At 45.3% G+C, this 60,948-nt stretch overlaps 1 protein-coding gene and 1 long non-coding RNA gene across 4 annotated transcripts; one reads left to right on the forward strand and one right to left on the reverse strand.

The window, feature by feature from the left end:
- The first annotated feature begins 20,583 nt into the window (after positions 1-20,583).
- Positions 20,584-38,399, forward strand: LOC133233465 (uncharacterized). Of its 3 annotated transcripts, XR_009731720.1 has the most exons (5): positions 20,584-20,665; positions 20,900-21,004; positions 26,382-26,540; positions 36,592-36,673; positions 38,313-38,399. It is a non-coding gene; the product is annotated as an uncharacterized LOC133233465 (long non-coding RNA). The 3 variants fall into 3 exon arrangements; XR_009731722.1 differs by lacking the exon at positions 26,382-26,540; XR_009731721.1 differs by lacking the exons at positions 36,592-36,673; positions 38,313-38,399 and adding an exon at positions 28,793-28,987.
- Positions 37,924-40,292, reverse strand: TMEM174 (transmembrane protein 174). Its single transcript, XM_061393288.1, has 2 exons — positions 39,490-40,292; positions 37,924-39,299 (listed from the first exon to the last, which is right to left on the reverse strand). Exons 1-2 carry the CDS (start codon positions 40,113-40,115, stop codon positions 39,194-39,196), a joined length of 732 nt encoding a protein of 243 aa, XP_061249272.1. The 5' UTR covers positions 40,116-40,292; the 3' UTR covers positions 37,924-39,193.
- Between the last annotated feature and the right edge of the window lie 20,656 nt (positions 40,293-60,948).

Below are 60,948 nucleotides of genomic sequence, written 5' to 3' on the forward strand. Positions count from 1 at the left end.
TGCCGGTCTTGTCTCTCTTAACACAGCTGTACTGCACCCACTGCTTTCCTATTCAGCTCACCCTTCCTACAAAATACATCAAATTTAAAATGCGTTAAGTAAATTAAGTTACCTAGGAGAGATTTTAGCTCAGGGGAGCAGGGTGGTACTTAAAAATGTTAATTATCTGGAGCACAGAGCTTAACATTCTGGACTCCAAGATGGTTTTTAAGCCTATTTAGATTTTCTCCAAATTCTTTAAGGCTAATGCAACCTTTAAATGTATCTAGTAATCTCTAATTATTTGTGGAAATGGTAGATGTGAGAAGTCTAGATTAAATCCACAGATAATCCCCAAATCCCATTTTAGCCAACAGCATGGCTCTTTTCCCACCAAGCCCAGCGCTAGGAGGACCATTAAGAAGAGTAAGACTGCCTGGAGTTCTAAGCTCCCTGTTCTCCTGCCTACACTGTGATGGAGATGTTAATGAATCAGCCAAACTGCCAGGAAAAAAGTCAGCAGAAAGAAGAGTGGAAAATCAGGGGCCTGGGCCACTGCCAAGCTAGAAAAGCAGACGCCGAGGAAATAGAAGGTGCCAGAGTCCTAGCAGAAGAAAGGAGCAGCCCCGGAGCCTTGCCTTGGGAGACCTGGGCTGGTTTCCAGGAAGAGCCAGGCGGTTCTACTCTGTAAAGCTCCCACCCTCCAATCACTGCTCTCTGCCCAGTTTGAGCAGCTGTGTGTTCACCCAAGATGAACAAGACCAGGCTGGAATCAGAAGGCTCCTCTCTGGGTTCATAGCCCCAAGGCAGTGGACTGACTCAAGGACTCTCCTCAGGGGAAGACTACTCACAGGATGAGGAAGGAAGAAGACAAAGATTCTGTTGCTAGGACTCCTTTGTGAATCCCACTGGCCTTCACTTTAGCCTTCTAGCACCTCTCCGTGCTTATTATTTCTAACTCGACAGTTCGTTAATGTCAGAACTGCAGTGTTTCACCACCCAGGTCTACTTTCAATGAACATAAAAAGTTTACACTTTGTAAAGCTATCTGACATTCCAAAATAAATATCGGTGAAACAAACCAATGCAAGTCATTTTAGGATAAAGTTTTTAGGACAAGAATATTTTATTGAACAATTTAATGCCTACTCAGTACCCACAAAGATGCAATCTGATTTTTGATGGGCTTCCTGTTCCCCTGCCTTCCTTTCCAGGGCCATTTCGTTTGTGTTGGAGCTCTCTGGACTAGTACTTTTGGCTGGTGCTGGCTCCAACGTGTCAGGAATACATTTGGAAGCAGGAAGGAAAAGAGAAATGGAGATGATTTGATGAAGGGAAATGGAGTCGAATTGATGAAGGGAAGAGAACTGGGCTGACCTGAAGTTCTTGGTGTGAATGATGGAAACGTGCAGAAGTTTGTACTAAAAAAGAAGAGAGCTGACGGGGAGGGGCCACGGTCAGGGAAAACAGAAAAATGGAGTCCATGCAATTAGATATGAGAAGCTGCCTCCTGAATTTAAACTTTCTGGACCACAGAGCTCAGGATTAGCAGAACTGATTTATGGTCTAAACTATGTCCTTTAGACTCATGTCACCTCCAGGCCTCTGTTTCTGCAAAACGAGGCCTGGAGGCGGGGGGCATACGCGGTCATCAGATGCCAGGAAGGCGGTTCGGCTCTGAGCAGAGAGGGATGATGAGCGACGCTGGCCACCTTCCTCCCCGGGGCGGCCTTCCCGTCAGAGGCTGCGGTGACTGTCCCCCGGCTCTCGGGGCGGCGGGACCCCTCGGCCGTCCCAGCCCCCTCACTCCCTAGCAGACGCCAGGGCCGGGCCGGTCGCTCCCAGGGCTCAGGGCCCCAGCGCGCGCGCCATCTCCGCGCGACCCGCGCTCGGCGCGCGCCCGGGCTCCGCGGCGGCCCGTGCCCGCGGTCTCTCTGTCCTGCCCTCCTGCGGCCATCGCGGGCGGAGCAGCGCGGCCGCTCCTCGGCCCTGGCCAGCCGGAGTCACCGCCGCCCTGCCACCTCGACGGCGGGTACTGGGTGGAAAGGCTGTGCTGTGAAGGGGACAGAAGGGATTCCCGCGGGACCCAGGCCCCCTGAGATCTTCGAGAAGGTTCCGGCAACCGTCCCGCATGCTCCTTCCATCCAGAACAATAAGGACAAGCGGGGGAACTCTCTCCTAGCTCCGGGGCGGCCACCTAGTTGACAATACGTTGATTCTCTATCTCAGGAGCACAGTGGATCTGCAGCGTGGAGGTAGGAGATAGGGGGCGTGTGCAACCTGCGGTTTAGCGCGACAGGAGGAACCAGAACAGCCGGCGCCTCTGCAGATCAGGGCTTAGGTATTTATTTCATGTTAAGCCCTCTTCCCACTCCCTGCCTCTGCTAGCCTAGAGAGAGTTGCAAACGACTTCCACATCCCGAAGGACGTGGGTGCACACCCTTTCCCTTAGCCGATCCAGCCAGCGCCGTTTCGGTTGCCAAAAAATGTTTCCCATCTAAGACTTCTCTCACAAGGACAAAATATAATGTGTCTGAACACGGTGAGCTTCCTGTCTGGGCTTCGCTCACCCTGGTTTCCCACTTAGGAGTAAGACTTGAGTAACAAAGGTTAGTGGGAAGCCTGTTTTTCTTTGTACATCCTAGATTTCTGCTGGTTCAGTGTCCGGTGTCAGGTGAAATTATTCATGAGGCTCTGAACAGAGTTGATAAGTCTTACTCCTTCCCCCTTGAAATTCCAAGTGGATTTAAATCACTCCTGGGTTGCTTCAGAGGGCCTGTGTTTTATGGGAGTTCTCTAGTGGGCTTTGAAGTATTTGCTTACCAAATCTGTTTCTCAGCTTCCAGCTCCTGAATAAATTACCCACCCCTTCTCCCCACTGCTGTGCCCCCTGCTTGCCTCTAATGTGATCAGTGGGGGTATCCTCTGGACAAGAGGTTGGAATGTGTGTTCTGGGACTATCGTTCAGTGGCCGGTCCTAGGACACCCATTTGCTACACGCCTGACTGAGAGGTTTTGATGGTCTGATGGAGTAGGAAGGGAACGGGGGCCCTTGGACCATGCTCTGTGCGCAGATTTACCCCTTGCCCACGGGATCGCTTAACCAGCATCGCCATTGGCCATCTTGAGCCTGGTTGCCTTGCAGGGCGTGAGAACAGTCGTTCAAAGAACACATCCTAGTCTTCGCGTTGAAGACATCTTAGAGTTTCCTTGAGGAGGGTTAATTGGTGTCAGGCAGGTCTATTGGGAAGAATGTAGATTTCTATTCATTCTGTTGTTTGTGTAAGAACTAGAGAGGGTAAGGGCAAATGGGCAGCCTCGGCCCTTGGTGAGCCAGGAGGCATTTTGCGCTGCTGGTCAAGCTACTTAAAAAAAGCACTGCTGTCCGGCCTTCTGTGTCAGTGGGATGGGACATAGCTAGCTGTCCGCTTTGGTGTCTGCTCTTGCTGTCCCCATGCCCACCGTGTCACCATTTCCCTCACTCAAGCCACATGTGGAGGAGGGAATTAAAGACTCCCCGGGAGCTTTGAGAGCAGCCACTTCTGGGGTTGAGATTTGTCACGTTTCTGGGCTTCACCTTCCCAGGGGCCTCAGCTACACAAGGGTTTTCCTTGATTCTTCCCCTGGGCCTTCCCAGACAAAAGCAAGGACCCTATTACCCGTTTCTTATTTAGAGTTTTACTAAAACAACAACATCATCATCAACAACAAGTAAAACAAACAAGAAATCCAAATATACGAAAGCATAAACATCTGGCGTGTTTACCCAGCACAGACTTCTGACCCTAAAATAATTAAAGCCTGTCTGACTTGGCTGAGCCTGCCTCTGGCTGGGGCTCGCGCCTTCCGCTTCCTTGTGGCCCACATCACTGCTGCTTCGTTAGGAGCACGGGTTCCCACCACTCTGCTCCTTGGTCCTCCTCTTTATGCGGGGCGGGGGGTGAACCTCAGGTTTGGTTGGGTTCCCACTTTTGTGCATGCCCCACCCGATGGTCTCTGAGCCTGAAAAAAAGCATTTCCCAGGCTGGGGTCAAGGTTCCTCCCGGAACTTCTGACAGTCCTGGGATTTCCTGGAGACGCCCCAGCAGGGAGGTTCAGAGCCCTCACCTGTCACTCTACTGTCAGGCAGCCGGCCCAGGCTCCAGCCTGGGGCCCCACCCTTCCAGAAGCCTGCCTACTTGGTATTCACTCCTCCCTTTCTCTCCCCCAGCCAGCCAGCACCACTGAAAACCACCTGTTTTGTGTTTTGAAAGCCTGGAAGCACATCATCCTCCACCCGCACAGACCTCCCACTGAGTCCCAATTTCCTATCCAAACTCCAGATTTGAGTTCTCAGCTCACTTGAAGAACAGAAGAGCTCCGCTGCATATTCAATCTGGTCTTGCCTTCCTGGCTGAGCTTGCCAATGGTCCCCCGCTCCGGAGAGGAGTGATCTTGTTAAGTCATAAGCTTGGCAGGCCCTGGGGCCATCCTCAGACTTGTCAGAGGTTAGAGTGCCTGCCAAGTCAGAGTCGTCCCTGCAGGACACCGTGTCGCCGATCAGTCCCTTCAAGTGTTCTAGGAGTAATTTTACAAGCCAAAACTATGCTGTGTACTATACATTGAAATCACAACCACGAGTTACAGGTTCACACACACGCACACAAAAGAAACTATTGAAGTCTCTGATTAGCAGTTTCTGAATATTTTGGTGATGCTAATTTAATTTTTTCAGCAATTTAAATTTATTTACTTGCTTATTTGTTTTTGGCTGTGCGGGCTCTTGCATAGCGGGCTTTCTCTAGTTGCGTCAAGCCAGGGGCTACTCTCTAGTTTCGGTGCTAGGGCTTCTTGCTGTGGCGGCTTTTCTTGTTGTGCAGTGCGGGCTCTAAGGCTCAAGGATTTCACTAGTTGGCTCCAGGATGCGAGGGCCTCAGTGTTGGCAGCTCTAGTGCACAGGCTCAGTGGCGCGTGGGCTTAGCTGTTTCGCTACATGGGCAATCTTCCCGGGTCAGGGATCAAACCCGTGTCTCCTGCATTGGCAGGCAGATAGATTCTTTACCACTGAGCCACCAGGGAAGCCCTCAGCAATTTTTTTAACCTTCTGCCAGCATTTGCTACCAGGTAACTGAGAGCATGTATCAAAGGTTGGAGAAAAACCTGAAGAACATAAAAAATAAACAACTGACAAAGCTCTTCCTGTATATGAGCTTCCCTGGTGTCTCAGAAGGTAAAGAATGCCTGCAACGCAGGAGACTTGAGTTCCATTCCTAGGTCAGAAAGATCCTCTTGCGAAGGGAATGGTTCACTTACTCCAGTTCTCGCCTGGAGAATTCCATGGACAGAGGAGCCTGGTGGGCTACAGTCCATGGGGTCACAAAGAGTCAGACATGACTGAGCAACAAACACTTTTTCACTTTCTATATAGTAGGCAGAATAATTGTCTTCAAAAGGGCCCGCTTCCTACTCCCTAGAACCTGTGAATATACAGAGCAAATGGGACTTTACAGATGTGGTTAAACCAAGGATCTTGAGATGGGGGATTTTTCTGGATCGTCTGGGTGAGCCCAGTACGGCAGTGATGATCGCAAAACTGAAAGAGTCAGAGTCAGAGAGAGATTTGAAGATAGAAAAGTGCTGCCGTTGAAGATGGAGGAAGAGCCCCAGAACCAGAGAATGCTGGAAGCCTCTAGAAGATGGAGAAGTCACGGGGGTGGAACCTCCCCCAAAACCTCCAGAAGGAACACAGTCCTATCAACATCTTGATTTTAGCCCAGCAAGCCCCACTGCAGACTTCTGACTTCCAGAACTGTCAGATAAAACACTTGCATGACTTTAAGCCATTGGGCTTCCTAGGTGGTGCTAGTGTTAAAGAACCTGCCTGCCAGTGCAGGAGACGTAGGAGACATGGGTTCAATCTCTGGGTTGGGAAGATCCTCTGGAGAAGGAAATAGCAACCCACTTCAGTATTCTTGCCTGGAAAATCCCATGAACAGAGGAGCCTGGTGGGCTACAGTCCATAGGGTTGCAAAGAGTCAGACACAACAGAAGCGACTTAGCATACACAAACACAAGCCATTAAGTTTGTGGTAATTTGTTACAACAGTATCAGAAAACCAATACTGTCTATTAACTTAATTGTTTATGTAACTTGAGGAGAGAGTAACCTTTTGGATGTGATGGGAACACTTTGGTACAACACAAGGAATGAAATAGTATCCCCTTTTGATTTTTCTTCAATAGTTATCATTTGTCTTTTCTCTGCTGCCACCTACACCAAGGCAAGGCCTGGACTAGTCACTGATAAACCATCAAGAACCTTGGGTGGTGGGTATTGTTATGTAAGGTCTTACCAAGGATGAGGCTGAGGCTCAGCATAGCACCTGCCCCTGGGTCATACACCAGGGGCTGATAGGCAGAAAGAAGGGACACCAGTTCCACATCGACCACCTCCAAAGCCCTTGCTGTTTCCTGCAACTTAGCTTTAGGCCCCTTCTCAGAGAGTAGCCACTGTTCTTCAACGCCATGGTGTTCCATCCACAGGAATACTCAGTCTCCTCCAGCCAGAGGAATGCCTTTTGCTGACATGGTAGGTGGCAGATCACAGTCAAAGCTGCTGCTTGGAAAGCTTCTTTCAGTTGCAAAAATAAAAAAAGGTTGGAGTTGAGCTTTTGCCTAGAAGCATAATCAGGACATCTTAACTTGACTCTGGCTTTAGGTTCACTTACTGCTCAGGTCTGTGTGCTGGTTTATGGGTTCACAGAGTGAGTTCACATTCTGAGTTCATCTCAGCATGCAGGAGCAGGGGATTCAGAGCTCCTCTCACCTGACCATATCTCCACCCTCTGTCAGCTGTTCCTACGCCCCACGCCTTGGGGAGGGGTGAGGAAGGCACCAGGAAGTGATCTGCTGCTGTACCCTTTGCCCAGATTCAGTGGTTCTCCATCCTGACCACACATTCAAACCACCCAAGAAACTAGAAAAACCTGTCCTTGTCGGGGCCCCAGCCCAGCCATGTGAGCCACACCCCTTATGGCGGGGCCGGGGGTGTCAAGGTACAGGTCACACCCAGGTGATCCCTAATGTCAGTCAGGACCACCGCAGGACCCCAGCTAGGCAGGTTGTATCCTTGACCTGAGCTGTGTGGATGCGGGCGCCATGACATGTGCTTGTCTGGATACGTTAGCTCTGCTGAGACAAAGCCTCGGGGGTTTCAGAGAACCCCCCTTGGAAGGGCAGGTGGAGCCTCGGCCCACACTCTGTGAGAGCCGCCCACACTCTGAGAGAGCAGCAGGGGCCCATAGGCTGCCCTGCCGTCCCACTCTGCCCAGGACCCTGGGGGAGAGGGGTGTTCCCAGACAGGAGACATGCTTCATCAGGATTAAGTGCTTGACTAGTTATTAAGTGCTGTAATCAGGAAAGTCTCTGACATTTGGAGAGGGGACAGAAGTCTAGGGTCTGGGGAAGTAAATTCTCATGCTTGGGTGGAAGCGCTGTGGTATCAGAGAAGGTATGTTTGTGTGTGTGTGTGAGAGAGAGAGAGAATGTGAGTGTGCATGGGTGTGCATGTGTGAGAGTATGTAAGTGTTCCATGGGTATGCATGGGAGTTGTACATTCACATAGGAGAGTGTGTGTGCACAAGTGTGTGTGAGGGTGTGTGTGTGTGGAGAGTGTAAGCGTTCTGGGGACCGCAGACCTCACCAACCCCAAATCACCCTGCTGCACTGGCTTCTAACACATCTGAGCATATACGAACCGAGCAGCCCTGAATCCTGCCGAGAGCAGCCCTGAGTGGTTCAGAGAGCTCGGGGGCAGACACTGTACATTTATTCTGCTCTATGACAGTATAATTAGCTTTTCCTCTTGTGAGGAGTGAAGGGGCAGTGTGCTTTCTGACAGCTGTGGGAGCTGCCTTCCTGCCTGGATGAATCTGGGATCCCCTGATATTGTTACACCTGTTTAAACAAGGCACAAGATAGGTATTTATTTGAAGTTCAAGAGGTCATATGAGCCAGGGTCTAAATATAGGCCTGGATATAATTATAAAGATACCTCATTCCTTTTCTGAAAGACTCTTGCAGCCTGCTGTTCCCTTGGATGCTTGGGCAGTTTCCTTAAACACATGTACTTCCCCTAATGAGGAAAGGCAGGGTTGAGGCTGCCTCACGGAGGCTGGGGTGCAGGGCTGGGGAGCACGGAGGGCAGACCCCCAGACCTGGCTGATTCTCAGAAGCACCAGGAGGAGTTGATAAAGATGCAGAACTCCTTCTCTCCCCTGGAGGCTATCTCTGCTTTTGGTCTTGGAATGGAGGACAGGAATTTGTATGTTTCAAGCCCCCCAGGTGATTCTGATAACTGCCCAAGTTTGGGAACCCCTGAACTAAGGCACTGGGGGACTCCTCCCTGCGAGGCATTTCTGGGACTAGGTCAGGGATACTAACAATTGCTATTTCTTGAGGACCCCTCCCATACAGGCCCCCCTCATTCCTCCTAGTTTATGGATGAGACCGCTGAGTTCTTCCATTCATTTCTGTGCTGATACTGACCGGGCACCTCAGGCAGGAGTTCGTATTTTTAGGTCACAGGTCCTTTTGAGATTCTGACGAAAGTTAGAATGCTCTAGTTATAAAACTCCACATGCACAGAAGATTTTGCACAGTTTTTCAGGGTTCATGGAGCCCCCATCCCCAAAGCCCACCCAAGGACCTCTGGTTAAGAATGCCCATCCTAAAGGACATTCTCTAAGAGGAGTTCGCAATCAGGCACAGTGAGCTGGACCCTCTGGAGCCTGAGAAGGGCTTCTGGGGCATTTACTATGGGGCTGATGGGGTTCCAGGCACACGGAGGGGAGCTGTGAATACCAGAAGGGAGGGTGGGGTACAGCCCTGGCTTTCAGTTTAGTTGGAAAGACATGACTGCACAAGAAGAAAGACAATGTGAAGTTCAAGGTGATTATGCCAAGCCCAAAGAAGGGCTGGCATTCTTCACTGCAGTTCAGTGAGCTAAGCCGTCATGGGAGGGCCAAGAAAGTTGGGAGGTGACAGCTGAGCCTAGCAGGAACCTGGCCTGAGCTTGGCAGAAAGAACAGAACTCTGGACAGGGGAATCTTGGTGATTATTTGGGGAAGGAGGGGAGAAAGGAGAGACAAGAAAAGTCGTTAAAGGACATTAAAGGAAAAAAAAATTCTGGATGCTAAGAAATGAATCCCAGCCCCACCCTTCCCAGAAAAAGGAAAAACGCTTAACAGAGTGATAACCTTTGTGGTCATTTTATAATATGTCTTCACTGAGCAATTAATTATTTTAATATAATGCTAGATAATTGTGCTTTAAAGAAACAATTATGTTTACAATTACCAAAAAAATCAGAATTTATTTAATATATATTAATTTAGATAGTCTAGTAACAGGACCTAGGGCTTCTCCCATGGCTCAGCTGGTAGGGCTACAGTTCATGGGGTTACAAAGAGTTGGACATGACTGAACGTGTGAGCACGTGTGCGTGCCTCACACACACACATACAACAGAACCTAACGTAAAATTGCATGTGTACATCTGTCAGTTTATCTCTGAGACTCTGTGCAGAACCTCATGTGCAGATTATGTCATAAGTCTAACTTTGAGACTCTATGAAAATGGTGCATGCTAAGTCACTTCAGTCGTGTCCAACTCTTTGCAACCCCACCAGGCTCCTCTGTCCATAGGATTCTCCAGGTAAGAATACTGGAGTGGGTTGCCATGCCCTCCTCCAGGGAATCTTCCCAGCCCAGGGATCGAACCCTTATCTCTTACATCTCCTGCATTGGCAGACGGGTTCTTTACCATGAGTGCCACCTGGGAAGCCCTCCTGTGAACATGGATTTGAGCCAAATGACCCTCCCACCTACCCTCCACCCAGAAACACGCTGTCACAGCATGGCTGGAGGTCTGTGCAGGAAAAAGTGGGGGAAATAGAGGTGTGGGTTTGGATGCTTTTGGAGAAGGTTCTGGAGTCCCACCGAGTTTCCTCCTTTGCCCTGTAGGGGGAGCTGCTGCAGTTTTGAGGGAAGTACTCAGAGTCCCATGAAAGTGAAGGGCAGGGGACTCTGGATGTGGGAGAAACTGGAGGCTGAAAGAGTCGCCAAGAAATAGTCAAAGAGGGACAGATGCAAAGAGAGGCTGGTCAAGGGCTCCAAGAAGGGAGGATCATCCCGCCCTATGGCATGGGGGAAATGATGGAGAGAGGAACCCTGGTTTTACTGGAGGGCTGGCAATGGCTGCCTCACAGACAGAACCAGAATCCACAGGGTATGAAAGGCGAAAACAAGCTCAGCCTGAGTTTGTCCTCTGGTGGGAGGCAGGGAGGCTCTCCACATAAGGCATCTCAACTGCTTCTTCCCAGTCAGTGTCCTAATAGTTCCTTATAATACAATTGCCGCAGAGAGGCTCCTCTGCTCGCCTGGCGCTGTTTTGACTGAAGGGTGTTCAGATTCAGAGGAGTACTTTTTTCTCCAGCTGTTTGCTTTGCCCACAACATGGCACCATAACGTTGAGACTTGGGTTCTTTAATTAACTGAGGGATTTTGGCAACTCCAAGGCAAGATATTGTTGTTTAGCCACTAAGTCCTGCTAAGAAAGTGTTAATTGCTCAGTCGTGTATGACTCTTTGCAACCCCATGGACTATAGCCCGCCAGGCTGCTCTGTCCATGGGATTTCCCAGATAAGAATACTGGAATGGGTTGTCATTTCCTTCTCCAGGGGATCTTCCCCACTCAGGGATCAAACCCACATCTCTTGCATTGCAGGCAAATTCTTTACCACTGAGTCATCAGGGCAGTCCCAAGGCAAGATGCCTTGTAGATATATGCAGAATGTTTTAATAACAATTAAACATATGAATCATCGAAAAAGCAAGAGAGTTCCAGAAAAACATCTATTTCTGCTTTATTGACTATGCCAAAGCCTTTGACTGTGTGGATCACAATAAACTGTGGAAAATTCTGAAAGAGATGGGAATACCAGACCACCTGACCTGCCTCTTGAGAAACCTATATGCAAGTCAGGAAGCAACAGTTAGAACGGGACATGGAACAACAAACTGGTTCCAAATAGGAAAAGGAGTACGTCAAGGCTGTATATTCTCACCTTGCTTATTTAACTTCTATGCAGAGTACATCATGAGAAACGCTGGGCTGGAAGAAGCACAAGCTGGAATCAAGATTGCTGGGAGAAATATCAATCACCTCAGATATGCAGATGACACCACCCTTATGGCAGAAAGTGAAGAGGAACTAAAAAGCCTCTTGATGAAAGTGAAAGTGGAGAGTGAAAAAGTTGGCTTAAAGCTCAACATTCAGAAAACTAAGATCATGGCATCTGGTCCCATCACTTCATGGGAAATAGATGGGGAAACAGTGGAAACAGTGGCTGACTTTGTATTTTGGGGCTCCAAAATCACTGCAGATGGTGACTGCAGCCATGAAATTAAAAGATGCTTACTCCTTGGAAGGAAAGTTATGACCAACCTAGATAGCATATTCAAAAGCAGAGACATTACTTTGCCAAGAAAGGTCCGTCTAGTCAAGGCTATGGTTTTTCCAGTGGTCATGTATGGATGTGAGATTTGGACTGTGAAGAAAGCTGAGTGCCAAAGAATTGATGCTTTTGAACTGTGGTGCTGGAGAAGACTCTTGAGAGTCCCTTGGACTGCAAGGAGGTCCAACCAGTCCATCCTAAAGGAGATCAGCCCTGGGTGTTCATTGGAAGGACCAATGCTGAGGCTGAAACTCCAATACTTTGGCCGCCTCATGCAAAGAGTTGACTCATTGGAAAAGACCCTGATGCTGGGAGGGATTGGGGGCAGGAAGAGAAGGGGACGACAGAGGATGAGGTGGCTGGATGGCATCACCGACTCGATGGATGTGAGTTTGAGTGAACTCCGGGAGTTGGTGATGGACAGGGAGGCCTGGTGTGCTGCGATTCATGGGGGTCGCAAAGAGTTGGACACGACTGAGCAACTGAACTGAACTGAAACATATGAAAATGAATAATGGAAAACAAAGCTAAGAATGAATCTGTAAGATTAGGTGGAGAGAGAAATAGGGAAATGTACTGGCTGGGATGGACTTTGGTCTTTTAGATTAGCAGGAATAAACATAGAAATAAACTTATGTGGAAGTAGAAGGAAGTGTGAGGTCAGATACCTGTTTTCCACAGTGGTCCTGGGCCCTAGAAGTTTCAGAAATCTACTTTGTCACTGTCTGGGTTAGTGAAATGATTTCTTAAGCAAATAAAGCAGCTTCCTGCTTCTGAGTGTAATTTCTTTGCATAACAATGAGCTTACTAAACAGACTCAGAATTTATTGCAAGATCCTTTAACCCATTAAAAAAAAAAAGATTGAAAACATACCATGAATCTGATTTCCCATGTTTAGACAAAGCTACATATGATTGCTTTTAAAGAATAATAGCAGCATAAATTAGCCCTATTTTCATTTGAAAGAACTCCTTGCAGTGGGATGGGACCAGGGACTAGTTCTGCCCAATAAAATATGAGTCATGTGCTCTTAGCAGATACCAGATCCACAGTTGTCATGATCTTGAATTTCCCAGCCTTCAGACTGTGAGAAATAAATGTTTGTTGTTTAGAAGCCACCCTGTTTAAGGGATTTTTATCATAGCAGCCCAAACAGACTAAGACAATGGCCACTGGCATTATTTCAAGTTTTTCACTATTATTTACAATGCTGCAGTTGACATCTTTTGTGCTTAGACCTGAGTTTGCGGATGAGTTTGGAGAGTTTCTCTCAGTTCTCAGCAGTATAACAAAAAAATAGAATTGTTCGAAATACAGATTTTCAGTTCTGCTTGATATTGCTAAATGATTCTTGAAGAGGCTGGACCAGTTTATACTGGGGACAGCTATTTTTTGAGCTTACATCTGATGGTCATAACTTTGCCCTGTGTCCTAATACAACATTATGCATTTCACCTTTAGACATCTAAACCAACCACTCTTATTCTGGATCCTTGTGTTTTACATTTTAGGCTTTAAATTTTTTAAAAAAGAGATACATGCATTGTAAAAAAAAAAAAAAACAATCATAAAAGTATGAAGAACTAGGTAATAATCACCTGAAATCCTACCATTTGAAGAAAACCACCACTTTTATTTTGGTGAATGTCCTTCCAAACGTTTCTGATGGAAATGGATCTGTGTGTGATGTTGCATAAATGGAACCAGACTATGCTAGCTTATTGCCTGTCTTTTTACTCAATGATCTCTTCTGAATACCTTTAGAGAGCTTTCCAAATCTATAAATCTCCTCTGATTTCCCTTCCTTTCCTTCCCCGGGGTTGCTTTGAGGTCAAAAGATGAGAGGAAGGGAAGGGAGAAGAGAGAACTAACAGCAGCAAAGCGAAAGTTGCTCAGTCGTGTCCGACTCTTTGTGACCCCACGGACTATACAGTCCATGGAGTTCTCCAGGCCAGAATACTGGAGTGGGTAGCCTTTCCCTTCTCCAGGGGATCTTCCCAACCCAGGGATCAAACCTAGGTCTCTTGCATTGCGGGTGGATTCTTTACCAGCTGAGCCACCAGGGAAGCAACAGTAGCAAAGGGCTTAGTATATGCTCTATCTGATTTCCCCAGTCATCCTGAGAGGCAGGTGCCGCTGCCCATTGTACAGATGGGGAAATGAAGGTCATGACAACAGAGGGTGATGGAGTCAGCAATCAGCAAGGTCTCTGCTTATTCTGCTTGGTTTGGTTCATCTACTCACCTTCTCCCATTTCCCTCTGGGCTTCCCATAGTCCTCTGAGGATGCAACGAGTGATGGGGATTTGAAGACCCAGAAGATGTGATGCCCAAGTCTCACCACAGTCCTGGTAACTCTTGGGGAGAACATGAAAATCTGCCCCACTGAGGTAGGTGTCTACCTTCTGTCTTCCTGAAGGCACTCAGAGGCAGTTGATCTGGAACCAGCTTAGAAGGGAGGGTGAAGGGACCTGCCTTGGGGAGCAGGGGAGAGAAGCAGCCAGATCCTTAAAGAGGGTTCCAATTTCTCCAGATTTGGAGAGGGAAAGGGAGGGTCAGGGAACAAGGGAGGCAGGGATTTGATCGCTAGTACATGTCACGTCTGTGGCCAGTGGGAAGGAGAGTGGTGAGTGCCTCTCTGAGTCCCAGGAGTGCCCCAAGGACTGTGATGACTGGGGTCAGGACACTGGTAAAGGAGGAAACCACCAGGGTCCAAGGACATGGCCTCCTCCCCACCCCCTGCCATTTAGCACCGCATAAGCCAGGTTTCCTGTAGGCTCTCAGGATTAGGTGAGGAAGCGCCCTAATTTTTTTGAAGTGAAAATTTTTATTGAAGTATAGTTGATTTACAATACTGTATTAGTTTCAGGTCTGCAACAAAGTGATTCTGTTGTATATTTTTTTCAGATTATTTTCCATTATACGTTATTATAATATGTTGAGTATAGATCCTATGCTACATGGTAAATTGTAGCCTATCTGTTTTATGTATAGTCATTTGGATATGTTAATCCCATAGTCCTAATTTGTCCATTGCTCCTCCTCCTCTCTCCTTTGGTAAGCCTAAATTTGTTTCCTATGTCTAGGAAACTGTTTCTGTTTTGTATATGGATTCATTTGTATTATCTTTCAGATTCCACAGTCTTTCTCTGTCTGACTTACTGGACCATCCATGTTGTAGCAGATGACAGTATTTCTTTCTTATGGCTGAGTAATATTCCATTGTATGTAGATGACCCCATCGTCATATGTATGCCGTGCCTGTTGATAGGAATTTGGGTTGCTTTCATGTCTTGGCTGTGGTAAACAGTGCTGCATGACACTGGGGTGCATGTGTCATTTTTAATTAGAGTTTTAAAAAATCTTTTCCTGATATATACCCAAGTGTGGGATTGCTGGATCAGATGATAACTCTATTTTTAGTTTTTAAGGAACCTCCATACTGGTCTCCATAGTAGCTTCACTACTGTACATTCCAACCAACAGTGTAAGTGGAGGCTAAATTTTATTTGGGAGAAATAGAGGGATGGGACATTCCTTGAATTTCACGTTGTGGCCTAAACTTCAGGGCTGACGATATGGGCGTGTGAGCCATGCAGTCACCCAGGGCCTCACACCTACAAGAGCCCCCCACATAGTTTAAGGCTCTGCTCTCACCATCTGGAACCTCTTGATTTCTGAACAAGGAGCCCCACATTGTCATTTTGCACTCGTGTATGAATTAGTAGCCAGTCCTGCAAAAATTCATGCCCCTGCATCCCCACGTAGCAGAAGTTTCCAAATCTTACATCTTTAGCAGAAATCCTCACTGAGGGCTGGAACAATGAGAGGATGCTACCCACGGGTCAGACCCACCACATGCCACATGCACCATGCCCGCCTCGTGCTTTCTGCACTGTTTTATTTCTGTAAGCAATGCTTGTTCACCAAAGGGTTGGCTACATCTAAAACAGAGCTAGATATAAACATAGTAAGTATTATTATAAAACTAAATGTGAAAACCATGGTGGTGCATAGACATGGAAGCTGAGATGAAAGTGAATCTGCTGTGGGGTGGGGGCGTGGGGGGCATTTTGGGGTGGATTTCGATGCAGCAAGCTTGCAAGTGCCAGGGAGGCCTGGGTGGTAACATGTGCATCCACCCCAAGCGTCCCAGCTTGCTCCCAGTGTGAGCCTGGCCTGATGCTGACACTTTGGAGCGTTTCTCCCTGCAGAGTTCCCTCTCATTCTTTGTCCTTTAATTTGCACTGATCTTCAGAAGTTACACATCAATGTGGAGTCTTCGTGTGTGTTTGAAACTGAACACTCCACTTTTGAAGCTGTCAGATTTTGATGTTTATGAAGTCCCTGCAGTTGGTTCCCAGATTCTTGGGGCTTATATGACTTTTTTATGGAGCGAGGACACTTTCTCTCCCAACGTTCTGAAATTCACACTGCTCCTGCCTGAGGCTTCCAGAAGCCTCTGCAAACACCTGAGTGTATGTAGATACTGGGCAGAGAGGCTTGGGATGAGAGCTTTGGGTCAGCGGGTATGACCAGGAGCTGGGGGACCGGGGCCCAGGGTCCCTTTAACACAGACATCTCTATACCTCTTCTCATTCACCCCTCTTCCCTACAGTCTCCTTGCTCCTTAATTAACACAGACACTGCTGCCTCTGTGTTCTTACAGGCAGCGTTAATCACTTGCCAAGTCTGTACTCAGACACACACCAAAGTGCTCAGAGGAGGGAAATGTTGTCAGTACCTTCAGGCCACATTTTATTAAGTGCTTTCTGTGTTCCAGGCACTGCTATAAGCATGTCTCACGGTTGATTCTGTTAAACCCTCAAAACTACCTAATGCAGCAGGCAGAGGCGAAAAATGAGACACTAACGAGATTGACACAAGCTAGCAAGTAGCAGAGTCAGAATTCAAAACCCAGCTGAACCCACCAGTAAGACCCCACACATGCTACCCAGCAAGCAGTTTCAAAGAAGAGGCTAATTATAACAAAACCTCCAGAGTAAGGGCATCAGCTGACACCCATTGAGAAGTTGGGGGTCTTTGGGAATGAGTGAGGCCGTGACATTGTACAGGAGACAGGGATCAAGACCATCCACATGGAAAAGAAATGCAAAAAAGCAAAATGGCTGTCTGGGGAGGCCTTACAAATAGTTGTGAAAAGAAGAGAAGTGAAAAGCAAAGGAGAAAAGGAAAGATATAAGCATCTGAATGCAGAGTTCCAAAGAATAGCAAGAAGAGATATGAAAGCCTTCCTCAGCGATCAGTGCAAAGAAATAGAGGAAAGCAACAGAATGGGAAAGACTAGAGATCTCTTCAAGAAAATTAGAGATACCAAGGGAACATTTCATGCAAAGATGAGCTTGATAAAGGACAGAAATGGTATGGACCTAACAGAAGCAGAAAATATTAAGAAGAGATGGCAAGAATACACAGAAGAACTGTACAAAAAGGATCTTCACGACCCAGATAATCACGATGGTGTGATCACTGACCTAGAGCCAGACATCCTGGAATATGAAGTCAAGTGGGCCTTAGAAAGCATCACTACGAAAAAGCTAGTGGAGGTGATGGAATTCCAGTTAAGCTATTTCAAATCCTAAAAGATGATGCTGTGAAAGTGCTGCACTCAATATGCCAGCAAATTTGGAAAACTCAGGAGTGGCCACAGGACTGGAAAAGGTCAGTTTTCATTCCAGTCCCAAAGAAAGGCAATGCCAAAGAATGTTCAAACTACTGCACAATTGCACTCATCTCACATACTAGTAACTGCTAAGTCACTTCAGTCGTATACAACTCTGTGCGACCCCATAGATGGCAGCCCACCAGGCTCTGCCGTCCCTGGGATTCTCCAGGCAAGAACACTGGAGTGGGTTGCCATTTCCTTCTCCAGTGCATGAAAGTGAAAAGTAAAAGTGAAGTCGCTCAGTCATGTCAGACTCTTTGCGACCCCATGGACTGAAGCCTACCAGGCTCCTCCGTCCATGGGATTTTCCAGGCAAGAGTACTGAAGTGGGTTGCCATTGCCTTCTCCACACGCTAGTAAAGTAATGCTCAAAATTCTCCAAGCCAGGCTTCAGCAATATGTGAACTGTGAACTTCCAGATGTTCAGGCTGGTTTTAGAAAAGGCCGAGGAACCAGAGATCAAATTGCCAACATCTGCTGGATCATGGAAAAAGCAAGAGAGTTGCAGAAAAACATCTATTTCTGCTTTATTGACTATACCAAAGCCTTTGACTGTGTGGATCACAATAAACTGTGGAAAATTCTGAAAGAGGTGGGAATACCAGACCACCTGACCTGCCTCTTGAGAAACCTATATGCAAGTCAGGAAGCAACAGTTAGAACTGGACATGGAAAAACAAACTGGTTCCAAATAGGAAAAGGAGTACGTCAAGGCTGTATATTGTCACCCTGCTTATTTAACTTCTATGCAGAGTACATCGTAAGAAACACTGGGCTGGAAGAAGCACAAGCTGGAATCAAGATTGCTGGGAGAAATATCAATCACCTCAGATATGCAGATGACACCACCCTTATGGCAGAAAGTGAAGAGGAACTAAAGAGCCTCTTGATGAAAGTGAAAGTGGAGAGTGAAAAAGTTGGCTTAAAGCTCAACATTCAGAAAACTAAGATCATGGCATCTGGTCCCATCACTTCATGAGAAGTAGATGGGGAAACAATGGAAGCAGTATCAGACTTTATTTTTTGGGGCTCCAAAATCACTGCAGATGATGATTGCAGCCATGAAATTAAAAGACAATTACTCCTTTGAAGGAAAGTTTTGACCAACCTAGATAGCATATTAAAAAGCAGAGACATTACTTTGCCAAGAAAGGTCCGTCTAGTCAAGGCTATGGTTTTTCCAGTGGTCATGTATGGATGTGAGAGTTGGACTGTGAAGAAAGCTGAGTGCCGAAGAATTGATGCTTTTGAACTGTGGTGCTGGAGAAGACTCTTGAGAGTTCCTTGGACTTACAACCAGTCTATTCTAAAGGAGATCAGCCCTGGGATTTCTTTGGAAGGACTGATGCTGAAGCTGAAACTCCAATACTTTGGCCACCTCGTGCGAAGAGTTGACTCATTGGAAAAGACCCTGATGCTGGGAAGGATTGGGGGCAGGAGGAGAAGGGGACGACAGAGGATGAGATGGCTGGATGGCATCACTGACTCGATGGATGTGAGTTTGAGTGAACTCCGGGAGTTGGTGATGGACAGGGAGGGCTGGCGTGCTGCAGTTTATGGGGTCGCAAAGAGTTGGACATGACTGAGTGACTGAACTGAACTGAACTGAGGCCAGGAGGCAGCAGCCTCATTGGAGAGATAGTAGCACCAAGCACAGGAGAGGCACTGGCCCTCTTACACCCCTAGGCAGTGGCCAGATAAGGATGGGGCTCCCTGTGGAGGCCATGCCAGAGACCCAGGTGAGCGGTCAGTGACAAGGGGCCATTCTGAGCACTGCCCAATGTGGGTCACTCAGCTTGTCTTCAGGTCCAACCCACCCAAGGGCACTGGGGCAGCCTCTCCAGGAGAAGGTGCTATCACCTCTAAACAGAGCAGGTTTAATGAAAGACCTGGTCCAGAGGAGGCTTGAGGGAAACTGGGAGGAGAGCCTGTTCTGCTTTGTGCCCCAGTGATGGAGAAGAAGGCAGTGGGAAGAGTCTTTGCTCCAGGTCATAGAAAGAGCTGTCAGAGCTAAACAGAGGGGTGGTCTCATCCAGTGAACAGAGGGAGCATCAGGGTGAAATTCATGAAATTGCCTTGGAGCTAAGTCAAAGAAGAAGGATATTGGTAATTGTGCTTGTTAATTCTAATTTAACGCGGCTAGCAGCAGAGTGAACCGTGAAATTCCAGATGTTTCCTAAAGGAAATCAGTCCTGAATATTCAGTGGAAGGACTGATGCTGAAGCTGAAACTCCAATACTTTGGCCATCTGATGCAAAGAACTGACTCATTGGAAAAGACCCTGAGGCTGGGAAAGATCGAAGGCAGGAGGAGAAGGGGACGACAGAAGATGAGATGGTTGGATGGCATCACCGACTCAATGGACATGAGTTTGAGCAAGTTCCCGGAGTTGATGATGGACGGGGAGGCCTGGTGTGCTGCAGTCCATGGGGTCACAAAGAGTCAGACACGACTGAACGAGCTGCTCAGGGAGGACAGAGGTCATATCAGTCCTGAGGTGTTCAAGAGAGCCTTGAGCCCAGAGGAAGGAATTTGCTGTAGCGGAAGCATTTCTCTGGACAGGCGCTTCAGGCCAAGACCAGTGTCCTGTATCATCCGAATCCTGGGCTGAGCTGGTGTGACCTGGGCACAAGCGTTACGTCGACATACAGGCAGTGGTGGCCAGGCTGGCTGGGTCAGCCGAACATCACAGGCACCCATGGGCTGGGTGACCATGGGAGGCTTCTTAGAGGTGGTGGACCTTGAGCCAGTCCTTCAAGGACGGGTGGTAATTAACACAGTTGTAGAGAAAAGAAGAAAGTGAGAGCTGAAGACATCTACAATTCTACAGGTATTTTAAAACAAAAAGTCACAAAACACAATAGACACCATGATTCCTTTTTTGTTAAAAACTTGTACGAATATACACATATGCATGCAGACACTTGTATCTATTCAAAGGATGATATATGGTGGTTTAGTCTCTAAGTCATGTCTGACTCTTGTGACCCCCAGGATTGTCACCGGCCAGGCTCCTCTGTCCTCTGTCTTTGGAATTTCCCAGGCAAGACTACTGGAGTGGGTTACCATTTCCTTCTCCAAGTGATCTTCCTGACCTGGGGATCGAATCTGGGTCTCCTGCATTGCAGGCAGGTTCTTTACCAACTGAGCCACCAGGGAAGCCCCAGGACGATATAAGGAAGAATATTTATGAAAATGTTAGCTATGTTATCATTGGGCATTACTTTCTTCTTTGTATTTACCTGTGTTTTCTAACTGTTCAGCAGTAAGCATGTATTACTATGTAACGTGGCTTAGAGGGTAAAGAATATAGACTGCCTGAAGTCCTGTTGGCGTGTAGATACTCCGTAAGTTGCTACCTGCTATTCTGTGAGTTAGAATTCTTCCTAGGTGTTACCGGGGTAATGAACTCCACAGGATTTCCGAGGCTCCTAGGATACAGAACAGAATGGTTTTCGAGCACACACACTGAAGGCTTGCTTGAGGCCATCTCCTCACCTTGCTGGTTAGTGGAATGGGATAATAGTGGTGCCTACATCTGGCGCTCTTTCTGAGCACTCCAAAAATGTTGCTATTGGCTTCTCTGTCTCTGTAGCTCTCTCTCTCTCTTACATACACACCTACTCTCTCTTACTCAAACACTGCTCTCAATTATCCACATGAAGGTAGTATAGATGAACCAGGGCTTCTCAGCCTTCAGTGTGCACATAAAAATCCTGGAAATTTTGTTAAAATGCAGGTTCTGCCTCAGGAGGGCTGAGCTGGAGCCCGAGACTCTACATTTCTAATGAGCTCCAGATGATATCCCGCTGCTGATCCGTGGACCACCCTTTGAGATGTGAAGGTGAGGACAAGTTCATGCCCTTTTTGGACATCCTAGAACAAACGCTCTCCAGTGGATTCAGATATTACCTGTCACGTGGACTCCTCTTGGGCAGTATTGCATCATCCTGTTCCTCTGGAAACATAAATACCTACTTCTGTGTGTGAGACTCTGTGCTGGATTTTCTGGGACATCAAAGTCTCTGTTGTACGGCAGGGCCTCTGTCTTAGGAGCTTATACTCAACACCTAAACATGAAAATGTAGGCAGCCAGTCAAAGGACCTATTCTGAGTGCTAAAGGAGGGCTGTAGGCGGTGACTGAGAGGGAGACTCCAGAGTCTATTCGAAATTCTGTAGAGAACTTCAGTCCGCATACTTCCTTTGAAACCTTGAGGAGTAACACATGCTCCAGATGCAGGACTGCATTAATGAGTCTTCAGTTTTAATGTGAGAGTCGTGTCTCTGTGTATAAATATATGCTCCCATAGGATTCGTGAGGTTGTGGTGTATTGTTTTCGTAGTTACCAGTCTTCCTCATTCCTCGTCAGTGGGGGAGCCGGGGGAGGAGATATGGAAGTCATCTGGAACATAAACACACAGGCTTGCGGCCATACCACACCACTGACTCCATTGTTTAAGGAACATGTTTGTTTCATTTGGCTGCATTTTGTGGGGCTTTCAGCTCCTGCTTTATTCCATTTGAAAATTATTATTTGCTATGGAAACAGTGATGTCAAATTGGTACAGGTGGGGCTGGGGGCATGAATAAATACAAAATAGTTCATCACAGGGGGCTCGAGTTATTATTGGGTCTAGGAGGTGCCCATTTGTGCAGGCCAGCCCTCACAGGCCCCGTGTTTTGGAAGCAGCAGTCTGCCAGGCGGGGGCGGGGTGTGGGCGACTCGCTTGGAAGAGAGTGTCCATTTTGGTTTTTATTATTTTAATTGAGATATAGTTAGTCCTACAGCACTATGTTAGTTTCTAGTATACAGCAAGTGATTCAGTTATATATATATATATGCTCCTGCTAAGTCACTTCAGTCGTGTCCGACTCTGTGCGACCCCATAGATGGCAACCCACCAGGCTCCCCCGTCCCTGGGATTCTCCAGGCAAGAACACTGGAGTGGGTTGCCATTTCCTCCTCCAATGCATGAAAAGTGAAAAGTGAAAGTGAAGTCATTCAGTCGTGTCCGACCCTCAGCAACCCCATGGACGGCAGCCCACCAGGCTCCTCCGTCCATGGGATTTTCCAGCCAAGAGTACTGGAGTGGGGTGCCATTGCCTTCTCCATTTATATGTATATATACACACACACAAAATATTTTCTTTTTCATATTCTTTGCCATTATAAGTTATTACAAGATATTGAATATAATTGCCTGTGCTATACTATAGAAACTTAAAATGTTTGTCTGTTTTATATATTAGTCTGTATCTGCTAATCCCAAACTCCTAAATCAGCCTTCCAGCCTTTCCCCTTTGTAACCATAAGTTTGTTTTCTATGTCTGTGAGTCTGTATCTGTTTTGTAAATAAGTTGATTTGTATTATTTTTTAGATTCCACATCTAAGTGATATCATATGGTATTTGTCTTTCTCTGTTTGACTTACTTCACTCAGTATGATTCTCTCTAGGTCCAAGAAAGTGTCTGTTTTTGAAGAGCACAAGTGTCTTAGAATACAGAGCCATGCTGCAACAGGACGTGATCTGCCCACAGACCATGTGGGGAGGAAGAGAAAGGGGACCTCAAGAGGCACATTGACAACGTGATCAAATGTTAGGATGTTTTCTTGAGTGGTTGTTGCCTTAGGAAGCAAGAGCTCTTTTTGGAGATAAGGAATTTCTAATCAGGTGGGAACACTTTGAGATAGCAAGTCTGAAATGGGTCTCTCTGGGGGTGCTTGGACTTGAGCAGACCTGAAGCTGCTGGGAACTGCCTTGGGGCCCAGAGAGACTCTCCAGAGCTGGTCCACAGGGAGGAGGCTGTAACAAGATTTCCAGCAATATCGACTCTTTTTTATCAGGTGCTGAAGTGGCAACCCATTCCAGTATTCTTGCCTGGAAAATTCTATGGACAGAGGAGCCTGGTGGGCTACAGTCCATGGGGTCACGAAGAGTCAGACATGAGTGATCCACTGGCCCAAGTATGTTCCCAGTGTTATATGCTTTGATTCTTCCAATAGACCTTATGGCCCGGATAGTAACGTTGTATCCAGCTCACAAATGTGGAAACTGAGACCTAGCAGGGCCAAGAGCTTGACAAAGGTCATAAGAGAATAATTGAGAAAAATGAGCCCATTCTGATTCCAGAATCTGCTTTCCTGTTCTATGTCCTTAAAGACTGAACCACAACCCTAGAGGTGGAATGTAATCTGCCAGAAGTGTTTCCTTTCACTAGACCCACAAAACTCACAAAGCCTTGTCCTGGACAGAGCATCCATCAGATTGGGGCCCAGGGAGACCTGGAGGGTGACCAAGCTCTGTCTGCCGCTTTTCACCTGGTGAAGGTGGTGCAATCGTAGCCCCAGGGCTATGCTCAGACACCCCTGAACCACTCACAGAGCTCCTACCGGGGCTCCAAGCCTGTACCGAGCCTCACAGCGACAGTGAGAGGCCCAGGCTACCCCCTGGGCAGATAGAGGAGACAGAGCAGGGATAGTTTTGGAGGTTTACCCAAAGTCATTCAGCCAGTAAGGGGCCAAACCTTTGGGTACAGAAGTTGGCCCTTGACTGCTGTGCTCTGCTGACTGCAGGCCAGAGGCCTGGCAACTGCTGTGTGACAGGGCCCCCCAAGGACCAGGATATGATCAGGGCAGGGTTAGAGGCCCCTCAGACTATTGCCTTTGACAAGGCTGAGGGCGAAGTGAGGCCAGAAGAACCTTCAGCTAAATTTGCAACGATTTAACCACACATGTTCCAAACAACCCAATTAAAAAATGGGCTGCGCTGCTGCTAAGTCACTTCAATCGTGTCCAACTCTGTGCGACCCCATAGACGGCAGCCCACCAGGCTTCCTGTCCCTGGGATTCTCCAGGCAAGAACACTGGAGTGGGTTGCCATTTCCTTCTCCAATGCAGGAAAGTGAAAAGTGAAAGTGAAGTCGCTCAGTCCTGTCTGACTCTTAGTGACGCCATGGACTGCAGTCCACCAGGCTCCTCCATCCATGGGATTTTCCAGGCAAGAGTACTGGAATGGGTTGCCATTGGGCAGAAGACCTAAAAAGACGTTTCTCCGAAGAAGACAGACAGATGGCCAAAGGCACGTGAAAAGATGCTCAACATTGCTAATTATGAGAGAAATGTATATCAAAATGACAATGAGGTATCACCTCACAGTGATCAGAATGGCCATTATCAAAAAGTCTACAAATAACAAATGCTGGAGAGGGTGTGGAAAAAGGGAACCTTCCTACACTGTTGGTGGGAATATAAGTTGGTACAGCCACTATGGAGAACAGTATGGGATTTCTTTATAAGCTAAAAGAGTTACCATATGATTCATCAACTGCACTTCTGGGCATACATCCAGAAAAGACAGTGACTCTAATTGGAAAAGATACATGCACCCCAAGGTTTTTTGAAGCACTATTTACAGTAGACAAGACATAGAAGCAACCTGCTGCTGCTGCTGCTGCTAAGTTGCTTCAGTCGTGTCCGACTCTGTGCGACCCCATAGACAGCAGCCCACCAGGCTTCCCCGTCCCTGGGATTCTCCAGGCAAGAACACTGGAGTGGGTTGCCATTTTCTTCTCCAATGTATGAAAGTGAAAAATGAAAGTGAAGTTGCTCAGTCGTGTCCGACTCCTAGTGACCCCATGGACTACAGCCCACCAGGCCCCTCCGTCCATGGGATTTTCCAGGCAAGAGTACTGGAGTGGGTAATGTCCATCAACAGGTGAATAATAAATAAGAGGAGGTGTGTGTGTGTGTGTGTGTGTGTGTGTGTGTAATGGAATATTACTTAGACATAAAAAATAATGAAATAATGCCATTTGTGGCAACATGGATGGACCTAGAGATTATCATAGTAAGTAAGTCAAAGTTATGGTTTTCCAGTGGTCATGTATGGATATGTGAGTTGGACTATAAAGAAAGCTGAACGCCAGAGAATTGATGCTTTTGAACTGCGGTGTTGGAGAAGACTCTTGAGAGTCCCTTGGACTGCAAGGAGATCAAACCAGTCAATCCTAAAGGAAATCAGTCCTGAATATTCATTGGAAGGACTAATGCTGAAGCTGAAACTCCAATACTTTGGCCCCCTGATGTAAGTAACTGAGTCCTTGGAAAAGACCCTGATGCCGGAAAAGATCAAAGGCAGGAGGAGAAGGGGACGACAGAGGATGAGATGGTTGGATGGCATCACTGACTCGATGGACATGAGTTTGCGAAAACTCTGGGAGTTGGTAATGGACAGGAAAGACTGGTGTGCTGCAGTCCATGGGGTCACAAAGAGTCGGACACAACTGAGTGACTGAACTGACACTGAAATCAGAGAAAGACAAATATCATATGATGTCACTTATATACGGAATCTAAAAAAAATGATACAAATGAACTTATTTACAAAACAGAAACAGACTCATAGACCTAGATAACAAACTATGGCTATCCAGGGGAAAGGGCAGGAGAGGGATAAATTAGAAGCTTGAAGTTGACAGATACATACTACTATATGTAAAATAGATAAACAGCAAGGTCCTACTATATTTCCCAGGAAGTTAAAATGGAAAAGAATCTGAAGAAGAATATATATCTCTGTGTGTGTGTGTATATATATACATACGTACATATACATGTATGTATATGCAAAAGTGAAAGTGTTAGTTGCTCAGTCTTGTCCAACTTTTGCGACCCCATGGACTGTAGCCCTCCAGGCTCCTCTGTCCATGGAATTTTCCAGGCAAGAACACTGGAGTGGGTAGCCAATCCCTTCTCCAGGGACTCTTCCTGATCCAGGGATCGAACCCGGGTCTCCTGCATTGTAGGAGGATTCTTTACCATCTGAGCCACCAGGGAAGCCCCATATATGTAAATAACTAAATCATTTTGTGTACACCAGAAATGAACACAACTGTATATCAGCTGTACTTCAATAAAACAAATAAATGGCTGCACATGCTTCGTCCTTCTCCAGGGCCATGGCCTCCCTCTCAGCACCCAGAGCCTTTTTCCTGACCTGTGGCCTCCCAGGAGGGGTTGCTGCTGCTCCATCCACCTGCGCACATGTTCCACGGGTATTGCTGAGTGATTCCCATGTTCCAAACTCTGAGCCTTTCGAGGAGGGGCTGGCAGGGCCCTGTGAGCTAGGCCCCAGCTTGAGGGTCAAGGTTGGTGAGATGAGACTACATCATAAATGCCGACTTTGCCCTTACTCTGCATCCTCTATGTCTACCTGTAGGAATTGAAAACTCAGAAAAGACAAAAAGAAAAAAAAAATTCCCAGCAGAAAGCATAAATGAAAAAGCCACCCTCCAGTTCTAACGGCATCTGGATGTGACAGGGAAAGGCGCTTGGACCCCACAAGCCAGGGCAGTATCTGGATAAGCTGTGCAGCCTGGTAAGGATGGTGTGTTTGGGAACGGTGCTTTGCAAACTCTGAAGTGACACTTGAGTGTGGGTTGCTTGTTTTAATGACATAAAATACACGTCTTAGAAAAATATCCAAGAAATGAAGCTCAGGAACTGGGGCAAATTAAAAGTGAAATTTGCAATTATGTAAGCCATTCAGGGGGCTTCCCAGGTGGCTTAGTGGTAAAGAACTCACCTGCCACTGCGGGAGAAATGGGTTTGATCCCCAGAGAAGGAAATGGCAACCCACTCCAGTATTCTTGCCTGGAAAATCCCATGGACAGAGGAGGCTGGCGGGCTACAGTCCACGGAGTCGCAGAAGAGTTGGACGTGACTTAGCGACTAAACAGCAAGAAGCCATCCAGGGACCCCAAATCAAACAATGCCTTAATGTTTCGCAGGTCCAGTTTCTAGATTTCCTTTTGAGTTATTTCTTTCCAGAAGGTGTATCCATCTCCCTACTGTTCTCTGCCACCACTTTTCTTCTCCACCCCCACCCAGGGCTGTGACATATGTCTGTGCAGGTTGTTCCCAGCACAGCTGCGGGCCATGCGGGGAGGCGTTACATCAAAGTCTGCATGAGTCAGACCATCGATTCTTAAACTCAGCTGCACACCGGACTCACTTGGGGGACTGTAAACATTATTGATGTCTTGGTCCCGCCTCCTCTGATTTAACTGGTCTAGGTGCAGTCTGGGCACTGGGATTTTTAGGCTGCTCAGGAGATTCTAGTATGCAGCCATGTATGAGGGCCACTGAGTTAGACTAGCTAAGAATGGCATCCTTTGAGGATGTGTGCAGTACAACCTGCTAACCCTTCCTCTCGGCCCTGCTTGCCCCCAGACGTGATCTGCAATGACCCGAACTCGCTAGTGGGAGAGACCACAGGATATACACACCTTTCTGCCTTTTGAGTCATGTGTTCCCTCGGGCTGGGATTGAGGTTAAGGAAAGTGTGGGTACTGATCTCTGAGCCTTTGAAGACTCTCTTACACTTCCTGCATCCTTCTGAGGGACAAGGGAGAGGCAGGGGTCTAATCCTGCTGAAAACTGGGAGTTTTTCAAGCCTGGTTTTGGAGGCTGCCCAACTCCGGTGCTCTGCCCAGGGTGAGCATGCTGTTTTGATCACCTGGCGGAGAGAGTGATTTAGGTCCTCAGAAGAATCTGGCTTATTTCCCCTGGTACCTAGGTCATTCCCTGATTATAAATCAACCACTGTTAGCAGCTGCATTTCGCTCTCCCAGGCCACAAGGGAACTGTGCAGTCTTTACTGAATTAGCAACTTAATTGCACTAAATATAGCTCTAATGCCCACAAAGAAGTTATGGCAGCTCCCAAAGGTGTCTGGCTTCCCACCCTCTCCCCTTACCAACCTCCTCTCCAAACTCAAGGAGCAGGTTAAACTCTGAACAGTTCAAACTTGCTAAATCACAAGCTCCTGGAATGAACACACTTTGTTTTGCATATATCATTATCACCAGCTCCTGCCATCTGAATTTAATGTCACCGTTTCCACAACAAATAATGTCCTTCAAGGGGGACACAGGGGGAGACCAAAATTCCCACAAAAAGCCAGAGGAATGAGACAAATATGTGATACAAGCAAATCCACGGAGTCGAGGTTCAGTCAAAAAAGCTCGCCTGTTTTACAGCCTGGATGCTCTGTAACTCACTGAAGCTCCCCGCCAGTGACTGCATCTGTCCTTCTAAACTTACAAGTTGAACTTCTTTGGCTGAAACCTTGCATCTGGCATGTATATTTATACTTGGCATTTCAGAATTAATATTTTTGGTTCAGCAGAGGGATCTAAAAGAAGCAGTTTCTGAAAAGTTCCAAATTCCTGAGCAGATATTTGAATCTGACTGGAGTGAGTGAGAGAGAGAGAAACCAAGTATGGAAGAGGCTGATAGTCATTACCCAGTATCTGTTCTACTCTTTTCCCTTTGCAGTGGAAAACAGTATGTTTTTTAATTTTAACTTTTTAACACCAAAAACATTTTGTATTGGTGTACAGTTGATTAATATTGTTGAATTGTTGAAACAATCACCAAAGTTTCAGGTGAACAACAGTAATTTTTAAAAATTACATTTCCCAGAGGTCCTTACAAGACCAAATTCTGGTCAAAGAATTAAAATTGGAAGTATGACATGGAACTTCCAGAAACTCTTGAAAAGAATCAAGTCAGATAGGAAGTGTATCCTTTTTTCCTTTTCTTTTTCTCCTTCCTTCTCGACTGTAGACGTAACACTGGGGCTTCAGTAGCCATCATGGACCGTGAGATGCCTTTGAAGAGGAAAGCCAGGTGCTGAACGAAGAAGGCAGAAAAATAGGCCACTGATGATGTAATACAAAGGATAAGCCCTGTATTATTACTATCCATCTCGGGATTTATTATATGTGAGAAAGAAATAAGTTTATTTGGGGTTTTTATTTATATGAAAACAAGGCTAGTCCAAATTGATAGCGAAGGATAGGGTAAAACTAATAGAAAAGTCATTTCTTATACCATGTCAGTACATTTTTGCCCATGTTAGTCCATCTGCTAAAGTGAATAACTTGATTTGAGAGCTTGGACATGACTCTTGTGTTCAGCAAGCTTAAGCCACGTGCCTAAGGTTACGCAGCTTACTGATTAAATGGCAGAGGCGCTACGCCTTTACGTAAGTCTGCTCTCTCTGTCGGAGGAGCATGAGTCAGTAAATACAACTCTGTAGGGTTTGCAGTTTTTCATCAACAATATTATGTTTAACCCTCAGTAGGCTGTGCAGGTCAGCTCTGGCCTGAATCCATCCCAAGCCCAATGAGCTGGGGAGACATTTGTTTACCCCAAAGATGCTGAACCTGCTTGGAATCTACTGGACTCTGTAAGGCTTCTATGTGTTTCTCTTTCATCCAGCCCCCACCTATGATGCCCCCGTGTGAATGGTAATAGACTCTGTATAATGGGACTGTTGAAGTTCTGCAGAAAGTTGCCTTTGCTTAGAGGATTTCAGTTACAGGTGGTTCCATGCACAAGGTGGGTTGCCCTCCTACAACTGGCCTTTGAAATCCAGCCAGTTACTATGTTAACAATGTAGCGTGAGAGAGCCTTCAACAACTGACATGGCTAATCGGCAGCATGAGATATGTCAACCCATCAAAATGAAAGAGAAGGAAGAGGAAAGCCTTTTTGTTTATTTGGGCCATTCTGGTTCAGTGAGTGTGGGTGATGATGAAATTTATTCAAGAGAACTTTAAGTCACGCCCAGGAAATACCAATGAGGGGACAAGCTGTCTGCTTTTCTCTCCATACCCCAAACAGTCTGTTTTCCTACTGTGGAGCAGAGCTGGGAGGGCAGTGCTAGGTCCTGGAGTGAAGCAGTTTCCTCCATGAACCACAAGGGCCTTGGGGGCAGCTGTACGCAGTGCTTGGTTCACTGCCTGCCAATAGGATGGGCTTCTGAAATGTTTGTCACTCAAAGAGTTGAATGAATCCCTGAGTACCTGCAATACTAACCCTGAAAAACGCTTTTTCAGCATCACACCTTAAGACAGTGGTTGACATGGGAATAAAACCCATGGAAATACCTTTGAAATAGTTATATCATCCACATAAAGATGGCTCCTTTGTATCCGGCCTTAGCATTTTGTCACACTTAAAGGAGGCAGAATTAGATTCTGTAGAACACAGCAGAATCTATTTCTCTCATTTATTTATTTACCATGTGTCTTGAGGGATCTTAGTTCTCTGACTGGGGATTGAACTCATGACCCCTAAAGCGGAAGTTCAAGAGTCTTAACCATAGGACCACCAGGGAATTCCCATATTACTCTCTAATTAAAAAAAAAAAATCTTTATTGAAGTTGTTACAATATTGCTTCTGTTTTATGTCTTAGTCTCTTTGGCCCTGAGGCATGTGGCTCTTAGCTCCCTGAGCAGGGATGGAACCCACACTCCCTGCATTGGAAGGTAAAGTCTTAACTACTAGACCTCCAGGGAAGTCCCTTTCTCTCTAATGTAAAAGATCTAAGTAAATTACTAGGCAGCATTGTAGTCAGTGGGGACCCAGCCTTCTTCTATCTTTCTATTCCAGCTTTGTAGCTTCCATCCTCAAGGTCATCTCACTGTTCAAGATAACTGCTGAAGTTTCTGTGATTATATATAAGTTGTAGTCTTCAAGAAGAAAAATGAAAAGTCAAGAAATGAATTCCCCAGCTATCTGTTTTCTAGGCAGTCTTCAAGGAACCCCCTTCCAAAACCTTCTACTTACATCCAATTAGCCAGAACTTAGTCATATGGCCAAACTTAGCTGCAAAGGAGGCTGGGAACTGTAGTCTTTTACAGGGCACTTGACCACCTCCCCCTGTAATAATATATTCCAGCAGTTCTCAACCTTTGTGGTCTTAAAAACCTTTTATACCTGTGAAATTTACTGAGAAGCCCAAAGAATTTTTGTTTATGGACTATCAGTATTTCCTATTTACCTTATTAGAATTAAAATTTAAAAAGGATAAAATATTCATTTATTCATTTAAAAATTATAATGCATGTGTCAAATCATCACATTGTACACTTTAGATATCTTACAGTTTTTTCATCAATTATACCTCAGTAAAGCTAGGGAAAAAATTAAAACAACTCCAGGACCTTCAAAAATATTAAAAAATGAAAATTACAAGTATTATAAACCCTTTCTGTATTAAATAGACTATTTTTCCAAAGCAAAAAAAAATGAGAAATGATACTGTTTTCCATTTTTGCAAAGTTTTTATTATCTTACTTAACAGAAAATAGACTCTCAGAACTTATATCTGCTTCTACACTGAATCTGTTGCCATATGTTGTTTTGATTGAATTTTATGAAGAGAATTTGGCCTACACAGATGTATAGTAGGAATATATAGAAGTATTTTAAAAGCTTTTCAGATAATTCTGTATATCCTTCTTGGATACTAAACCAAAACCTAGGTGGTAATTTCTGAAAGGCTAGTTGCAGTGTGGAATCTGAAGTTGTATCAATGAACATTTTGTACTGTTACATTAAAATCCATTGGTCTGTCTTGCACTCTGAATGCATTTTCCCCACAAATGATTTTGTAATATCCTGTAGTGGTCGTGTGGAAAATATTAGTTCACTGAGTTATACAGACCTTTCAAATGTTGAAGCATTTCATTATATACATTTTTAGAAATTACCATTTAAAATATCAGTACTGATCTGTAAAGAAAAGTCCACTTTTAGAGAAATTGTCAAGTTCATGATGATAAATAGAAGGTTTCAGAAATTCTAATTTTCACTTGAAAGGTTGAAAGTTCTCAATGGCAACAAATACAGTCAGTTATTTCCCAGGGAGTGACGCGCTCACTTTGTTCAGTTTTGGAAACATGTCTGCTAAGTGCACAAATGCACGATGCTGATGCCTCCTGCCGCAGGCCTTCAGGACCATAGGGTGAGCTAGGAAGTCAGTTGCGGTGACTTGAGCGCAGGGACCAGAAAGGTGACCCCCACGGGTGAGCCCCGTGGCCTCTGAAGGGCTCTAATGAGGCGCAGACACACTCCAGCCTAAACCTGTCCTCTTTGCGCTTTGCAGACAGAGCTTTCTGTTTCCCCTTTGCCATCTGTTTGCCTCCTGAAAAATTCCAAGCATGTTTGTGGGGCTCCTGTTCAATCTGTTGAGGGATCAGGGCATCCTTCCTGGCTGAAGTGGGATCAAACCAGCCCCACAGGCCCTAGAGGAGGAGTCCCAGACAGATTCCAGGAGGGAAGAGGGAAGGGGCAGCTGCTGCGGACACAATTTCCTCTCACACCCACTCGGGGAGGTGGGGGAGGGTGCAAAGGTAATCCGCTCCTTCTGGTGTGGAACCGGTTTACTTAGGTGGCTTTGTTTCATCTCTGAAGGTACAATGGTTGTGGCTCCTTGGTAAGTGAACGGCTGTCTGCTGTGAACAGTGCTTCCCAGTGTGAAGGCGGGGTTGAAACAAACTATCAAAGAACCATGTGGAATCAGATTTCTGACTCTGTGTGTGTGCTGCTGTTATGTTGACGTTGGTTAGTGTTTTATCCCAGGACAGAGGACTTTAGCAACAACATGTATGTGTGAAAATTCTTCCACATACATAGTGAAAACTGTTCTTTCTCCCGGAGACTTTGTATGTATGTGTCTATGTAGAAGTGTTATTCATGTTGTATTGCACTGTGTCCATCTATATACCACATTTGTTTCTATGTGTCTTGTGTGTTTGTTACATATATAAGCAACAGTAGCAATGAAAATCATTTAGGTGAGGACTCAAGAAGATGAAAAGTGAAAGTGAAAGTCGGTCGTGTCCGACTCTTTGAGACCCCATAGACTATACAGTCCATGGGATTCTCCAGGCCAGAATACTGGAGTGGGTAGCCTTTCCCTTCTCCAGGGGAAGGAGATCTTCCCAACCCAGGGATCGAACCCAGGTCTCCCACATTAAACATTAAAAACATTAAAAGTACATGGAGGAAAAAAGTGTATTCTGCAGTGAAAATGCAGACATAGAGAACAGACTTGACCCAGTTGGAGAAGGAAATGGCAACCCACTCCAGTGTTCTTGCCTTGAGAATCCCGGGGACGGCAGAGCCTGGTGGGCTGCCGTCTCTGGGGTCGCACAGAGTTGGACATGACTGAAGCGACTTAGCAGCAGCAGCAGCAGTAGGGGAAGGAGAGGGTGGGATGAATGGAGAGGGTAACATGGAAACGTATACATTACCGTATATAAAATAGATAGCAAGTGGGAATTTGCTGTGTGACACAGGGAGCTCAACCCAGTGCTCTGTGACAACTTAGAGGGCTGGGAGTAGGGAGGGAGATGGCGGGGTGGCTCAGGAGGGAGGGGACGTGTGTATATCTGTTGCGGATTCATCTTGATGTATGGCAGAAACCAACACAATATTGTAAAGTGATTATCATCCCATCAAAAAAGAAAAGTACATGGAGATAGATCATTTAGTTTTCTTCTTGTATTCTAAAAATAATTTTAGGAACAGGAAATACATGAACATGGTAGAAAAATTATTAACTAGCATGAATTAAAGTGATAAAGAAGTCTCCCATCCTCTGCCACAGACACAATTATTACCAATTCTTATGTCTTCTTTAAGAGATATTCTATATATTTAAAGAAGAGGATACACACACATACTCCCTTAAAAAAAATGTGTTCTTTTAAACTAATGAAAGGTTAGAACAGGAAAATCACATCTTCATTTCCAGCCCCTTGTGTGTAAGCACAGACTCGAGCATACATATCTGTGTCTTATGATTTACACATGTGTAGGTTTTGTGCTGGAGGACAAATTCTTTGTTCCAAGAAAACTTCTGGAACCTAGAAAACTGACTTCCCAGTTCACCTGGTTGTTAATCTTCCTAAAAGCTCAAGACAAATAAAATCCCCATATCTGAGACCTTTGTGGTATCCCAGAGGCAGGTGAGAATCATTCCCATGGAATTGTCTTCACTTTCTGATTTGTCACCAATTCTTAAGAGCAATCCAGTGAAGGTTTATTTAGTACAGCTCACTGTTGATTTTATAACCAACTGCTGACTGCTTGGGACATAAAATCTTGATGATTTACAGGTAGTGAGTGGGTAAGAAATCCATAAATCACATTCTATAATAAAAGAGTGTAGGTGAACAGACATACACACACACACACACATACACACACACACACACACACACACACACACATACCTTCAAAGGAAGAGTTGTAGGTAAGACCAGAAAATACATTAGTTTTTAATTTGAGAATTGAGAACTCATTGGTAAGAGCCCCATAGTCAGTAGCCTCAGAGAATTCAATTATACCAAGTGATGGTACAACTTTTTTAGTGTAGAGTGAGAGGTTTGTTTCTTAAAGAGGAGACACTGGTTCTCACTTTTGAAATGTTCAAAGGAGTTTTTATGGTCTCTGGAGGAAAAAACTTTTTCCAACCAAGCCAAAGATGCTTATGATTATCAGTTTTCTGATATTGAAACTCTTGAAATTATTATGCAACAGGTACTTCTCCAACACTTGAAGATCTTTTTCTCTTCATGAAAATTATTTTCCAGGACAATGTTTGGGAAAAAAATTCTCTAATAATATGCTAAAAGTAGAAAACACTAAGTTTCTAATTCCAGTGGAGTCCTAGAGTTTCAGGGAATTTACAGAGATGGAAATATGAATTGAAAAAAATCTTGAAAAACATTTTTGTTTGGAAAGCGAAATTTAATAAATATGACTCTGCTACCATGTCATGCCAACTCTCTGCCTCTCAAAAGATAGTATAATGTAGACAGAAATTTAGGGATCCATTTAGCCAAAAGCCAATCTCATTTGGATACTGATTCAAACAAAACAAAGCAGTAAAAAAAATTAAGTAAAATAGAGAAAATCAAGAAGGTTGAATACTGACTAAATATTTGAAGACATTAAAGGATTATAAATTGTGAGGGTGTAAAAACAGTGTTGCATTTTTTTGGAGCCTTTGTCTTTTAAAGCTACACAGTGAAATTTTTTAGGATGAAATGATTTGATGGTTTGGTTTTGCTTTTTAAAAATCCAGTTGGTGGAAGAGGGGGGTGATAAAAGAAGTAAGATTGGCCATGAGTTGAGGGAAGGTGAGGGCCACCTCATGCGAAGAGTTAACTCATTGGAAAAGACTCTGATGCTGGGAGGGACTGGGGGCAGGAGGAGAAGGGGACGACAGAGGATGAGATGGTTGGATGGCATCACCGACTCAATGGACGTGAGTTTGAGTGAACTCCGGGAGTTGGTGATGGACAGGGAGGCCTGGCGTGCTGCGATTCATCGGGTCGCAGAGAGTCGGACACGACTGAGCGACTAAACTGAACTGAACTGAACTGAGGGCTACAGAGGGTTTCATATACTATTCTCTCTACGGTTCTACTTCTTTGAAATTTTTCATAATAAAAGGAGCTAAGTTGAACTATTTGTTTGTTATCTATTTGAAAAGTTCTTCATTTATTCATTTCACATTGATTATTCAGTAGGAGAGTGACTTCACTTTCACTTTTTACTTTCATGCATTGGAGAAGACAATGGCACCCCACTCCAGTACTCTTGCCTGGAAAATCCCATGGATGGAAGAGTCTGGTAGGCTGCAGTCCATGGGGTCGCTAAGAGTCGGACACGACTGAGTGACTTCACTTTTCACTTTCATGCATTGGAGAAGGAAATGGCAACCCACTCCAGTGTTCTTGCCTGGAGAATCCCAGGGACGGGGGAGCCTGGTGGGCTGTCGTCTATGGAGTCACACAGAGTTGGACATGACTGAAGCGACTTAGCAGCAGCAGCAGCACTCAGTAGGAACTGAGTATCAGTCATGTGGAGGCCTTTGCAGGAGGACTTTAGTAGTTGCCAAGGGGTGTGGGCAGTAGGCTCTGCAGGCAGTGCCTGGCTATGAGGTGCTTCTGAGGTGAGACGCACCAGCACCCCATCCAGGGTGTGGGGCTTCTGCTTAGCGTCACTCCACTGACCTGACATTCAACATGGCTGCTGAGGAGCCCCAGAAGTGGGAAGCTGAAGACAGGTACCCAAGGCCAGCTCATCACAAACAATTAGTTTATTTTTATACTGTACCTCCCACCCCACCCGACCCCCAAAATGTGGGGTGAGCATTTAAAAAGCTGTTTTGGAGCAGAACCACTTTATGCATTTGAAACTTACACCCGTGCCTGGTTCAGTGAAACAAGAGGGTAACTGATGGCAGTCTCCAAAAGACACTCACCTCCCAGGGCCCGGCAGGAGGAAGTGGACGAGACCCACACTGCAGCAGAGACCTTGGCCCGAGCGGAGAAAGAAGCCTAAGAGCTTTGCGAAAACCTCTTCCCTTCGGTGCCTGAGCCTCATCTTCCCAGCTCCGACGGTCCTTTCCTGCCGCGTCAAGGTCGCCAGCTGTCAGCAGTGTGTCAAGCCCAAAGCCCCAACCCCAATTGACTCCTGAGAGATGTTAATATTTAGTTCTTAAAAACCTGTCTCCTTTGATTGACAAGTTTTGTTTGGAATTACATGTAAATCGAAGAGGCTGCCCAGCCATGGCACCCCAGCAAAGACGGAGGGTGGAGGAGAGGGCGTCTCCCGGTGCTCTGGACTTCACCAGCAAGGTCAGTGCACACCGTATACACCTCTGGGTCTTGCTCTAACCAGCAAGTGTTCAGAATCAGATCGCATCCCCCTCCTCATTAAAACTCTTCAACGACTTCCTAGTAGTTCTGCAGACATAGGCTAAGATGTTTGACAAGGCCCCGTGGGTTCTGCTTGGGTCACCAGACCTTTCAGCCTGTACCTACAGCCAGGGCCACGTTCCACACCAGGAATCTCAGGGTGGACATCACAGCCGGGACCAGGCAGACCCCAAGTCACGGTCCCCAGTTGTGATCTTCCACTCAGCCCTGATAGATGCTGAGAGAGAGAATGAGGAAAGGCAGATATCCAGACAATAAACCTGCAACTCTGCCAGGAGTGTGTCCTTGCTGGCCAGAGACCTGGTGTGAGTCCAGGGGCCACTCGGTGGACTTCCCATCATGTTGATCCCGGCAACCCCGAAATGAAGACAAAGAGAGCATGTCATGTCTGACTCTTGCAACCCCATGAACTGGGGCCCGCCAGGTTCCTCTGTCCATGGGATTCTCCAGGCAAGAATACTGGAGTGGGTTGCCATGTCCTTCTCCAGGGGATTTTCCTCACCCAGGAACCGAACCCAGGTCTCCTGCATTGCAGGCAGATTCTTTACTGACTGAGCTACAAGGGAAGTCCGAGGGAAGACAGAGGAGATGCTCAGCAAATAGGTGCTGAATTCCTATGTTGGGAGCCCCACCTCCCACCTTGAGCCATCAGCTCTGATGCTCTGTCTTTAAAAACATAAATTTCCTCTGTGTTAGCACTTTTTCTGTCTTGGGGCAGTTGGTGTTGAATGAGTCTGCTGCCTGGAACTAAGCCCCACCGAGGCTGGTTCCCTGCATATCAGACTCCAAGCATCACCACGACAAACTGGCTATCCTGCCCTCCCGCCTTCCACACTCATATCCTTTCCAAACACCTCTTCCCCTTTTGAGCTACCCTTGCCACTTGCCAGAACCCAAATCCAGGAATAAAAGTTGTGCGGTGAACAAGGATGAGAAGGGAGGAGGAGGAAGGTTTGTAGGCATTGATGGCGGGGACACCACTGTGTCCGTGTCACCAAACGTCCTCCCTGAACTGATGGTCCTCAGGCAGGAGTCCAGCAGTTCATGAATGCATTGAGTGTAAAGCTAGTTTCTATAAAATGAATTGTATCTTTCAATTACCTTTTATCAGTGAACATGAAAATGAGATTTCATCCCTAAGATGAAATTTGTAAGAGTACAAATCACAATAATAATATCAAGCTTATTTTAATCATATCCTTGGAAAACTAGATATTTCTGATCAAGATTAGTAAAAATCACTCCATATATAAATGCAGTACCCAGACTCTAAAGGATTGCTATGTCCTGTCTTCCTTTGGTTTGAGCTTCCCTTTCCTTACATGGCCTGTCCTTTTAGCCTATGGAAAATACTTTCTTTTAAGCCCTGATGGTTTTTATCTGTCTCTTCTAAAGTCTGTGAGTCTGTTCTAGCTGTCAGTTCAGATTCTTGGAAGTTAAAGGTACCAAAGATTTTTTTTTTATATAAAGAAGATGAGCTTTTCTTAACCATAAAGATTGTTTCTATGACTCATGGTTTTCCAGGTGTTGACACAGGAACTCTCTTCTAATTTAACAGATCTCATCCATGTGAAGGGAAGTGATCATGTTCTGTTGGCCCCTGGTTCCAGCACAGATCCTGTCCTTGGGTAGATGGGCTTCAACCTTGCTGAAGAACTGCTGGGACCCAGTGATAACTTAAGGATTTATTGATTTCATTGTCCCATTATGATTTATTTCATATGTTTAATCCAGCTATCTAATACTATTCTAACAGGAGATGTTCTTTTATTCCACTTAATTCATTTATCTTTGCAGACTTTAAGATATCCAGAGTCCTCCAGGGACACCAGCTGGCCACCAAGTTCCTACAAACATGCAGATGCCCTTTAGGGGCTGAGAACAGGTGCTGGAAAATCTCCATTTGGGCCTGTTTTCTGTCCCCTGCTTCCTTCCCACCCCTACTCTCACTGCTGTGGAAACTCCCAAAGTCACAGCAGCAGTGATTTTCCCTTGGCTGTGCTGTACTCTGCGGTGCTCAGTTGCTCAGTCGTGTCTGACTCTTTGCGATCCCATGGACCGTAGCCATGGGCTCCTCTCTCCATGGGATTCTCCAGGCAAGTAGACTGGAGTGGGTTGCCATGCCCTCCTCAGGTTCCCTTGGCTGCTAGAGCTCAAATGAAGACACCAGTGCCTCCCAGTGGGAAAGGGATGAGTGGTGGATTAACAGGTGAAATTCCTGATCCTGAATCATATCCAGGGGATTTCTAGCTCTATCAGAAAGGCATTTCCCCACCCCTGCCTAATTTTTACCAACCAGAGAGATTCAGCCTCCCACTTCTCCCTGCCCCACCCTCCCCAAATGGTATCTGTCAAGACTTCCTGGTTAGACAGCTCTGCGCACAGAACACTTCAGCTGTCAGCAACATGATGACAATGCTGTGCCCTCAGCCTCACAGTCTATCGAGGAGGGGAGCATATCTCCTCATACGGAGGAGGGGAGAAGCAGGCAGAGTCCTCATCACCCAGCGGTGTCTCTTCTAGCTGCTCAGCATCAGGGCTGGACCTGAAATGGAAGCAGAAAGGACAAGATGCCTTACAGCCCCCAGCACGACTCTCGAAAACGATGCCACCGTCGCAGCAACAGACCACACAGAGATCGGCAGTCTCCCACCACCTCCCTTGCAAACGGAACACAGCCATAGATTCTGACTCCCACAGGAGGGAGGGGATCATCCGCACTCCACACACCCTACCTGCCATCTGCAGTGTCCGCAAAGGAAGGGTAGTCCTGGTCGTCAACAAAGGCAGCATTCTCCGGAGGGTAGATGGTATAGTACTGAGGGGGGCTTGGCATGGTGGCCGCCAACCCTCCAGTGGGTATGAGGCCACATGGGCTCACCACTGGCTGCAGGTAGGTGGTATTCATCCCCATAGGCTCTTGAGAGCCATAAGGAGGAGGGATATACTGCACCACAGTGGCGCCGTGGAAGGTGATGGGTTGGTTGATACCAGTGAACACAAAGGATTGTCCTCCCGCCGTCTGCTCCGGATCCGGGAGCCTCTCCTCACTTTCTTTGCACCACTGGCAGGACAGCATTTTGAACTTGCACACGGCAATCAGGATGAACGTCACCCCCACCGACAGCAGGATGGGCCCGAGGAGCTGGGTCCATTCGAAGTGGGAGACCCCTTGGTATTTGATCCAGCCCATGATGGTGAATGTGACCCCCACCAGTCCCAGGAAGATGCCCGAGAAGAGCAAGGTGGCCCCTGCCTTGTCGTCGTCTGACACCTGGATGTCGGCAGTGCTGGGAGTGTATGGAGTGACCGAGAACACGTTGAGAGGGAAGTCCTCCAGGCGGCTGCAGCCCTGCTCCATTGTCCTCTTGCCTGCCCCAGGGCAGAGGGCTTGTGAGAGCTCCTGAGAGCAGAGCCCAGGAGCCCCTGGTTCAGGTTAGTTATGGAAGAACTTTGGGCTTCTGTGGTTAACAGAGTAGAACATTCAGAGGCCTGAACTTTGTTTAGAAGAATAAAGGTCTGAGAAGTGAAGCCTGAAGCTTTCTCATAAATTTTATTAACAGTTGGAGGCCTCTGATTTGCAATTCAATGACAAGCACTCTCTCTTTCACTCATTCAGAAAGTTTTTACTGAGCACATTTTATGTGCCAGGAGGTACTTTTTTTAGATGTGTCAGGGGCTGCTCCAAGACTCTGTTTTGTTGTTAATTGCTAAGTTGTGTCTAACTCTTTGTGATCTCATGGACCGTAGCCTGTCAGGCGCCTCTGTCCATGGGATTTCCCAGGCAAAACTACTGCAGTAGATAGCCCTTTCCTTCTCCAGGGGATTTTCCCCAGCCAGGGATCGAAACCTTGTCTCCTGCATTGGCAGGCATTGGGAGGTGGATTCTTTGCTGCTAAGCCACCAGGGAAGCTCTGTTCACACCCTGCCCAAACCAAGACTGTAGAAATGGCAGAGGACCTCCAGGGCGCTGGGTTGTACAGATGCCCTAGATGTGTCCACCACACGCTCAGGAATCTACCCCAACTTTCCTGCTGGGTCAGCTCACTAGAAATAAGCAGAGACCTGTTTGAGGATGGTCTGTTTTCCTCCCCACCTCAGGAACCTCTAGTTGTAATGACAAACTTTCACAGCAAGTCTCGCAGAGTCCTGAGGTCCTGCTCTTCCCTGACCAGCTCTAAGTGCCTTTGCTGTCAGCATCTGGGGAGTAGTTGCTGCTGTGGGAGAGGAGAGACACCCTGGAAGCCTTTCCATGCACTGCATCATCGGCAGAGAATCGGGTATGACCTGGGGTCTCAGGGACACCCACTTCAGACCCTCGCTCAGTGGTGGCAGCACAGTCCTTGGTTTCCATGGCGAAGTAAATAGCTGCATTTCAAGCCTCCTGTGTTTTTGCAACCACACCCAAGCTCATTTTGGGAAGAAAACTTGCCCTTCCGTGATGTGATCTGTCATTCATAACTACAGAACTTAAGAACAGCCCCATCGATATTCTTTCAAAAGATTTTTTTTGATGTGGACCCTTTTTAAAATCTTTATTGCATTTGTTACAATGTAACTTCTGTTTCATGTTTTGGTTGTTTTGGCCAGGAGGCTTGTGGGATCTTAGGTCCCCAACCAGGGATGGAACCCAACACCCCTTGCATTGGAAGAATGGAGTCTTAAGCCCTGGACTGCCAGGGAAGTGCCCAGTCCCACCGGTTTCATCTTTCATGGAACAGTAACTGTAGCCCTGTTCCTGTCTCCAAACAGATGTCTCTCTTCAGTGGTTAAATATTATATCCGCTCCCTTTTGCAGGCATGAGCTCAAGGTCCAGGAAGAGTTGTCCTCTTGCCCTATGGTAGGGCTTCCCAAACTTGCTTGATGATAAAAATCACCTGGGCCACTATTTTAACTGGCAACATCTGAGTTCCCACCTTAGCTCAACAGAACTAACATTTCCAAGGGAGGGAACATGCCCCAGGTGGCTCTTATCATCAGGAATCTCTGGAAACCCCACGTTAATCCCAAGTGCTCCTGGGAAACTAGGGGGCTTTTCTCCCCTCCAAAATACCTCTCCCTGCCATAGGACAAGGCTTGTGACCAGCTTTGCTGCCAAACAGATGGGAAAGCAAGGAAATAACCCTCTCAGGTATCTCCCTGCAAGCGTCCTAGAGCAGCAAGGACGGAGCGTTGTTGCAGTAGGTGTGTGTGGTCTGCCCTTTTTCTCACTGGGCTAGATCAGAGATCCAGGACAGCCAGCTTTTCTCGTTAATCATGAAAATTCTGGTCAGCTAGCCTGACATTCTTTTCAGGCGCTTAACCCCTGAGTTAACAGTTGGGCTCTGAAAACATTGTTCTTCTAAATCCTTCAGTTCATGTTTCCCATTTGTCTTTAGCTACAGCCACTTGCAATTAAGATAAGAACTGAAAAGTGAAAGTCGCTCAGTCATGCCCAACTCTTTGCAACCTGTGGATTGTCCATGGAATTCTCTAGGCCAGAATACTCCAGGGGATCCTTCCCAACCCAGGGATCGAACCCAGGTCTCCTGCATTGCAGGCAGATTCTTTACAAGCTGAGCCACAGGGGAAGCGATAAGAACTGGAAACATGGAAAGAGTAGGCAAGAGAGATCAACTTCCTCCGAACAGCCCTTGAATTCAAAACTAGAAGGGCTTCCCAAGCACACGGGTAAGAAAATCCTAGCTGTATTTTCTTTTTATTTCATTTTTTTAAATTGAGGTGTAGTTGATTTACAATATTGCATTAGTTTTAGGTTACAACAAAGTGATTAAAAATTGTATAGATGATGCTGCTGCGTTGCTTCAGTTGTGTCTGACTCTGTGCGACCCCATAGATGGCAGCCAACCAGGCTCCCCCGTCCCTGGGATTCTCCAGGCAAGAACACTGGAGTGGGTTGCCATTTCCTTCTCCAATGCATGAAAGGGAAAAGGGAAAGTGAAGTCGCTCAGTCGTGTCTGACTCTTCTCGACCCCATGGACTGCAGCCTACCAGGCTCCTCCATTCATGGGATTTTCCAGGCAAGAGTACTGGAGTGGGGTGCCATACTCTAAAGTTATTATAAAATACTGGCTCCATTCCCTGTGCTGTACAGTCCATCCTTGTGGCTTCTTTATTTAATACATAGTGTTTTGTACCTCTTAACCCCCTACCCCTGTCTTGTCCCTCCCCCATTCCCTCTCCCTGCTGGTAGCTACTGGTTTGTTCTTTATATCCACAAGTCTGTTTCTGCTTCTCTTTTGCTCTATTCATTCATTTGCTTTATTTGTTTTCAATTCCATGTATAAATGATAGCATACAGTATTTGTATTTCTTGGCTGACTTATTTTACTAAGCATAATACCCTCTGATTCCATTTGTGTTGTTGCAAATGGTAATTTTCATTCTTTTTATGGCTAAGTAATATTCCATTATATATATATATATATATATATATATATATATATATTTCATATTCTTTATCTATTGATCTGTTCCTGGACACTTAAGCTACTTCCATATCTTGGCTACTGTAAATAATGCTGCTGTGAAAGCTGAGGTGCATTTATCTTTTTTATTGAAGTATAGTTGATTTACAATATTGTGTTTCCAGTATATAGCAAGAGATTTAGTTATATGTATTTGTCAGATGATTTTCCTCTATAGGTTATTATAAGATATTGAATATTATTCCCCATGCTGTACAGTAAATCTGTTTTGTATGTAGAAGTTTGTACTTGTTCACCCCATATTACTAATTTATTGCCCCCCAACCTTTCCTCTTTGGTAATCATAAGTTTGTTTTCTGGGTCTGTGAGTCTTCTTCTGTTTGGTGCAGGTATCTTTTTGAATTACTGTTTTCATTTTCTTTGGATATATACCCAGAGGCAGAATTGCTGGATCATATTATAGTGCTATTTTTAGTTTTTTGAGGCACCTCCATACTGCACCAATTTACATTCCCACCAACAGCATAGGAGGATTCCGTTTTCTCCACATTCTAACATATGTTATTTGTGTTCTTTTTCATGGCAGCAGTTCTGACAGGTGTGAGGTGATGTCTCATTGTGGCTTTGATTTGCGTTTCTCTGATTAGCAAAGTTGAACATCTTTCCCTGTGATTGTTGGCCAGGTGGCAGTTTGGGGAAATGTCTATTTAGGTCTTCTCTTCATTTTTCTATTAGGTCAGGGTTTTTTATATTCAGTTGTATGAGCTACTTATATATTTTGGATAATAACTCCTTATCGGTCATATGATTTACAAATATTTCCTCCCATTCAGTAGGTTGTCTTTTTTATTTTGTCAATGGTTTCCTTTGCTGTGCAAAAGCTTTTAAGTCCCACTTGTTTATTTTTGTTTCTTTTGCCTTAGGAGAGAGATTCAAAAAAGCTATTGCTATAATTTATGTCAAAGAGTGTTGTATGTTTTCTCCTAAAGATATGATGTTTTCAAATAAATTCTCTGCTCCTTTCTGTCTTGTTTCTCATTCTGGGACCCCTATAATGTAAATGTTAATATGTTTGATGTTTGTCTCAGAAGTCTCTTAAACTGTCCTTATTTCTTTTTATTCTTTTTTCTGTGTTTTCTATCAACTGCACTTCTTCTAGCTTGCTAATCCATTCCTCTGTATCATTTAATCTAATGTTGGCTCCATCTAATGTGTTTTTCATTTCAGTTATTGTATTCTTGGGCTGTGTTTGATTCTCCTTTATCCCTTCTAATGCTCTGTAACACTTCTTATTGTGTTCATCCATTCTTCTCCCAAGTTCTTTGATCATCTTTATGATCATTACCTTGAACTTTTATTGAGTAAATCCACTTTACCTAGTTCTTCTTCTGGGGTTTTAGCTTGTTCCTTGACTTGGAAAATATTCTTTCTGCTTTTAATTTCTACATATCTGGTAGATTGAATATATTTCCCAACATTGGAGAAGTGATCTTTTGTAAGAAATGTACTATGTATCCCAGGACTGCACTCCTCTCTGGTCCCCAAAGCTACATACTCCAGGGGTTCCCCGTGTGTGGGCTGCCTGGGTCTTCCTCTGGTGGTGGCTGACTGCCGTAGCCAGTCTGGTAGGTGTGGCTGGCATTCAGTCTGGTTGGTTGCCAGGCTCTGGTTTGTGTGGAAGTGGTTGGCTGCTGGTTAGGGGGGCCAGAATGCAAGGCGATTGGCTATGGAACTCTAGGGGATGCCAGGGCTAGTTTAGTTCACTAGTGGGCAGAGCCAGGTTCTGGGGTGGGTAAGTGTGGGACTGGGATTTCCAGATCTAGTGACAGCCTATTGGTGGGTGTGGCCAGTTCCTGACACAGCTGGCTGTGGGTTCCAGGGTGTCCCAAAGCTGGTATTGGCCCCCTTGTGAGAGGGACTGTATCCCAAGATGGCTGGTTGAGGAGTCCAAGGTGTCTCTAAGCTGGTGTTGCCCTGCCTGTGGGTGGGGCTGGGACCTGAGTTGTCCTAGAGGCTAGAATTGGCCTGCTGGTGGGCAGAGCCAGGACTGAAGGGGTTCTGGGCTGGCGCTGGCCCACTGGCGTGTTAGCTGTGTCCTGCAGTGGCCCTGAAGCCAGTGTCCCCTTGCTGGTAGGCAGAGTTGGGGTCCAAGAGTTCCTAGGACTGGTGCCTACCCACCAATGGGCAAAGGTCCGTCTAGTCAAAGCTATGGTTTTTCCAGTAGTCATGTATGGATGTGAGAGTTGGACCATAAAGAAGGCTGAACACCAAAGAACTAATGCTTTTGAATTGTGGTGTTGGAAAAAACTCTTGAGAGTTCCTTGGACTTCAAGGATATCAAACCAGTCCATCCTAAAGGAAATCAGTCTTGAATATTCATTGGAAGGACTGATACTGAAGCGGAATCTCCAATACTTTGGCCACCTGATGCAAAGAACTGACTCATTAGAAAAGACCCTGGGAAAGATTGAAGGCCGGAGGAGCAGGGGTAAGAGAGAATGAGATGGCTGGATGTCATTACCTAGTCAATGGATATGAGTTTGAACAAGCTCCAGGAGATGGTGAAGGACGTGGAAGACTGGTGTGCTACAGTCCATGGGGTTGCAAAGAGTCAGACATGACTGAGTGACTGAAAAACAACCAAAGGGCTAGTGGCAGCCCCCTGGCAGGCAGAGCCAGGCTCTAGAATCTCTGGTTGCAGAGCCCACACTGCTCAGAGCTGCTGTCAGACTGCTGGTGGTTAAGGCTGATTCCAGACACTGATGGCTGTGAAGTCCAGGCTGTCCCAAATCTCGTGTCAGCCCACTGGTGAGTGGAGCCAGATCCTGGGGGCAGCTGGCTGAAGGGCCCAGGGTGTCTCAAGCTGGGTAGGGCTGCTGGAGGGCGGGGTTGGGGCCCAGCAGGTCCGGGGGATGATTCTACCCTACCAGTGAGTGGGCTGGGTTTGGCCATGGCTGGCTGCAGGGCTGTGTTTATCCTGGGGTAAGTGCCTGCCACTGGGTCTCCCGGTCGCTGGTTGGAAGACCCTGGGTCTTGGGTCTAGCACCTGTGCAGTAGTGTGTGCGGCTGATTTCTGGGCCCTTTGGTGCACAGGGCTGTGTCCAGGGATGGCTGTGGATCAGGGAGCCCTAAGGATGCCTGCCACGTGGCAGGTGGAGCTACAACCCCACCTGGCTTGTTGCTTGGCCTGAGACATCCCAGCACTGTGCCTACAGCTTAGTGGGCAGGGGGTGGGCCTGGGTCCTGAGGCCAAGAAGCTGTAGAGAGGGTTACAGAATAGAACTTGGCAGCCCTAGTGTCCACAAGCTCCCCAGACAGCTCCTGTCAGTGCCTATGCCCCAGGGTGAGCTCTGGGTGCCTCCTTTTCAGGAGACTCTCCAAGATCAGCAGATGGGTTTAACCCAGGCTCCTTTCAAATGACTGCTTCTGCCCTGGGTCTCAGACAGTGTGACATTTTGTGTAAGCCTTTTAAGAGTGGAGTCTAATTCCCACAGCCCTGGGGGACTCCCAGTCGTAAACCCCACTGGTCTTCAGAACCAAACGGTTGAGGGCTTGTCTTCCTCGTGCAGAGCTCCCAGGCTGAGGAGCCTGATGTGAGGTTTAGACCCCTCACTCCTTGGGGAAGACCTCTGCGATTGTAATTATTCTCTCATTTGTGGGTCACCACAAATGAGCTCATGGGTCTTGACTATACTGTGACTCCACGCCTCTTACCTGTTTCATTACAGTGCCGTCTTTATATCTTTAGTTGTAGAGGATCTCTTCTGGTAGATTCCAGTCTTTCTTTCTAATACTTGCTTTGTAAATAGCTGTGGTTTTGGTGTGCCGTAAGAGGAGGTAAGCTGAGGTTCTTTCTACTCCACCCTCTTGTCTAACATCTTGGTTCAGATCCCTCTAGTTACACTTTTAAGGTCACCTTGACTCAGCCTCTCTCACTGAAAACTCAAATCCCGTGTGTGTGTGTGTGTGTGTGTGTGTATAGGAATCTCCTATATATAGGTAGATACCAATTTTTAAAAAGCTAACAAGCTGAATTCAATAGCCTATAACAAGTATTATATATCATGACCAACTGAGATTTATTCCTGGAATTCAAGGATGATTCAACATATGAAAACCAATCAGTGTAATCCACTGCGTAACAGAATGAAGGGAAAAGACTCCATGTGCTCATTTCACTATGTGCCAGGAAAAATAGTGTCAACATTTATCAAATACTTGTAATGAATCAGGTTATAACTATTCTAGATATTTAATATACATAGTTTCATTTCATCCTTTTGACAACCAGGTTACAATCAAGAGAAGTATGCTGATTATTAAGCTGTTGTGAGTCTGCTCCAAACCCTTTGATACTTTGCTTTGGCTGAGACTCTGCCAAGGACATTTTCCTCTGCCCAGTGGTTCCATATCCAGTTCTGCTAACATGGTGCATTAGAGGGAGATTGCAAGGTGGAAGGAAGAAGAAAGCAATAGATCCTTGAACAACAACGGCATGGGTCCACATAAACTGGGCTTTTTTTTCGGTAGTAAATACATGGTACTATACGATCTGTGATTGGTTGAGTCTGCAGATGCAGAACTAGAGATACAGGGAAGCCACAGATACCAAGGGCCAACTGTAAGTGGTGCGTGGGTTCTTCGGCTGCATGGAAGGTCAACGTCCCTGACCACTCCCTCCGCTGCTCAAGGGTCAACTGCGCTGTTTCCTGTCTTGCTGCTGCCGGCAGTGTCGTTCCAGTAGCACTTCTTCATCCTAGCAGCAACACTTCCAATTTGCAGTTTCCCTCCACACCCCCCCCCACAGACCCAGCCTCACTGTGCCCCTTCAAAAACACCAGCAGCAGCCAAATCACGCGCTCTCCTCAGAGTCACTCTTGCTCTTTGTAAATAGATTGCTGCTTATTTTAAAAGGCTGTAACTCAGGAACAGTCAGACAGCAGAGGTGCACAGGGCAGGTATGGGGAAAGGTGTGCGGAGCTCCCATCCTCTCTTAGAGGGCACCTCTCTCCCCAAATCTCCACATGCTCACCAACCCAGAAGCTCTCTGGACCCGGTCCTTTAAGACTTTAATGGAGGCTCCCCAAAGATTCTTTATCTAAATTCCTGAGATGCCAGCACAAGCTGAGTGACATCCTTTATTCAGAAGGCCAGGTGCCAGCTCCATAGGGTCCCATCTCTGAGCTTTTACATTCTAATGTATTTCCAGCCTCTTCCCTCTGTTCCCCCAACCTATTTCTTTCTTTCTTTCTTTTTTTTTTTTTTTTTTACTATCTCTGAGTTACCTCAGAGGTCACATTTTGCCTTTTCAGTCCTCTAATACCTGTTTAAGTAGTTTCCTAAATTAAGTCCTCTCTATTAAAATAACTAATATGGTTAGTGTTTCCCTAACTGGATCCTGGAGCTTCCCTGGTGGCTCGGGGGTAAGGAATCCAACTGCAACACAGGAGATGCGGGTTTCATCCCTGGGTTGGGAAGATCTCCTGGAGGAGAGTGTGGCAACCCACTCCAGTATTCTCGTCTAAAAAATCCCATAGACCGAGGAGCTTGGCAGGTACAGTCCATGGGGTACAGAGAGTCAGACATGACTGAAGTGAGCATGGCACAGCAACTGTATCATTACTAACACATATTACCAACAGTGGGTTTAGGAAACAGACCTACAAAGATGGGATTCGGGAGTTGGTTTGGTCTTTTTCTTGCCCTCACATACAATGCTAAGCCCAGTGAAAAATGGAACATTAGCAACCCATGGCATGCAGTAACATCAAAATTAATCAAAATAGTACCTGCAGTAGGCTGCAAAAAAGTGCCTAGTTGTTGTAGCCACGCGTTCCGGGAAACAAGCTCCCTCAGAAGGACAATGCAGCGCAGTTTATTACACCGGCGGGCCCAAGGCAGAGCCTTCTCTCAGCCAAGGACCCCGACCAGCATCTGTGAAAATCTTTTATACCCCATGTGCGTGTGTCTGAACCCACCACCCCAAATTCCTTGAGACTTACATAAACCAAGGAAAATATAATCCCAATAACCCCATCATTCACGGGCTATGTGCTCATGTGCTCAAACAATTAGCCAATAATCAATAAGCCCGAGGTTACACTCCGATAGATACAGAAAAATTTATGGCCTGTCTGGAGGAAGGGGTGATTAGCGTATGTTTTCTCTTAGGCGATGAGTAACCTAGATACCATCTTCAAGGTTCCCCTGTCTGGAGGGGGTCTTATCCTTCTGTTGTTGTTTTCATAGGCACTAAACACAGAGTTCAGAGTCCATTGGAAAGGTGTCCGAGCATGATCAGCATGAACAGGCCTAAGATGGAGTCCAGACCCTGTGAATTCCTTCTTCATAGTGAAGAAAAAGCCTTAGGGACCAAGTGGCTGGCACCTTGAATGATAGTAATGATGGGCTGTGAGAACTGGGGAATGGAGATGGCCACTTCTGAGTGCCCTTGAATACTTACAAAAAGAAAAACAACCACCTCAAGCCTGTAAAATCTCAGCCCAAGTAATGGTGAGAAAGCCAAAGAGTTTCTACTGGCCTTAAAAGAATCTATTCTTTCTAGTATCTACAGGGCTCACTAAAAATCAAACACAAAATTTAAATATGCCATTTACGTAATTACAACAGAAGTTTAATTCACAACCTTATCAAGTTTCTAATATGAAAGTTAGGTTGATTGTGAAGCACTGGGAACTTGAGACTTGGAATGAGGACACCCGTAGGCTCAGAGGAAGTGAGAATCTTGAGCTTGGAGTCATTCTGAGCCATCTTCGTTGGCAGAAGCACCTCTCTCCACTTATTTTACCCGAATATGCTATAATAACCTTGCCTTCACCGGCAAAGGATGCTTATCCTCAAAATTCGTGCCAAGTACCTCTTACTGCTCTAAACATATTAGATTTCAGCATACTCTAGGGGTATATAGTACATTCTCTTCTGACTCAGAAAAAAATGGTGAACTCTGCAAGAGACTTAAAAGATTTAAAAAATTTGTATTGGCATAAATGTGGAGAATATGTGTAGAAATTAATCCTAAGGATGCTAGACCAAGGAGAATAGAAAATAATATTGGATTGATAAATTTTTGTGTAGGTGCACTTAACAGATACTCTAGATTTAATGTTAGTGCTATTAATTTATTGTTACTTAAATTGAAGTTAATGTATTCTAGATTTAAGTTAATGCTGATTTGTATAGCTGGAGGTGACCTTACTAGTATACTTGTTTGGTTGATTGGTATGTGGCTTGTATTCAGTGAGGTTGAGACACCAGAAGTTCTCTGGTATAATGTACAGGAGTTCAAAGCCTTTGAGAGAGAGAGCTATTGGAGTGGACTTTTTATGACTGATCTTTGTACCTGTTTTCCACCCCTTGATCCCTTCTCCAAGGATTGAGAAGTACCCTAGTGCAGAGAGCATCAGTACCCTTGATAAGCTTGCCGATGGCTGTCTTCTCTAGGCCAGGTATGATATCGAGAGATCGCCAATGAGGTGGGTCCCCTTATTTTAGTGGTGGTGATGTGGGAATTTCAACCTAGTAGAAGCCAAGAGAAAGCACTTAATAGCCAGAGACAAGATGACTGCATTTATTATAATGGGTATTTTGACCTTCCGTAATCTCTGGCTATGGCTAATTGATCATTGTGTCCCTAGGAATGAAATAGATGAGTATACTACTAAAATGTTACTTGGTGTGTATAACAGGGAAAACTCCAGATCTGGTGACCAAAACCTGACCCGTGTCATCACAACAGAGAGTCAGGCTTCTTTTTCAGTTTTTGAATCTAATCCATTCATAGACCTGGAGGGCCTTGATTGGAGGAGAGGCTGGTTCCCCTTGAAAAAGAACCCTGCCACACTGCTACAATATACATACTTTAGGTCTTCCTCCAACTATTTTTCAAAGGACATAGAGCCATTTGCCCAAACCTCTGGGGACTGATATACCCTGAGTCTGAACTGACATTCTTTCTAGGGACCCAAAATGCCACTGCTCCATAAATAAAAGTGGGGGCTTAAGGTGGTCAGGTGCTAAATGGAATTTTGTCTTACTGAATGACAATGAGGCCAGTAGGTCTGTGAAACTCCCCTGTGTTTACTTCCCCAGTTGCTGAATGTAAAATCAGAATAGATACACTTGGCAATTGGCAAATCCCCACATTGACTTTCTAATCCGTGGAGCAAGGGCTACTATGGTAGGAAAAGCCCAATAGAAGTCTTTCCTTATCAGGACAGAAAAATAAAACCAGTGATACTTTCCTGGAGGAAACTGCAGAGATCAGTGTCATCGTGAAAGATTTGAAAGATACTGGGGTGATCACATCCTATTTGATTCACCCCTTTGACTTCTTAAGAAGCCAGGTAAATCTTAAAGAATGCATGTTTATTATCATAAATTTATCAAGTGGTGATACCAATTGTAGTTGATAGTCCAGATATAGATTTTAACTAGAGAAAATCATCATAGCCCCTGGCACCTGACACAGTGATTGATCAAAAAAAAAAAAAAAAAGACTTTTTTCTGCATCAGTTTATAAGAGGGTTTCCCAGGTAGCACTAGTGGTAAATGCCGGAGACATTAGAGAGATGGATTCCATCTTTGAGTCAGGAAGATCCCCAGGAGGAGGGCATGGCAACCCACTTGAGTCTTGCCTGGAGAATCACGTGGACAGAGGAGCCTGGCGGGCTAACAGTCCATAGGGTCACAAGAGTCGGACTGAAGGGACTTGGCACGAAGGCAGTCCGAAGAACCAGGTCTTTCTTTATTCTCTCTTCAAAATTTTTTCAGTGTAAATAAACTGTCTCAAATGATTTATAGTATATCTGATCAAGTAAGTCTCTTCCTTCAGTTTTCAATTCTTATTTTTACTATCGTGACTTCATAAATAAAAATATCCAGTTTCCCCTTGCAGTTGTTGTTCAAGAATATTTAGCATTGAAACTTGAAAAATATGTGTTAAGTAAACCAACCTTGTGAGCCTTTTGTCCTTAAAGTGAGCAATCAATTCCTTCCTTTTATCCACAGTGTAACCCTTTGTACCAGTGGAATAGTTCTCCAATGAATACAAATAATTCAACTCTGAATTCAGAAAGCCTGGCTGGTAAATTTCCACAGTGATGAATAATTGTTAATTTTAAATGTGTTGAAAGTATTTGCATTCAATACACTTTCTTTTTTAAAAAACAAAACTTTCTTTAATTCCTCGAAATAAAAAAATGCAGGGGCAAATTCTTTGGGGTGGGATTCTCAGTGAAAGCAGTGGCTGCTGGAGAGACCTCAGGACTCCACCTTATTGAAAATTTCTCTACCAGGTATTGTCTGATCAACCGGAAAGGTCCTCACAGACATTATAAATTAAAGTTATCTCCCTTGGGCTCCCCTTGTCTCCATCTCCAGCTGCATCAGATGTGTAACTAACTGAATCAGAGACAAAGTAACTCAAGGTGCAGTTACAACAAGTGAAAACTAGTCAATTAAAGCTAAATACTTAAACAACTAGCAAATTATTCAGCAAATCAACCTAGATCCATTCTCATGTATAGAACTAAGACTTGTTAAATCATTGATGTTCATGCTTTTAAAAATGTTAAAATCATTCTTTCACTAATTGTTCAAATACCACATTAGAATATCTTTTCTTAAGAGCACCCTTTTCAGTTTGGCTGCCTCTTTCAACCCAAATATTTTTTCTGCCCTCTCTAGAGTCACCTCCTTCTGAAGCAGTCATGACATTTTCCTTGCAGGAAATTTCAGGCAGTGTTTTATTGCTGGTTTGATTGTGGTTTATAATTTGGATAGGCTTTGCTTCTTATTGACACCTTGTATTTATACTTCCAGACTTTTTTTTCTTACAAGAAGTTTACACATTTTATAGAAATGGAATCGCATGAAACTATGTTATTCATCAACTCTCTTTTTACCTATAAGCTCATGCTATCTTTCCCAATCCATACAATTTATTTTTTAATATTCTGACATAGATAATTATTTCATACAATTATAGCTGGGAGTTTCTCAATAAGTGGTATCTAGATATCAAATAGAAATCAAGGATTAAGTTCATTTTTTTTTTGCGACTATAATAAAATCCATAAACTGTATGAGAATTCAGGGTAAACAATTCCCCCCCACCATGGAAAAACCTTGTTTGATTAGACAAAAATAAAATAAGCTGCATAAGAACAATTTTAAAGTTCAAAGAGACACCAACTTTGTTTTAAGGTTGCAATAGCTGATATGGCATCTCCTTGCTACCTTGCTCAGCCTCCTCTGTGGACCACAGCAAAATATTCAGAAGCCTGTGAGCTAACACAGGAGTTTTTGAATACTTTTCCGATGGTGAAGAACCAACGGAAAACCAAAATAAACTTCAACCAAGCCACATGCTCTACACTTGAAAATTAAAGCATTTTGCTGACTGGCCATGACAGTGAATGGACAGTACTAAGCAAAATTCATTAAAAAAAAAAAAAAAAGCTAACAACCCTCCCACCCACTGGAATATAACTAATAAGCTGGTTTAAAATGACTTCCCTTACCCCACCCACCCTCTCACCTGTACTGAATTTAGGGGAAAAGAAGGGGGAAAAAAGGAATCTTACCACCCTAAAAATAAGAACACTGTGGAAACATGAAAAATCTTCCTCTGAAAAAGATAAGCATACAGACTGCTAGAAACACAAAGAACTATTCCAGAGCCGGTCATTTAAAGCAAGTGAACACTTTGCTACAAACATTGACATTCAGTCAGTGTGCTCTGAGACAGAGCCTTAAGAAAAATACTACCTGAGCTTGTAAGTTAGTACAATCATTAAAAGGAGGTCTATCCTAAAGGAAATCAACCCTGAATATTCATTGGAAGGACCGACGTTGAAGCTCCAATTCTTTAGTCACCTGATGTGAAGAGCTGACTCATTGGAAAAGACCCTGATGCTGGGAAAGACTGAAGGCAAAAGGAGAAGGGGACGACAGAGGATGAGATGGTTGGACGGCATCACCGACTCAATGGACATGAATTTGAGCAAACTCTGAGAGACAGTGAGGGACAGGGAAGCCTGGTGTGCTGCAGCCCATGGGGTCGCAAAGAGCAGGACACAACTGAGCGACTGAACAACAGCAGCAAAGAAGGAGCTGTACACCCGTGTGGACGCACAAAACCTTTAGACCCGTTACTGGTTAAATGATGATGGAAAAACTTGCCGCCAGGCTGGCTTGTTAACTTGTAAGATTAGTTTTTAAAATAGGCATCATTGAGGTATGTATCCACCATGACATTTTTAAACCAAATTCATGAGAATGATAGTAGTCTTAAGGACCCTCTCTTCCAAACAAAACAAAAATTAAGCAAGGGGAGGAAGAGAGGTGGAGAGACAATACAGTATTATCTTGGTAGTGTGCTTCTCTATTTTATCGAGTATTTAATCAACAAGCAAAGGAAAAGAATAGCCTATCAAAGAACATGTTAGAGGGTAAACAATTTTTAAACTTAGGTTGAGCACTGTTGGGGTAAGAGTATAGGAAAATAGTCATCTTTAATTGGTGAGAATATGACGACAATTTTCTTTTTTGGAGGGGAGCAATTTGGCAATATCTATTAACATTTAAAGTACACATATAATTGAATTCAATTGTAGGAATGTAATTGATGTATATCCTTTAGATATCTGCACAAAAGCATATTTTAGCAGAATAGACAATGAATCACTGCCTTTGGGGGAAAAAAAATCTAAATGTCCATCAGTAGTGGCCTGGATAAAGAAGTTATGCTGATAAACAATGGGGTATCCTGTCACTGTTTCAGAGAGGGTACACTCTCAAGACCTGTGTTTCCTTTTCTGTCACTTTTTGTGCTTCGGAAGAGAGAGGAACAGGGTGTTCAATTCTGCCCTGTTTAGGTTTCTGCTTGGGAACAAACATTGGTTGTGTGTGTGTGTTTTTTTTTTTTTTGTCATTGTTCGAGAGCAAGGCAGGTCTATGTGAACAGGTATGGAATAATCTCTAAGATGTGCTGTTGACTGAAAAAAAAAAAAAGCAAAGTGAATAGTGTATTTACTATGCTATCGTTTTGCAAGGGGAGCAAGGTATACTTGTCATTGAAGGTACATGCATAAAGTATCACTGAAAGGATGCATGATCAATCGGGAAAGAGAAAAGGGAGAATGTTTCAGTTGTAGAACAAACTACCCCCAAGCTTTGGGACTTAAAACGTAATTCTGTAAGTTGACTGAGTTTAGCTGGGCAGTTGGCTAGGGTTGCAGTCATTTGTAAGCCCAATTGAGTTGGATGTCCTAGATGTTTCACTCACATGGCTGAGTTATCCTGGCTATTGCTCAGAGTTCTGCAAGGGTTGTCTACCAGACCTCCTGCCTGTAGCCTTTCCAGGTGATTTCTCTAAGCACGGCAACTGGCTTTTGAGAGATAATGTCTTAACAGCAAGTGTTTCAAGAGTCCCGGGTGGGAGCTGCAAGGTGTCTTGTTAATAGCTTTGGAAGTCCCAGACTATCACTTCCATTGCATTCTATTGCTTGAGCAAGTCACTGAGTCAATCCAGATACAAAAGGGAGAGAATTAGATTCTTCCTCTCTAGGGGAAGAATGTCAAGGTCATAGTACAAACGAACATGTGAAATAGATATCATTGTCACTCTGGAAAATACAGTCTTCATCTGTGCTACTGCTTGAATTTTTGTCTGTGTGAACATCCAAATATGCCCCAAGATTTTAAATCAAGTGTGTTTGTCTGCTTATTCACTTACAATTGGTTAGTAGCCTCGTCTTTCTTTACTGGCAAATTCTCAATGGGATCTGCACGGACAAATCTGTTGCCGTCATCAATAATGTTAAATTCTGTTTTGTTCTGAGTTTTTTGCATATTTCCACTGTCTCTCAGACTTAAACATCATTTCAATTTTTAAGCACTAATCCACACTCCTAGGTAAAAATTATAATTTTGAAATGATTACAGTTCAAAGAGTTGAATGAAAAGTGACACTTAAACCACAAAAACAGAGCTTTCAGAGCTTATCAGAGAGCTCTGGTGGGAAGCGAAACTAAATGCAGTCACATTTGTTAACGAAACATTTGACTGAACACATTGTGGTGGGAAGTAAATTGCTTTGTGGGAGCCGTGTGGGTGTGTGTTATGTGTTTGAGCAAATGCCTTTAAAAAAATGTTTGATAGTGACAAACACGTCTGTCAGCAATCTAGCTGCTCAGCCATGCTCCTGAAGTGTAACCTGTTTTCCTGCTGTGCAGGCCACGTTGACTTTGATTTGATTACAGATGAAGTACCACCAGTTCTCTAATAGCAAAAAAACAAAAAAAAGTATCAAATATTTCAACCATTCAAAGCGCATAAAAGGCAAAATAAAACAAAGCCATGAGCTTAGACAACATGCAAAAACAGCTATCTACTAGTTTTGCTTTCAAATACGTGTCTCAAAACACTTCACGGTTTCTAGAATTCAGAAAGAATTTCTTCACATTTGGGTAGAAGTGACACCACCTGGCTTCCCCTACCCTGAGCATATTGTGGGCCGAGGGGTGTAAAACGGGTTGGAGGGGGAACAGAGCAGCAGGAGGGAGCTGGACACTCTGCACAGCAGACCAGTGTCAATGGACACAGCAATGGTCCATGCAGTGGATTGCAATGCAATCATCCTGCAATGGTGAGATCAGCAAAATCAAGCAAGGTTTGGAGGACATGTTGGATTCTCAGGGAAACTGGTCCTTGGGCTCAACTCTGCATCTAGCTGCTATGAGAAGAAAACAGAGCCAGAACTCACAGCTTCCAACCCTGCTTGTAAGTCCAGACTCTACACTGGTTCTGGTGTCCCACACAAGGCAGGTACTTCCTCTGAGACGTACCTGTCATTAGGGCTAGAGCAGGGAAATCAGGCAGCTATCATTGAGAGAGGCAGCTAGGGTCCAAAGCCATGCTCCAACCAGCTCTGTGCCTTCAGGGGGCCAAGGTTGCAGACTTCAGAGAGCATGAGCAAGGCCACTCATGTACTCAGCCACACCCGGAACAGGACTTGTGGCAGGAGGATCAATGCACAGTAAGGGTGGAGCAGATGTGGAACCTCAACCCTGAGAGGTGATCTGCACTATATGAATGGCAGGGACCTGTAAGTCAGTTGGAGGTATTTGGGGACATCTCAATAGTAGGAATTGTCCACCACTAACCAGTTTTATTTACTTGAATTGCATCTGACCGGTGGCAGAGAGTTATATTGACCTTTTACAATAAAAAGTCACGATGGTGGTTGAATCAGAGCTGTGTGTGTGTGTGTGAGTCATTCATGTCCCGCTCTTTGTGACCCCATAGACTGTAGCCTGTCAGGCTCTCCTCTGTCCATGGAATTCTCAGGCAAGAATACTGGAGTGGATTGCCATTCCCTTTCCTTACTTAGGGATCAAACCTGTGTCTCCTGGATTGCAGGTGGATTCTTTACCATCTGAGCTACCAAAGGAATGCCTGTACTATCAGAGTTGTACTATAATCACATTGAAAATCAAAATGGTCCCAGGTATTTCACTTTGTTATAAGAATAACAAGAATCTTTGGGGTAGGGTGTGGGGATCATTGCTGTAAAGGATCTATATACTTATCCCATCCTGTTGTTTGAGCTTCCGTATCCTGGCAAGGGACATCTTTATAGATGATTAATCTCAGAAACAGGGAAGTATGTTATCTGACCGAGGAGCAGCACAGGAGGACAATGTGTACCCATTTTTCACTAGGGAGCGAGATTACTGGCTTAACTGCTCTCTCTCCCTTTGGACTCTCCTTTTTTTCCACTAGGTCGCCTGTGTCTCCTCATTAACCCCTCTCTACTCTAGCCAACTCTGTGAATTTCTGTGTGTTCCAGACGGTAGAGAACACTTAGGGAACTGATTACTGGCTGGATCTGTCTCCCTCCTTTTCATTCCCCCCATTTATCCTCCTGGCCATCTCTGCCACCTTCTTCCTTATTCTCTTCTCTATATAACTCTGTGAACAACTCTGAGCGGTCGAGTTGTGGAGTGCACATAAGGAAGAGATTACTGAATAGCCCACTCTCTCCTCTATTGATTCCACCTCATCTCATTTGGGTCACCTCTAACTCCCTCCTCACTCTTCTCTTCTCCATATAACGCTGTAAACCTCTCTGGGCGAAACAAGTTTCAGGGCAAGACATACCAAGCAAATTCTCCAGCAGCAAGGAACACAGCCCTGAGCTCCAAGATACAGGCAGCCGAAAGTCACCCCAAAACCATAGACATCCCATAACTCATTACTGGACATTTTATTGCACTCCAGAGAGAAGAAATACAGCTCCACTCACCAGAACACCGACACAAGCTTCCCTAACCAAGAAACCTTGACAAGCCACCTGTACAAACCCACACAGAGCGAGGAAACGCCACAATAAATAGAACTCCACAAACTGCCAGAATACAGAAAGGACACCCCAAACTCAGCAATTTAAACAAGATGAAGAGACAGAGGAATACCCAGCAGATGAAGGAACAGGATAAATGCCCACCAAACCAAACAAAAGAGGAAGAGATAGGGAATCTACCTGATAAAGAATTCTGAATAATGATAGTGAAATTGATCCAAAATCTTGAAATCAAAATGGAAACACAGATAAATAGCTTGGAGACAAAGATTGAGAAGATGCAAGAAAGGTTTAACAAGGACCTAGAAGAAATAAAAGAGAGTCAATATAAAATGAATAATGCAATAAATGAAATTAAAAACACTCTGGAGGCAACAAATAGTAGAATAACAGAGGCAGAAGATAGGATTAGTGAATTAGAAGATAGAATGGTAGAAATAAATGAATCAGAGAGGATAAAAGAAAAACGAATTAAAAGAAATGAGGACAATCTCAGAGACCTCCAGGACAATATTAAACGCTACAACATTCGAATCATAGGGGTCCCAGAAGAAGAAGACAAAAAGAAAGACCATGAGAAAATACTTGAGGAGATAATAGTGGAAAACTTCCCTAAAATGGGGAAGGAAATAATCACCCAAGTCCAAGAAACCCAGAGAGTCCCAAACAGGATAAACCCAAGGCGAAACACCCCAAGACACATATTAATCAAATTAACAAAGATCAAACACAAAGAACAAATATTAAAAGCAGCAAGGGAAAAACAACAAATAACACACAAGGGAATTCCCATAAGGATAACAGCTGATCTTTCAATAGAAACTCTTCAAGCCAGGAGGGAATGGCAAGACATACTTAAAGTGATGAAAGAAAATAACCTACAGCCCAGATTATTGTACCCAGCAAGGATCTCATTCAAATATGAAGGAGAAATCAAAAGCTTCTCAGACAAGCAAAAGCTGAGAGAATTCAGCACCACCAAACCAGCTCTCCAACAAATACTAAAGGATTTTCTCTAGACAGAAAACACAAAAACAGTGTTTTCTTGAACTGTTTTTAAACTGCTCTTCCATGAAGGGCAGGCACGTGTGTGCAAGCTGTCTGCTGAGCTCCTGAGTCAGGCTGTCCGCAAGGGGCACTGGGGCAGGCAGTCCTCGGGGTGTTCCTCCGATGACCTTTGTTCTAACTGAACTGAATGTTACCTTGTTGGGGCTGGAATTTAGGTCACAGCCACTAACATTTTAGCAAACAATAAGGTAAACCTCCCAGGGGCTTAGCTTGTGGTCTGAGGATTTTCTGATGGGGTGGGTCTGTGTTGGGCAGTAGCTCCTTTCTGAATTCAGGAATGTGTGTACTTGTGTATTTGCTTCCAACTATGGTTATAACCCGGAGAAGGCAATGGCACCCCACTCCAGTACTCTTGCCTGGAAAATCCCATGGATGGAGGAGCCTGGTAGGCTGCAGTCCTTGGGGTCGCTGAGAGTCGGACACGACTGAGCAACTTCACTTTCACTTTTCACTTTTGTGCATTGGAGAAGGAAATGGCAACCCACTCCAGTGTTCTTGCCTGGAGAATCCCAGGGACAGGGGAGCCTGGTGGGCTGCCCTCTCTGGGGTCGAACAGAGTCGGACACGACTGAAGTGACTTAGCACTTAGCATGGTCATAACCACAAACTTAGAGGCTTACAAGGTCACTCATGTTATAGTAGGTCAGGCATCAGCTTATCTGGAGGTTCTGGGAAGAATCTGCTCCCAGGTTCCTTCAGGTTGTTTGCACGAACCCTGTGCAGGTGCAGGAGTGGAGGCCCGGTTCGTTGCTGGAAGTCACGTTCTGCTTCCCCGCTCCTTCTCTCCATCGTCACAGCAGCACTTCCCCTCATTCTCAGACTTCAGATCCCTGTCTTCTCTTCTGCCTCCTCCTTGCCTTAATCTTGTGCTGTGACAACCACAGAAAGTTCTCTGCTTCTCTGAACGGTGTGTGTGATCAAATTATTATTGGCCTCAAGGCATGTGGGGTTTTATTTCCCTGAGCAGGGACTGAACCCACACCCCTGCACTGGAAGCGTGGAGGCAAGTCCCATGTATGATTAAATGAAACCCACTCAGATAGTCCTCTTCTAGGTGGACTGTGCCATAGAACATAGCACAATCACAGGAATGCCATCATATCCACAGTCTGGGGTGGGGGGAAATGGGTATGGAATCCTTTTTGGGAGGGGGAGGGCTTTTTTTTAAAGAATTCTTCCTACTGCATCCTGGTTCTGTTGCTGAGAGCAAGAGAGTTATTTTATGAACAAGTGACTCAGCTGAGAATGGCCTGGCTGGGCTCGCATAGGTTTTGACATTGCTAAGAAACTGTAAGTAACAGCACTGCAGTGG

Source organism: Bos javanicus, chromosome 20, assembly GCF_032452875.1.
Source record: "Bos javanicus breed banteng chromosome 20, ARS-OSU_banteng_1.0, whole genome shotgun sequence".
Taxonomy (NCBI): Eukaryota; Metazoa; Chordata; class Mammalia; order Artiodactyla; family Bovidae; genus Bos; species Bos javanicus.

Coding starts and splice junctions, on each gene's coding strand:
- TMEM174 (XM_061393288.1), bottom strand. CDS start 40,115: ATGGAGCAGGGCTGCAGCCGCCTGGAGGACTTCCCTCTCAACGTGTTC. Junction 39,300..39,489: donor GCGGACACTGCAGATGGCAG/GTAGGGTGTGTG, acceptor CTTCCATTTCAG/GTCCAGCCCTGATGCTGAGC.